Here is a 64,465-nt window from a genome sequence, read left to right as displayed (position 1 = left end):
ATATATCATTCATGAATAATTCGTTGATTCATTTAAGGGGATGGAGGGGAAAGGTCAAAAGTGCTTGTGCAGGTGACCTAACTCAAATCGGATATTTAGTTGGATCATATAAAGGATTGATTGCATCATGCATCCATCTTATATGTGATTTTTTTTTTAAAATAACGGACAAATGATCCAATAAAAAGTATTTTTCTATATAATTTTTAAGGTGGCTCGAACATGTGATATTAAATCGACTATTGTTCTCGCGTTTTACTCAATAAATTGAAGATACTCATTTATCTCACCGGAAAAAGATCATCTAATTCTCCTTTGAAATAATTACAGGATTGATACATCCAGTCAGGGTTTTTAATCAGGGTTGCTCTCTCTATATTCTTATGGCTAAAAGTCATCTCGACCATTTAATTGTAGAAACGTGAACCATCTTGGCTTGCCGTGTCAAGATCGTACATCGACTTTTTATAGATCCCGTTCTGCTTTCTATCTATCAAAGTAGACAAAAGAACAATCAACAATTGTCAACAAACTAAAAGCCTGCAGTTGACAAATTCTGCTTCCTAAATAGTCCTTAAAGAGACCTGCTTCTTCTTTTTTTTTCTTTTTTCTTTTTTCCGATAGAAAAAGGCACGCATTTTTTACTCCTCTGCCGGTGGAGAGGGCCAAAGAGAAAATGACACAACTAGGGAAATATAGACATGGATAAGAGATCCAAAGGATATATGAAATGTACATATGAAAAGAGGTGTGATGCACACTTTATAAAATTTTAAATTTACTTATTTATGATATTATTTATGTTCTTTTATTAATTGATATTATTTATATTTTATTATATTAAATTGATGAACTTTATTTATAATAAAGATATATGAAAAGTCGAATATTTATTGATAAAAAGGAGAAAATAGAAATCAGCGAGAGAATGTCATGTAAAGTGGTATCTATCTTGACTCTCTTCGATATTCTAAATTTGTTACGAGATTTTCTCATAAGGAGGAATAATCACTTTTGTACGCGTTTGAAATATGAAATCCAAAGGAATCTAATTATAACTAGGAACAATAAACTTTATAGGCTTGAAATGATCAAACAACAAAATTCATTAAAGTTCACAATCCCATCAAGCGTTCATGACTCAGCTCAGAAACAAAACTCCAGGACAAAAAATATATAAATCACACACAAAATAATTAGAAGATAAGCTCTTATTTTGTTCATGACAAAGGATGAAAATTCAATCGGGAGCCCTACATATCGCCTATATATATAACAAATGAATCAGAAACTATCATTCTTAGGAAATCCTAATACAACAAGGCTAGAGCGACTGACAGGACCGTGGCAGATAGTCCGGTGACCCTCAAAGAGGTTGCTGAGCTTCCTGATGGAGGGATATCAGAGCTGGTCGGAGAAGGTGTGGTGGGAGTGGGGGTGGTGGTTGGGGTCGGAGGAGGGGTTGTGGTGGTCGATGGTGAAGGAGCACCGCCTGTGCTTGATGGAGGGGGACTGGCGCCGGTGGTCGGCGAGGGAGATGGAGCACCAGTGGAGCTGCCGGAGACGGTGATAGTGAGCTGTTGGCCCAGAGTGCAGTGGCGAGGGAAGGTGCAGGTGAAGTAGTGCTCGCCGGCGGTGTTGAGAGTGACTCTCACCGGCGAGTTGGTGAGGAGAGAAATCGTGGAGGAGGTGTTGCATGAATCGTAGGCCGCCTTGGTCACTTCAGCCACATTGTGCGTTCCGTTGACAAAGTTGAACACTGCAACAGAACAATAAGAAATATTATGAACTGACATCCAATCGAGAATTAGCATTAACCAATCCAAAGGAAATACATCGCGATTTTGCTGATAAAAAAACAGAAGGGACTACGGAGGTACGTGCGTTTTTTCACTAGCATGGTACGCGTGGAATGCTAGTGGATGTATGCTTATTGGATTAGTAATGTTACCTAGGACATCTCCAACCATGAAGGTCTTGTTGCTAGCCCATGTTTGGTATGCCGCAGCTCCACCAGGGGGCACGTTCCACCCAAGCCCATCCCCGACAGTGTAGGTCAGCGGGGCCCTGGAAGGGGCAGGAGTAGGGGCGGCTGTCCCTGGGGCTGGAGCAGCGGCAGGTGGAGGAGTAGAGGGGGTTGCAGGAGCTGGCGCAGAGGCTGGGGGAGGAGTGGCCGGGGTTCCGGGGGCTGGGGCCGGGGCAGACCCTGGGCCAGCAGTGACATTGACCGCGAGCTTCTGGCCGATGTTGCAGTGGCTGCTGAAGGTGCAGATGAAGTAGTGCTCACCGGCTGAGTCCAACCGCATGTTGGTCGGGCCATTTGTCTCGAGGGACATAGGGTTTGTGGCGTTGCAGTTGTCGTATGCTTCCTTAGTCACTTTGGCCACATCATGTTGTCCGGTGGTGTAGTTGAACACTGCAAAATTTCCACCAGAAAATTTTTACTATCAGCACCGGTATGATCGGTTTAAAACAGACTGGTGCGTCAGTCCAGAAGCCGAATCTTATGCACGTATATAAATAAGGATACTTCTAAACAAACTTTGTTACGGGTGACGAATTCCGTCAACAGTTTAGAGAGATATATTACCAAGAGTGTCACCGACGGAAAAACTCTTGTTGGCAGCCCATGCGGTGTACGCCACGGAACCGCCTGGAGGGATGGTCCAACCCAGCGAGTCCAACACCTCGTAAGTGGTCTGCGCACTAGAACCGATTATGGCCGCAGCAAACAGCGCCAAAAGAGCTATGTTCTTAATGCTCTTGGCCATTTCTTCTCTTCAATCAGTGTTCCAAGGTCGCCCCTAATTTATGTCGACAAACTTCCTTCTCCTCTGCTCTGTTTTGCCCTGTTTCCTCCGTGTTGTGGACTGGGATGAGGGAAGTGCTTTGGTTGGGTTGGATGCTTTGCCCACACTATATATATATACATACATACATAACCAAGGCCGTGTGAAAGGGTTGATATGGTACCCGGTCAAAGAGCCTTTATCCTACCGACGTTTTGAATCCCCATAAGACTAGAACGAGGAATAACGGACTCGACCTCCAGATGCCGCCTTTATTTTATGAGTAGTTCTAAACCAACGAGTTAATAAGTTGGAACGAGTTGAACATAATCGTTGGATGTTTACATCTATATTCCTTAAACGAGATAAATATTTGCATCTTTTAAATGGTAAATAAATGTGTTATGACTTAGCGTCTCTTCGATAATCTGAGCCGATGGGTCGGGTCTTGCTCCAAACGGGAGAGTTGGGTGTGGTAACCGCAAGATGCGAGCCACGTGGGTGATTCTGGTTCCTATGATCTAATTTTGTGCAGGTGAGTTTTAGGTGGAATGGGGCTAATTCGTGTATGGCTGGCTGGACTTTAGGGACTTCCAGATTAATTAGACTCTCTCTGCCGCGTGAGGACCTCTACCGAATCTTCGAATTAAATTATTTTCATTTGTCGGGCATAGAATATTATTTTATTCCCAAAAAGTGTTTTATTTTTTAATAGAAAAAAGTCAAATTGGATTTTTCTGCAGACTCCCATTTAGACAAATGTGGACTGAGCATAGAGCAATACATATAACCAGGATAACACTCGCGCTTTGCTGCGAGACTAGCAAACAACAGCTACCTTAAATATAATTATGTTTTTAAATGTAACTCATATCGCATAATAATTGCAATAAAGAAAATTGAATTTGACAATTAGAGTAATCATCTCAAAAAACAAAAAAAAATAAATATGAAATGGTTCAAATGATTCAACGCTTATTTCCCTTGAATAATGAGCCAAATTCGAGTATTCTAAATAGAGAAATTTATGATTGCGAGACTTTTGTAATTAGCGAGTTTTCGAATACCAGGACGCATATTGATTTAAAAAGAAAATAATATAGCAAACAATATTATGAGTGCTTACTACTTAATCATATGATAATTTAGGAGTTATATACTATAAATAAATAATACTAAGTCGAAGAAAATAAATAAAAAAATAGAAATACAAATTTGATATAAAAAGACTGACTTATTAGAATTTGCTCTTAGATTAAATGATAATGTGATATTCATATGAAACATTTTTAAGCTAATACTGCGCTATTAAAATTAACATGTTTGTCCACGCTAGGAGAGTTTTACCCCTTAGTGGGTCGACCCGGCTTGACTGGATTAGTCCATGCAAAATTGGATTTTCGGATACCAGAGTTTATACCCAAAAAACTTAACATGATTGATGATGATTTACTAAAAATTATTTTGGATATCTAAAATTAGAAAAAGTCAAGAAAACATATTTTTCTATTTCTTACACATTTTGTAAAAACCAAATTCTGCATATTTACATCGATAATTACTTCTTTAAAACATACAAATTTTCCTTGGCCTGCGAATCGATTTGATGGCCTTTGAGTCTAGTTTTTTAAGACTTGCGTGCCCCGTAGTTTTTCAACTTTCAAGTTGATCATGACAAATAAAACAATGTGACTGATAACAAAAAGAAATCAATATAAACAAATGAGAATTTTTTTTAAAATATAACATATGCAAATATATCTATAGATTTATATAAAAAGAAATTTTATCATTTTAATTCATTGATCCTTTAGATTAAATTTATTTTTAAAAAATGTGGAATAAGTTTCAATTCGTACTTATATTTGAAATAAGTAGAAAATCTTCCTTATTCCAATCACACTGTGAATCTGTGTGACATAGAGAGCCTTTTCTTTTTCGATCGGCTGTGACTTCACGTGAAAAATAATACACATACATTAGCATTTTGATTTTTTTTTAAAAAAAAAGTGGCAGAGACTTAATAATACTATATGGTATCCTCAGAAATACATACCACTTTTCATTGTTTCGATGGAGCATATTATAAAGCCATATAACTCTTTTTTCTTTTCTTTTTTTATAGTAAGTAAGGTTGTATGTTTCAAAAAGAATGAAAATGAATCATATAACTCTTTTTTCTTTTTATTAAAAATTTTGGAAACAAAAGAACTTGGTGATGATTGAATGAGCAATTATAATGTATTGTTTGTTATTGTTATTGTTATTGTTAAGAGATTATTAACCATCATAAGAAAAAATAAGAAAGTATTAGTTTGAGACTTGGTCACAATGAACAAGAGTTTTAGTCTATTAAAAGATATACAATAGACATACATATATATATAATCAATAATTGAGGTGGCAGATCTTGACTAGCGATGCATTGTTTTCTATTTGTATTAATTTTTTTAACTAAATCTTGACGCCAGATGTGTGTCGAGACCAAGAAAATTCCATACCGAACTCCCCATTTTTATGGTAAAAGTATGTTCATTTATGGTATGGAAAGTGAAGAGAAAGTGTCAAGGAAGACTTGCTCTCTCATTAGCTTCGTCCCATTCAGATCTTTGAGCCAATTAATTTAGTCATATTGATATTCCCCATGAAAACGGCCTGCATCTAGAAAGAAGCAATGCAATTCATTGTTTCATACAATTACAGTAACATTTTCGTTATAGGTAGGCAAATTTACGAATATAGTACGCCGACCGACTACATAAATGGTGTCAGCTTTTGAAAATACAACTCACCTGACAGAGGAACAAGTACATGCTAAGGCTGAGTGAGCACAATCATCTTAAAATGCCACGTGATCATGCCAGGTCATCTTTCCTTTGGCTTTTTTTTTTTTGAATCTTCCCTTTAGCTTACAGATGAACTTAAGAGTAGTGGTAATATTGCAAATTGTTGGAGCTTTATGTGAATGAGCAATAATAAGTAATTAGGTGCTTAAATGAGCCACGTTATCGTTTGGAGAGTTCGCTCAGAACCTTGGGAAATTGCAACATCCGTTGTGGCTGACCTTTGAGAGATCAAGTCTGGTTTGGAGCTAGTCTGGCTTTAGAAATGTCATGTTGAGGTAGACTTGGATCGACCCGTTCGCCACTTAGTTGTTCCCCGAGAGGACGTTGCGTGTGCGCCTCATTTTTCCGCGTTGGTCTCTTCGTTTTGGAACCTGCTCGCCAAGTGCACCTTCTCCATACTTTGTTGGGTCACTTTCCTCGGAAGTGTGGCAAATTAAACTGTCCTTTCCAATGATATTGTTGAGATCCTTCGCTACTATGTAATTGTATTTTTCTTCCCTTCGGACTTCGGCCCTATTACGGGATATGCCATGATTTCCGAGATATTTCCACATATTCTCCGAGATTTGTTACATTAGAATCTTATTGTATTCTTAGAATATTCTAGGATATTCTTTGTATAGTTTATACAGTATCCTTTTTGATTTACTTACCGTAGGTATCAATGAGTTATTCTGTATATATACGGTTGTCACATCAATAAAGATTATCACCTTCAATTCAATCGATTCTCCTCTTTTCACATGGTATCAGAGCCAGATTACTGTATAAACTATACAAAGAATATCCTAAGAATATCCTAGAATATTCTAAGAATACAATAAGATTCTAATGTAACAAATCTCGGAGAATATGTGGAAATATCTCGGAAATCATGGCATATCCCGTAATAGGCCCTGCTTTCTTGACCCAAAAAAAAAATCATTTTTACGCTCTTTCTTTTCCATAAGCAAGAGATCAACAAGAGAAAAATCTTTATTTTATGTTTAATTAATTGTCTTCCTTAACCAACATGGGTTGGTTTAAACGATTCGATACTTGTTCCTCAATGGCTCGAGTTCAAGCCTTGTAAATGAACAAAATTTACGTTGGAAGAGTTTCCTCAACCACCTTAGAAAGAGGACAATGAGATTAACATAAAACATTCATTGATGATATTGCTCAACTTTATCTATTAAAACATGAGACTATCAATTTAGATTGGTTCAGGTAGTCAAATACTTGGTTTCTTTAAATAAGATTTTAGATTCAAGTCTTGTGAATGAGAAAATCCATGACTCAGAGAGATTTATCCCTTAAGTGACCAACTTGACTTAAACCTAAATTAGCCGGGGTTATAAAACTTTTAAATATCGAGTGGTGCATAATGAAAAAAAGAAAATCAATCCGGGACTAATTCGATGGTCATTAACTATGATCTTTTGCCGAAAATGTAACGATTGTTCAGATCTCTGAGCATAGTTAGGATTTATTAAATAAGGGGATGGACATTAATGTGGGTTGGTTTCAAGTGATTTGGTATTTGTTCCACTTAAATAAGGTATCGAGTTCAAATTTTGCGAATGAAGAAAATTCACGTCGGGAGGTTTACTCCTTAATGGATCAGTCGATTCTAACTGAATTAGTTGAGATCCCTTGATCAACTTCTGCATATTAGCTGCACGCCCATAAAAAAAGAAAAAAGGATGGACAATCAAGACAATGGAATGAGTTACTCCGACAGCTTCCGGACGTCAGGTGCTGATCGGAAAAATGAGAAACGAGTTTTGTTCCACTATAAAATGCGCAATTTATATAGATACTGTAACGGACTACATGTATATCGAGGAATGAATAACAATGTTCTTATTACATTACATAAAAAAGTAGGAGAACATATGTATGTGTAAAATATGATCAATAGCTACAGGAATTGGACGAAAAAACACGAGAAAATCTCATGAAGTGGCAACGAAGAAATCAATGGAAGACGGCTAAGAAGATGGTGGACAAGAGGGTGATCAGGGAGAAGCCGTAGATCACCCTAGGGGGAGCCGAGCTAGAGGGTGGCGGAGCGGTTGCAGGTCCACCTGCGGTTGGGGATGGCGAGGAAGAACCAGGGGTGCTGGTGGTTGGAGTGGAAGTGCCAGTTGGTGGGGTGGCAATGCTGGGAGATGGCGAAGGGGAGGTGCCAGTGGTTCCGGTGACGTTAATGGCTAGCTTCTGGCCAAGTTCACAGTGACGAGAGTAAGTGCTCGTGAAGAAGTGCTCGCTGACGGTGGTGAGGGTTACTCTGGCTGGGCTGGTGGTGAGGATGGTGATGGTGCTGGTGGTGTTGCAGCTCTCGTAGGCTTCCTTGGTCACAATCGCCACGTCTTGTGTCCCATTGATGAAGTTGAAAACTGCATACAATGAAACCGAACAATCTTATTAGAAATGTATAATGAAAATAAAAAGAGATATTTTTCGTGATGATTCGAAGTAAAACATTTTCAAATAAATACGCAATAATGGACAATTTATATCCAAAATACATCTTGAAAAACGAAACATATATGAAAAATAAAATTAGCTATATCCCGAGGTAAACATGTCCTGATCATATATGTACCTAGCGTGTCTCCAACCATAAAGTCCTTGTTGCGTGCCCAAGTGGCATAAGCGACTGCGCCACCAGGAGGGACCTCCCATCCAAGTCCATCACCAATGTAGTAGGTCACCGGGCTCCTTGGGGTCACTGGTGCCGGAGCTGTAGGGGATGATGATGGAGCCGGGCTTGGAATTGGGCCAGAGGCAACAACATTGATGGTGAGCTTCTGCCCGAGAGCGCAGTGACGAGAGTAAGTGCTTGTGAAGCGATACTCGCCGGCACTGGTGAGGGTTACCCTAGCCGGGCTGGTTGTGAGGATGGAGATGGTGCTAGTTGTATTGCACGTCTCATAGGCTTCCTTGGTCACCACTGCGACGTCCTGTGTCTCATTGATGAAGTTGAAAACTGCATATAACAATGATCGATATGGTAAGATTGTGTATTAGACATGGTAGCGTACTAAACAATGAAAGGATATCGGGCTCTTGCCCTGTTTACCTACCAAAAAAAATAAAAAATGAAAGGATAAATATAGCCATATGCACTTAATTAACAATTTACCTAGTATGTCTCCGACCATAAAGACCTTGTTGCGAGCCCAAGTGGCATAAGCAACTTCCCCACCAGGAGGGACTTCCCACCCGAGACCATCACCAACGGTGTAGGTCACCGGGCCTCTCGGGGTCACCGGTGCCGGAGCATCTGGCGGGGATGAAGGAGATGGACTAGGAGTCGGACCCAGAGCAGTGACATTGATGGCGAGCTTCTGGCCCAAGGTGCAGCGCCTGTCCATGGTACCTATGAAGTAGTATTCTCCTGCAGAGTCTGGCGTATAATTGAAGGGGCCAGTCTTTTCGAGGAAGATCGGGCCGGTCGAGTTGCACGCATCAAATGCTTCCTTTGTCACTCTGGCCACGTCCTGCTCTCCGGTCGTGAAGTTGAACACTGAAGTGGAAGAGCACAAAATAATCACACGAGTTGGACGAAATTCCCACAATTCTATGTATCTTCCTCGTTGAGAACGAGTACTTAATACAGAAATCAACAATATCTATGTTATTACGTACCTAGGATGTCGCCGACAGTGAAAGTCTGGGTGGCTGCCCATGTTCGGTATGCGATTGAACCACCGGGAGGGACAATCCACCCAAAGTCGCCTCCGACGACATGTGCGGTCTGTGCTGCTGAGGATTGAATAAGAAGCGCTGTGACTGCTACTATAGCTAGAGAGATTAGTTTCGACATCTCGATTGTATCGTAGTGGACCGCTGACGTTCTTCTCGTTATGATCGGTCGATTTTGTTTTGTGATGTGTCTTCTCCAGGCTATCTTTCGTTCTATTTATAGAGTTTGCATTTCGACAAGCACAAGTCAAACCTTAGGACTCTAGAATCCCACATAATTTTTGCTAGGGCTGCGCATGCAACAGGTAAACGTGACCAGGAAATTAGTTAAATGGCAGCGCATGATATACGTTAGGAATTAGTCTAAACATATCAATTAATTATGCAGTAGGGGCGTAACATTAGTTCAGTTGATTTCACGTGTTCCAGGTCTGTTTTTAGTTGTTGCATAGGATTAGCGTACGGGATAACATAAGAATAAACTCCTTCTCGTTACGTTAATTAAGCATGAGCAACTTGACATTAAGGGAAAATTTGGAACGGGGAAAATATAATCAAATGATTTCTTTTTTGAATTTTTTGCTCCATAATGGTATTATCTGCATGCCTTCTTTGACACACACAGCTTCCAGAAAGTCATGAAATGATCTGAAAGTCATGATGTGCTCTAGAATTTCAATTATGCATCGTAAATTAATTTTATTTTGGACAAATAGTTATAATTGATTTAATCATGAGAAAATCATGTGAATGATCAAAATGATTCTTTTTTTTGAAACACTTTGATATCCGAAAGTTCAATGATTCATGACTAGTTCAGTTTCAGTTCGAGTCGGATTGGTTTACTAAGAGATAAAACTTTTTCAATTATCTCCATTCAAAAGGCTCGAATGTGAAATAATATTTAAGAAAATATAAATTTGAACCGTTTGAACCAACGAACAACAATCACTCGGTCACATAGTGAACTTTTTTTTTCGGTTACAAAGAAGGCAAAATGTCTAGTACAATGAAATAAAAAGGCACGGATAATTCCACTAAATATCGAACTTACAACCTTTAGATCAATAGACGAAGGCGTGCACTATTATATTACCCTATCTTTTGAATTATTTAATATACGTAATTAGTATTGAAATGAATTTGAGAAGGGCAGGATCTAATATATATAAAGAAAATGATGTCTAAATTTCGCTGGCGTTGACTTTGAAAATGATTTTGACTCTCGACAAACAAAGAAAAACTATGTTTAACATTTTATATATATAAACATCGATTTTAAGGAAATTGAGTGAAATAAGTGAACATAAAGAAGCATACATCGCGTCACCAAAAAAAAAAAGCATATATCGCAAGAAAGAAATTCATGACCTCTAATCAATTGACAAAAATCACGGAAATATACACGGGAAGAGAGCCAAGGAATACCGTGTAACATCGTTGTAGGAAATGCATGTATAATTTAAAAGTAGTCAATTTCGATAATTAAACTTTGCAATAAATTATTAGGTATAAGGATTGAGACCGCCCTGAATTTTTGTTATGACATACAAGAAAAATTTAAGATTAGAATTTTCTAAAGTGGCCCCTAAATTCATACAAAGTCCTTATAGTGTGCTAATTCATAGTTTTTAATATAATTTTCTAATATTTTCGCAGGAAAATTGGAGTCATTTTTTAATATTGCCCGGCTGTTTACCAGACCTGGATACAAAAACTTCTAGATACTTGAATGTGTCATTGCTTGCTGCCCAAGCATCCCTTGTACAAGTCTTTTTCTGGATGTACACCTTAGTATCAGAAAACTCAAAAGGCTCCAATCGGTCCAATTTTCTTTGGGTCGGCCCACCAAAAGGTAAACCTCTCTTAATCATGTATTTTGTTCATTTATAAGATTTCAATGCGAAACTCTATTTATAGAAAATAAGTGCCAAACCGCTTAACAAGTACATTATTCATTTTTTTTTTCAATTTATAAAATCAATTGTGTTTCTCAATTTCAATAATATAATTTTTGACAATCTAATGCCAACGAAGCTTCTACGCAGCTTGCCCTTGACATGTGATTATCCAAGTACGTTATTAATTATTTTTTTCTAGGACTCTAAATCAAATCTTCTCCAAAAAAAAATCATAAATCTCAATATTTAGAGATACGAATGATATGCTTCGCTTTCATTTTTTCATTTTTTCGATTGATAGGAGTAGGACTCTTTTTTCTAGACCAATCCGATTGATAGGATTGAAGAGGAATTTTATTAGTTTATAACCTTTGAGCAAGATCCAAAGGCATGGGCTAATTTCAATGTGATCCCCCATATCTTTAACCGTTTCACAATATTCCGTTTTCCCCCGTTTAGCAATTCAATTACGTACATCGTGAACAGCTCCATCTACACGTAACACTGGAATGGATCATGTGACGATCAACGAGGAAAAAGCCCTACTGATTGTGGTGGTGTCAAGCTGAAACCGAAGAGTATACTTGACTACCAGTCTATCCTAAAATTTGTCGATTTCGAGCCCAATAAAATATATTGGGATCGTTTGAGACATGTAAAGTTCAACAACATTATCTGTTGTCATGCAAACATGATGTTGAAGGATCTGAATATCGGACAATGAATCCAACGTCAATTACAAGGACGTTCTGAGTATTCGACAATGATAGATAATCAAAAGAAAATAACAGAAAGGAAGGATCGAATATCATATTCATCTATAGAAATATTGAAAATCACTATTAGGAAAAGTAACTAGCGCGATGCTTTTTTGGACTTTGGACGACATTTATAGGTGTTGCCAAGAGTCTCGCGACGCTTATGCCAGAGTCGCCCCATGTTCCGTCGGGCTAGGTCCGGCCAACGCTTACGTAAGCGTCGGGCCGACTTGACCTATAGCGATGCTCAGGAAGGATCGCCATTAGTTTTAGGCCAAAGGCAACGCTTATAAAGTCGTCGTAAAACAGTTAAAATTTAACCAAAAAAAAATAGTGGGTCCTTTGTAAACATCAGCCTTGGGCCGTCAGTTGTCCATTTAGCCCTTTGTTGACGCTTTCAAGTGTCACCCATGGTATTTTTTATTTTTTTAAAAATAAAATTTAAAACTTTTTAATAAATATTGGCGATGCTTTTTTAAGCGTCAGCGTGATAAACTTATGGCGACGTTTTGGTCCAAAGTCCATCATACAGAATTTTTCGCGACGCTTTGTAAATGTTGCCCAAGAAAGGCCGCGAAAGGGTCAATTTTTTGTAGTGAATGTATTGAAAAAAGCCGCATTTATTTTTATCAAATATATAGTACATACGTATGTGCTACAAGCACAAAATACATAAATCCGCTCTATATTTATGAAACTAAAAACAGAGTCCGGGATAAATGATAGGTATACAAAAAGTATGAAGCCACGCATAAGAGATGAATTGATTAGCTGTTTCCTATATCCATATAAAACCCATTACTGAGGCAAGAGGGACAAGGAAAGACTTTGGATGCAGCCGTGAAAGAGGCGGCAGTGGAGCTGCCCGGAGGTGGATGCAGGGAGGGAGTCGTGGATAAGGTTGCCGGTGGGCTGGCAGTGGGACTAGGACCACCAGGAGAGGGTCCAACAGTAACAGTTACTTTCTGACTCGATTCACAGTCATCGTCATGGGTGCAGATGAAGTAGTAAGTCCCTGTCGTTGAGGGTGAAGTTGGCAGGACCGCTGGTCAGAAGCTGAATCGGATAATCATCCTCACAGGAGTAGTAATCTGCCTGCATTGCTTGAGCCATGTCGTGCTGACCCATGACGAAGTTGAAGACTGCAAAATAATTCAAGAAGTTATAAGATCAGCTCCTGTGAGTTTATTCACGAGGCTATAGTAATTTCTGGAAGATAAATAACAATCAGTTCCATAAGCTGACCGACCCCGTATGTTCCCATGAACATGCAAGCTCGTATTAGGAAGTAGCAAAACTTGTTGTAATTATGTGTTGCTTACTAGTACTTCTCCGACTTGGACGGTGTAGCTGCTCGACCAGTTCGTGTATGTGGCTGCACTGTTAGGAGAGATCAAGCTGCTTATGTAGGAGATTGGGTCGGGAGTAGGTGGAAGGATTAGTCTCTCTTTCACCATCCGGGGAACGACGCCACATGGTAATATAGCAACTTGTCTTTGCACTTAATTATCTTCTGTTTAATCAGTCAATTGATGATTGATCGACTGATCATGTGTTTGATCTCATCATACCATGAGAAAGCATTCTCCGAATTCAACGAGGAACCAGTCCAGGCAGATTAGTCGAACATAATCATATGATAGGAGTCGAGGTAATGAACCAAAGCCTCGACTTGATAACATGTGGTACGGCCGAGGTGCATAAGAACTTATTTGTGGGAGAGGAAACTAGAGCTTAAAGCATAGATTTATGTAGATTGGTAAAGTCTAATTGAGAATTGAGACTTTATTTATCCTTATATCTATTATTATATTATTAAGTAAAACAGCCAAAATTACTTTTATTTTTTTATTATTTGTATATATATAATAGTTATGAAACACTAGAGAAATAAAAACAATTTAGCGATTAATCGATGTCTCAGAAAAAGCTAGCAATTGGATTCAATTCTTTTGCACTTATATATATATATATATATATATATGACTAAAAGATGGTTTTTTTCCTTTTATTTACATACAATACGATATTTTGAAAATTGCATCATATAGTATATATCGTAGTAATTTTACCAAATTGCACGATATTTTGAAATTTTTCATGGCATAGCACGACATCAATTTTCCATCAATTCTTTAATGGAGAGCTGACGTGCCAACGTTGTGGGTCCACCTTGCATAACTGGACTTTTTGTGGGTCTTGAAACTTTCCACAAGATAGTACGAAATTTTAAAATTTTTCACAATATAGCACATATAGTATTAAGGGTGGGCTCACAACGTCGGCCATGTCAACTCTCCGTTAAGGAATTGACGAAAAATTAACATTGTGCTATGTCATGAAAAATTTTAAAAATCATGCAATTTATTAAAATTAATATGATATATGTCATGTAGTGAAAATTTTTAAAATATCGTACTATACAGTGAAATAAACCCTAAAAGAACTATGCATTTCGGAGGGAAAGTGATGGAGGATTAAAAGTGAACAAACAAGAAAAGGTTAGAAAAAGTTTTAGCTCAAAAAATGAGTTTGGACCGAAATAGAAAAAATGGAAAAATACTGAGCACTAAAAATGATTTTTATCCTACCTTCTAATTATTATAAAATTTTTCACACTATATTATAAAATTATGCATGTAATAGCTACTTTTTTTGTATATCATTTTGGAATTATTTACTTTGCAAATAATAAAGTACTATTTCTCGTTAAATATCATTCCACAAAAAAACGGTTTGTTATTATTTAAATCCTAATGATTATGTTATTAGTTATTTATTTGATTATATAAGTCATTAAATACTCAAAATCAAAATGTTTCCTGGCTTGCTCTACTGGATAGATTGAGATCAAGATTGGCAAAGTGGGGCAACTTGATCTCCTCCTAGTTGTGATTTATGTTAAGCTAATGTAGAACCAAGAGAACATATTTTCTTTGGCTGCAATTTCTCTAAAAAGGTTTGAGAGCATATTCTCTCCTCTTGATATTAGGAGATCTGCAGTAGGATGGACAGTAGAATCACAGATGGCTGCTAGCTTGAAAGGGAGATCATTGGCTAATATCATCAAGAAATTATTCTGGCCAACTTATGTCTATTATATTTAGCGAAAAAGGAATGACAGAGTATTTAAGAGGAATCTCTCATCTATTGAAGCTATTGCCGAACAGATCATCCGATGTGAAAGGGAGAGGGTTGCCTCCATCCCAAAGCTCGATTCTAAGTTGAATTCTTGTTGTTTTACTTCTTATTTGAATTTGCCATAACTTGTATAGGCCTTTTCCCTTTTCGGTCCTAATCTCTTTTTGTTATATGGGTTCCCATCAAATTATGTACATTTTTATGCAGATGGTGGAATGATAGATAAACACTTATCCAAAAAAAAAAACTCAATATCAACAAATTCTTGAACATTTTAGTTAAACGTAAATATCCATATATGACAACAAATATAACCCATAGCGAAGTGATTTACTAGTATTAAGTTGAAAGGAGTTTTTTTTTTTTCGGTGTGCACCTTGATATCGGGAAGTTCAATGGGTTCCGACTAATCCAATCGAGCGGGTTGGCCCATTAAGGGGTAAATTAAGCTATTCGAGCGTGGATTTTCTCCTTTCGGTAGACTCGAACCCGAAATCTTGATTAAGAAAAATAAGCGCTGAATCGCCTGATCAATCACGTTTGTTTAAAGAGAACTTTTTGTAATTTGACATATGTGACAACTTAAAGAAGATAGGGATGAAGAAATGACTCATTTATTGTCTTCAATAGAGAGTGCATATATGTGTTAGAGCACAAATACATATATCTGTACCGTAGAGAAATCCATATCTAAAACCCAAGTCCCGATCGAATAAACGACTTAGGTGTACAAGTAAGTGTAAATAAATCCATAGATAATTACAGATGAAGCTGTTTCTAGTTTCTACATCCAGAATATACATACATATATATATATATATATATATACCATTACTATGGAAAAGCATATACATATATATCCTAGGTCGTCGTCGCCCCTACTGACTCGATTTTATTGATCTATTTTACTTCAATTTGAATATAGTACGATAATTTTGATGGTTAAAATAATGCTAGGTAGTACCATCATATATGGAACAATAGTACTAGCGGGCGTGTGACTGTGGCCCCCGGACAGATCTATAACATTTTCAAACAAACGTGTTTTAGTTCTCGTCCTTTCATTGTCCAGTCGCAGTTCACAATTTTGATGGCAAGCTTCATGCCTGAGAGGCAACGATCGTGCCTGGTGCTTATGAAGTAGTATGGGGCAGCATTTTTCAGCTCGAAAGTAACCGGAGTGCCCCCGAGGGATCCCAGGCGTTTGGTCGAGTCGCATGCATCAAATGCTTCCCTTGTAACCCAGTTTACCTGCCGCAGCTCTCCAGTTGTGGACTTAAAACTCTGAATTTTCCAATGACAAAAGAGGAACCATCAATGGAATTATTGACATACATATATACGTATTTAGGTGGGGACTTCCTAATCCTAACTATCGAAATGCAGAAATCGGCAATATTTAACGACTTACCTAGGATGTCGCCGACCTTGAAGGTCTGATTGTCCGCCCAATTTTCATATTCTTTGGGGTTTTTAGGGACACCCCACCCCAAGTCATCTCCACCAACAACATGTGTTGTCGGCGCCGCTGCTGAGGACTGAATAAGAAGCACTGTGACGACCGCCACTATGGTTACAGAGATTAGCTGCTTAGACATCATGATCTAAAATTAATTCTCTTCTCGTGTATATGATATTTCAGTTTTTTTTTTTTGATGTCTTCTCTATATATGTTTGGTTCTATTTATAGAGTTTGTATAATTACTGAAAATAATAATATTAATAATAATGAAAGAAAGAAATTAATTGATCGCGCGCACAAGCCACAAAGTATTAGGATATATAGGGACTTCGTCGTCGCCCATATAGATACACGTGATTATTACTTGTTACATAGACCAAGAAATTAAATGGCTCCCGTGGGTGGTTGGGTGGGAGGGTACGTATATTATCAATAACTAGCCTAAACACGTAACTAGTAAGGCAATGAACGCGTAACGTAAGATTAGATCGATTTCATACTTTTTCCAAGTCAATTATTCATTGTTGTTTAGGATCCATATGAAGAAGAATTAATACACCTTTATATTTTTAAAGTAAGATCACGATATGTCTCTAGTCTATTGGCTAAAACTAATATATGCCTTATTCGGATATTGCTTGGTCCTAATCATAAGATTCTTTCATTGGATTTTGAATTCCTGAGCATTATAAGTAAAAATCACCTATATAGACCGACCTCCCTATTGTAACGTACCTCATGGTTAGACACAATTTGTTATATTATAATTGAGCACGAGTGGAGCAATTGGGACGTAAAGATTTGACTTTTAGTGATTTGCTTTTTTCAATTCTTTGACAAATTCAGCTTCCATGAAAATGTCATTTTTTTCGGTGTGAACCAATCCATGAAATGGTTCTTGGCCAAGAAAGTCATTGACATCTGAAAGTCCTGATCCGGTCTAGAATGTCAATTATGCATTAATATTGTTTTGGACTACTAACCATACTAATTAATCATCAATCTAATTTTTTATAAATTTCTCGTGCAGCCGCACAAAATACGGTCCCGGCTTCTTTTATTCATCAATCGTCAATTATATTATATATAATTAAAAGAAAGTAATGTATATTATATATATAATTAATTTAACTTCAATATTATAAATTTTTTATTTTTCAATATGTATATATAAGTATAAGTACATTAAATATAATTAGGTGTAGGAAACGGACTTATTATGTTAGCATAGCTTTATGGTTAAGGAGTTGGGCGTGAAAGGCGGAGATCCGGGTTCGAATCTTGCTGGGGTAAAAAAAAAAGTGTGGAATGCAACGTTCGTTGGCGGGCGAGTGCATGCAATCCCGTGCGCCTGCGGACTCCCTTGTAATTATTTTTGTTTTTAATCCCACAGAGTTCCCGAGGGAATACCGAAGGAGCAATCACTCGGTAAATTACCTAGGCTTGATTTACCGAGGGACTCAATTCCCTCGGTTTCTTCGGTATCGACGTGTACTAGCATTATGAGAGGATTGCTCCCTCAGAAAACAAGCGAATTTTAGTAGTGGAAAAAAATAGTATTAAATTATGGCTAAATTTCTGTATTGGATAGGTTCCCTTCGAGGCAAGAAACTTGATGTCATTTGTCTGAAATTTCTCTAAACGCATCATATTTATAGCATATGGCGAGAGAGAAATGCTAGAATCTATCAATGTCAGATCTCATGTACAGCAGCTATGGTTCGGAAGATACTTGCAGACATGAAAGCAAAGTTAATTGTACTCTCCCGGTTCTCTCACAAAGTTGTAAATGCTGTCCTAGTTGATTATATGTTTAACCCCCCTCATTCTGCTCTTAGCTAACATACTACGGTGTAATTAGGGGTCTTCTTAGTTTTGTTGATTTTTAGGGTAAATGGTCTTTGATGTAAATCCCTTTTGATTAATGAAAGTCTCTACCATTTATCCAAAATAAAAATTATGTATTGACTTTGGAAATGATTTTGAATTTTGATAAACGAATAAAAACTTGCTTTTAACACCAAAAAAAATGAATTGTCATTCTCCCTTACTCAAAAAAAAATGAATTGTCCTTCTCAATATTCCCAAAATAATAATTTTTTTAGATGTGAAACTTGATATTTGAAAGCTCAATTGAGTCTAGATTAATCCAGTCGAGTCGGGTCGGTCCACGAAAAAGTAATGCTCTTCCATTATGGATTTTATGCATTTACAAGGACTCGAACTCGAGACTTTCATTAATTGGAACAAGTGTTGAACCGCTTGAACCAATCCATATTGGTCCAAAATAATAATTTTTGACAATATAGTAAAGCTAAGGAAGCATCTACTTAGCTTGTCACTCGGGATGAGATTATTCGAGTAACTTCCTCTTTTACTATATATGATTCTAGGTCCCATTTTGCCAATAAAATCAATTATTTCACATTTCATTTTCCAACGGTTTAGTCCCAATAATATCTCGAACAGCTCCATGTGCATGAAACATCGGCGTTGGATTATGTGACCACTAGGAGTAGCCATCAACCTATCCTAAAACTGGTCCCAAAAATACAGACCACAAATAAAATCTATTGGAGTTATTGTGAGATACAAGGACGACATCAATAATTGTCATGGGAACACGATGTCGAAAGGGTCTAAATTTTCTATCATTTTATTTTGGATTAATGACCAAAAAAAAATATGAACTTTGGTCTTTTTTTAAATTTTGACACAAATTTTATTTTCTGGTAAAAAAATATATTAATTTTGATTTTCTTCTCACGTAAGGCATATGTGTCGGTTTCCATTCATTTAGTTGACGTGGCGAAAAACGTTGCCTATATGGCAAATGGTGTTACGCCACGTGAGCAAATATAATTTTAAAAGAATTAAGAAAAGAAAAAAGAGAAAGGCTTTGACCGGAGAAAGGGTGGGGGGTCCTAGCCAGCCACTGCCCCCTCAATTCGGGTACCCAGTGACCCGCCTTTCCCTTTTTTAAATTTTTATTATTATTTTTACTGACGGAGCGTGACACTGTTTGCCACATAGATATTATTTTTCTCCACGTCAGCAAAATGTATGGAAAGTTGCATAGATGCCTAACATGATAAAAAAAATCAAAGTTCGTACATTTTTTTGCCAAAAATAAAATTTATGTCAAAATTGAAAAAGAGACTAAACTTCATACTTTTTTGAGTTATTAACCCTTTTATTTGTGAAATGATCTCATGATTAATTTAATTCACATGAGTATGGGTTTTTTTTCCCGATAATAATGAGTATTATATCATTATTTAAAAAAGGATATTTATACTGAATGAAAATTACAAGAACAAAAAACATAGTGCAATTGATAAAAATACTTGAGTTTGGCACATGTTTGAGACCGAGTACCGATTGCATGGTGCAACTGAGACAACCTGAGAACACATGGGATCATATTGCCGCAGGTTGTAAACTTCAAGGAGTATGATGAAATTAGCTCCCTTTCTGTGGAATGCAAAGTGGAATATTATGCATAACCTTATTTTATTTTATTTTATTTTTTAGATACCGAAATGTTGTCCTAAGCTTATTAACCAACTAATTAATCCTCTCGTGGCAGTTTGTATTTTAACTTATTAAGGTTCTGAATATCCGACAATGGGATTCAAAAGAAAATAATAAAGAGGAAGGAAGGATCAATAATAATATGATATTAAATCTATGTTGGGATAGTTTTATCCCTTAATGTGCCGATTTAGCTCGACTAAATTGGTTGAAACCTATTAAGTTTCCAGATACAATGATGCAATATCGAAAATATAATATGATATTAATCAAACAGAGATACTAAAACTGCAGGAAAAAATTCATTTATTGTGATCAAATACACAGTACATCACTATGTGCTAGAGCGCGCACATAAATCCTGTATGTATAGGTATAGTACAAAAAGGTGTAAATAAATCCATGTATAAGAGATGAATTAATTAGCTGCTTCCTATATCCACATAAAACCCATTACTATGGCAAGAGGGGCAAGGAAGACTTTTGATGCAGCTGCGAGAGAGGGGGCACCGGAGCTGCCCGGAGGTGGGGACTGGGAGGGAGTCGTGGTCGAGTTGCCGGGTGGGGGGCTGGCAGTGGGACTGGGACTACCAGAAGAGGATCCGACAGTTACAGTTACTTTCTGACCCGATTCACAATGATCGCCAATGGTGCAGATGAAGTAGTAAGTCCCTGTCGCGTTGAGGGTGAAGTTGGCAGGACCGGTGGTCAGAAGCTGAATCGGAGAATCATCCTCGCAGGAGTTGTAATTTGCCTGCGTCACGTGAGCCACGTCGTGCTGACCCGTTGCGAAGTTGAAGACTGCAAAATAATTCAAGACCTTATAAGATCAGCTCCTGTGAGTTTATTCACGAGGCTATAGTAATCTATGGAAGATACAGGACAAACAGTTCCATAAGCCGATCGACCCCCATATCATATGTCCCATCAACAGCTGCAAGCTCGTACTAGAAAGTTGCGAGACTACTTGTAATTATGTGTTGCTTACCTAGTACGTCTTCGACTTGGAAGGTGTAGCTGCTCGACCAGTTCGTGTATGCAGCTGCCCCGTTAGGAGGGATCCTCCACGCAACGGTGTCTCCCACAAAGTAAGTTGCTGCCTCGGCACCCTGCAGTGCGATTATCGACAACGCTGCTATTGCAGCGACGACTACGAGAGAGAGTTTTGCCATACTCGAATGTGTTCTTGTGACTACCCTCAGGTCGCCCCTTCCGATTCTGTAGAATTTCTCTGAGGATTTGGGTTGCGAGGGTTTGATTGAGGAGATCAAGTGGCTTTATGTAGGAGATGGAGTTGGGAGTAGGTGGAGGGAGTAGTCTCTTTTTGACCATTCGACGTAGATGCCAGTTGATTAATGCGTTTGTTCTCATCATACCATGGGGACCCGTTTTCAAATTCAACGAGGAATCGGTCCAAGCAGATTAGTCGTCGAACATAATCGGACGAAGGGAGTCGAAGCAACCGACATATTTAAATATATATATATATATATATATATATATATGAGTAAATTGCACTTGTGGTCCAAAAAATTTTACAAATATTTCAATATGATACAAAAAGTTTTTTTTTTTGCTACTTGATGGTATAAAATGTTTTAAAGTTATTTCAGTATAGTACAAACCGTCATCTCGTCATTGACGCCGTCAAAACCGATGCTGATGGTGCAAAATCAATTTTTGTGGGACATTACATAATGGTGCAAAATGTTTTGAAATTGTAACTTAATAGTACAAAATATTTTACGTAAGTTACATGATGGTGCAAAATTTACAGATTTTGTAAAGAACGGCTTGACGGCGTCAATGGCGAGATGACGGTTTGTACTATACTGAAACAACTTCAAAACATTTTGTACCATCAAGTAGAAAAAAAAACTTTTTGTATCATATTGAAATATTCGTAAAACTTTTTGAACCACAATTGCAATTTACTATATATATATATATATATAATTAAGAATTAAAAAGAAAAATTCTTTTGAGAGTCAAAAGTGGAATAAAAATAATAAAATAAACAAACAATCTTATTAACCTTTAGTATTAGACGAACTTACTTTCTGAGAGTTTGCGTATAGGAGTAGCCTTTCGAGAGATGAAAGTTACATCACCAATCTTAAGAAAGAATATGGGGAAAAAAAGCAAAAATTAAAGAAAAATAAAAACTACAATTCATTTATAGCTATACTATAAAATAATATCTAATCTATTTTTTAAAAATAGATATCTATATAAACATATAACTTATATATACTTTTTCTTCCAATATATATTGAAGGGTGTCTACGTAACCATATATTAAGTATATTTATTCTTGTATAAATATATATACTAATATATACTTATTTTCATGTTAATATTGATGTGATGAAATATTAATTTTTATTTTAAAAATTCGAGATTATTAAATAATATCTATACATATAATAAAATATTCTTATTTATTTCAAATATATTATGTTATATAAATTATAAAAATTCAAGAAATCAAGAAATCGAATTTTATGACGAGATATCTTTAAAAATACTTTTGTTAAAAATAATTTGGAAAATAAAAAATAAAAATCTAGAAAATTATTTTTAGAAAATATGTGCTAATATACACTTATTTTCATGTTATTATTGATGTGATGAAATATACTAATTTTAATTTTAAAAAAATCAAGATTATTAAATAATATCTACACATATAACAAAAATCTTCTCATTTATTTTAAATACATTATGTATATAAATTATAAAAATTAAAGAAATCAAGAAATCGAATTTTATAATGAGATATCTTTAAAAAATACTTTTTATTAAAATAATTTGAAAATAAAAAATAAAAAGCTAGAAAATTCCATTCATAAAATTCATATTGTCTTCAATTGGAGATCATTTTAGTATCCAAAAGATTTTATGATATTTTTGATCTTTTTTAAATGAAATATTATAATCGAAAATAATTTTGGAAGATTTTGTTGCTAATTTCATAATAAAAGATAATTTAAATTTTTTAAAACTCAAAAAATAGAGAAAAATTCATTCAAAAATAGAGCATTCTAAACCTATTTGGCTAGACCACATCGTTTTGCTTTCAAATATATATATATATATATATATATATTTATTATTTTTTTTTCATGAGGCCTCCCTATTTGACTATTCAATTCATCTGATATTTTGGTAATGTGGAGCTTTGGATCGGTTCATAGCATAGCTATATATATTTTTGAGTAAATATGCAATTCGGTTCGTGACTTTCCCATCACTTGAGTCCCTGATTAATTTTTTGCATCAATTGAGTTCTCAACTATTTCATTTTGCATCAATTTAGTCCTCATTACATCATTTGCGCCCCTCAGTTTGAAAAATTGCATCATTTTGGTCTCCGAGAAGCATGGGCTCCATCATCTAGGTCCGGTGTCACATCATATTAGTCCCTGATAGTTGGTTTGCTTGACAGTGCGTAAGTTCATTAGGGACCTACTTGATTTAACTGTTGAGCAAAATGATGTAACCTTTTATTATTGTATTTAGACTGACATCACATAAGTCCTTGTTCATATATAGATATATGTATCTGTATTCCTTTTCATTATCCTTTTTTCTTTTTTTTTTCTTTTTTTCCACCCAGAACGACGTTGTTTTGGTAGCATATATCAAAACGACATCATTTTGGTACATTTATATAAGTTTGTTTCTTAAAAAAATTAATTTTAAAAAATATAAAACTATATTTTTTTAAAAAAGACTTCGTCTTCCTCCTCTGGTTCGTCGGAGCTCCAACTGACTAGAGGAACCCGTCGTGCCACCGGATTTGGGTTCGTGCTAAGGTCACGAACCCAGGAAGGGGGCTCACGAACCTTATTCTCATCCAACCAGGATTTTTTTAGTGGAAAAGAAGGAGAAAAAGGAAAGGAAAAATGAAGAAAGAACTAGTTGATGTAACGTTAGAACAAAGTGATGTAACAATGACCTCTCATTTAACGGTGTGAACACCTACAGTTAACTGGAATGCAGTAGAGGACCTAAATGATGTAACAAATGATCAAATTGATGTAATCAGAGGGCCAAATTGATGCAATTTTACAAATTTAGGGACCTAAGTGATGTAACAAAGACCAAATTGATGCAAAATGGAAAAATCAAGGACTCCATTGATACAAAAAATTAATCAAGACCCAAGTGATGCAACCCGCCAAAGTCACGACCAAATTGCATATTTACTCCATGTTTTTCAAATAGGCGGAGGAATTTGGTCGTCCATTAAAATATGATGTGGTCGGTTGTGCAGCTGCTGAACGCTGGTTAATATGTCATCCCCCTGCATATTTTTTAGCAACTCCGGCGACACGAACCTTCTAAAGTACCCGACAAATGTAGCGCATGTCAATCCTCCAGTCTCATGGACGCCAAGTGAACTACCGAAACTAAACCGATTGATCACATCGCCGAAAAGCAAGCACATCAACCGAATTAGGATTCCGACTAAGTATGGAGACCTGATTTGACTTACTGCTCAAATTTTTCTTTAATTTAGTTTTGGGGAGCTAACTGCCCCGGACTTTCTCTGACCAGCAAAGAATTCTGACGTTCAGACAAAGAAACAGAGCATTGACGAGGAAGAAAAGCATAAAATAGAATTACCAAATGACCCATGACTCTCTAGAAATCTTGACTCATTCATCAACGACCCTGTTTTATATGACATGAGCAACTCCAAAATTCTTAGCGTATGTGAACCTGCAACATGGACAGTTGCAAACTTCCTTGAATAATATCATCAACATACGACAGATGTGAACCATATGCGGTCATATGTAAGAAAGGCTCGATAAAGGAGGACCAAACCCACTTGAGATGCTTTCATATTTTTGATTAAATACTTGCAATGCTTTCATATTGATGATAAGGTTTGAATCTGTCTATCATGACATTTACATCAGCTGAGACCAAAATTCTCCGCGTTTCTCTATGGAGCATCTATGAGGAATAAGCAATATCTTTCGTATTTGCTGTACTCTCAAATAATAACGAGAGCAACCAACCTAGAACCACCCTGATCTTAAAGCAATCTTCTGAGCAGAAGCAACACAGTCACAGAAGCTGCTAATGTAATGGCATGCGAACAGAGATAGTATCGAGCCTGGAGATCCTGCAAAATTTTATGTTCCAAAGAGAAGGAAATATTAGAGGATCTGGGTATTGAGTGATCTGCATTTATGAATGAGATCACTTGTTATGTAAACTTCAATATAACTATTTCACCAATTACTGAATCATCCACTTGCTACAAAACTTATATAGCGTAAAATCAGAAAATTTCTTGTAAACTCGTAAGACGAATTGGTATAATTTACAGTTTTGAAAGATCATTTACTGAAACGTTCTGCCAGATCATCAGATGACCAATTCTGAATTATTCCATCAACCTTTGAAAACACAAAATATCCGGTGACAGACTCCATACCTTCAAAGAGGCAGCCGATGAACTAAGCCCACGATATCCTATATCATATGCAATGCTCCCGTCGGGCTTGAAAAGGCCGAAGTTCCTCTCAGAGGTGGGACCAGTCTTCTGGTTCTCATTAAACAATGCAAATACATAGCATTTCAAAATGCTCTTGGGCCGCATGGGAGTCCCTTTCCTCTTAGCAAGCCTCTTCCGCAAGTTATAATTATACGTCCTTGCATTACTAACTGTAGCAGCAGCCTCATTGCTGTCCCCTTTCGAGGCCCAGCCTGTTTCCGTGATTATAACTTCCATCTTCTTGTAGCCTGCAGACTCTAAAGCAACATAAGCTGCATCTATCTGAGCATCAAGCATATTGTCATAGTGCAAGTCCTTTACCGGATCATAGATCCCATCAGTCGATTGGAATAATGCATAATTAACATCAATATTCTCAGGATCACCCATGTAGGCGAGGAATGGGTAAGCATTTAAGCAAAAAGGAGACCCGATGTCCTGGAAAAACTCAAGCATGGGCTTCAAGAACTCGTTGATATCGTCTTTGAACCGGCACGAAGAGGGAGGATAAGAGTTGGAGAAAACGGCTTGGGAATGGGCAGTAGTGATTTGGATCTGATCATCCAATTTGAGCTTCTTGAGGGCACCATGCACGTTCTTCATTGCACCAAGGAGGGCCCCATAGAGATCGTTATTGCTCCCACCCAGAACCTCGTTCCCAACAGCAATCCCACGTATGCGGGTCTCGGGGAGGAAAGCTTGGACATTGTCCTGAACCCAACTCATTGCACGGTCCGTGCTCGAGTTGATGTCCTTCAAAAGGCCGTTGTTGAGCCCAACAACTAGATTGAGCCCAGTCCCACTGAATGCCTCGAGGACTGTGTGATCTGAATCATAAATACGGACATTTCTGATCTTCGACTCTTTCAAAAGCCTCACGACCTCATCAGGGGAGGGAATGTTATCAGCGATTCTCCCGTAATTTATCCCATATGTGCCAGCGAATCCTTTTAGTGATAATATTCCTAAAGAAAAGAAAATGGTCCAGTTTCAGTCAAGTTGATGCACAATAGAATAAGAAATATCTGAAACTTACCATCACAGGATTATATCATTGAAACATTGGTACCAGATATAAATTATGTATAAATCTTTCAAAACGACAGACCAAGCTAAGTTGTTAATAGTTTTATGCAAAATTGTTTCCAATGCAGCAAATCTACCACTTCAGCAATCTCTGTTAGATGGGGATATTGAATTCAAGCATATTGATTGGGCCAAAAAAAAAAGAAAAAGGAAAAGAAAGAAAGAAAGAAGGAAAGAAAAGGAAGGATCATGTTGACACTGTAAATCAAGGTAAGTTTTCAGAACGGGAATTCAAAATTAAGACCTAGTGATTATCTCCTTTATGAAAAAAGCGTATCTTACTTCCAATTTTGGCAGACTGAAACGAGTCATCTAAAAAATTATTATAACGATACCGACTCATTTAGTAATCAACATGCCTGAATTGGCCAAAACAATCACAGGCACTTAATTGCAATCAACCTAATGTGTAAGTCAGAAAAAGAGAGAATCAAGGGAAAAGGAACTAATAACATTGGATCACTTACGAACTATTGGGACATAAAATCCATATTGAGATGACCAATAATTCAAAGTTTCCACCAATATACACAGGCAAAAGGTCCAAAATACTCCCAATTAAGGTCCAAAATACTCCCAATTAGGAATTAACAACATAAGCAATTTTGATCATCTCCTTCCCAATTGAACCATTACTCTTCAAATCACTGCGGAATTTCAAGAATTCAGCTTCAAAATCATCAACTTACACGATGGTCTAGCAAATTTGCACGGACACAGATCAAGAATTCCCCCAAGAGCAAATTTAAAGGAATAATATCAACCTAACTCAGTATCAGTTCAAAGTAAAGAAAACATCCCATCAGAACAAGACGGTCCCAATTGAACCAGCAAGTTCAATACCCTAGACTTCCCCAGTTACTAATTTTACCAGAATCGCTAGATGATACAGATCAAGAAAGTCCGAATCGAACATTCCAAGTCTAATACGAACTCCACAGATTGATACAACATCCCATCAGATCATTTAAATCAAGAAAAACTAATAAACGAATAAATAATAAAAGCAAACCAAGAACAATAAGAACACCATCAGCAACAAAGCAAGACCAAGAATCTACCAGCTAAGCAACTGGATAAGAACACGAATATCTAAAAAGACCGTTCTTTGACTACAAACTCAGATTGCTGGGATAACCCCATTCACGAATTCGACTGGGAAGGCTACAAAGAAGCTCAATTGGAGAACTTCAAGCACCCAATTCGACCCAGGTAGGAATCGACCAATCCGATCACTGAAATCAACCAGAAACATGCCAAGAACAAGAACCCACCAATCGGGTAGTTGAAGCAGAGCAAGAGCAGCAGGCACAGAGACTGTACGGAGAACCCGGATCGTTTCATTGGGTTTGAAACTTCCTCAGCCCCCGAAGATGATGGCGGCAGCGGTTGCGACAGAGGAGCAGGCACGGTTTGGTGGGGCGCAACAATACAGGGGCAGAATGGGGAATTGAGGCGTCTCCTCCTCCTTCAACGCAAAGCTTCTTCGTCTTCCTCCTCGGGCAGTCCATAAGACAAAGAGATTCTCCCTCTCTCTCTCTCTCTCTCTCTCCCCCTATCAAGTGACAACTTTTGCGCTTTCCACCATCTTTTGACAGCACCCAGCTTCACTTTTCTTCTATTTTATGATCCCCTGATTCCCTCTCTTTCCTTCTCCGTTCGTGGGTTTGTACATAAATGAATTTATGGGTCTCTGTGATGCAAACGAGTTTAGACGTCAGCGAAGGAAAAGGAACACAGTGGGGACAGGGGGCTGCTCAATCAATGGCGGTCGTTTTCTCACTGGGCGTCCTTTTGATGGATTATTTCATATGATTCAAGAAGAAAATGCATATTTGCATGTCCGATCCTTAAACTCTACCGTCTTTCTATAAGGTCCCTCGATCAGGTTTGACGAGTAGCGGAAGTTTTTTACTCGCATAAACCAGATCCAGAAGACAGAGCCTCTTCTCTAATTTTCAAACGACAAGTTAGTGAATTATTGTACTCCGACCTTCGAAATATTCTACAGTAGTCTCTAAAGTTGCACTTGGATTAATGTGCATATGCCAGTTCTTAATAATAAAAATTTTATAGATCGATCATCCTTACTTTTCACGTCCATAATTGTAGCATATAGAAAACTGAGAATATGAGATTCGGGTATTATAGCTCAATGCTCTGTCCATTTTATTTTAGGTATTCGTTGTATGTTTATTTCTTATATAGTTTACCTTTGATGATCCTTTTAGTGTTTTCCAATCTTGTAATTTTGGTTGGGTACTTGTATGATCATATACCTTTCTAGATGATGAAGAAAATCCTTTTAGTAGGTAGTTAAAATACATAATACATATATATATATATACACACATATATATTAATGGAGATAATTTTATTTTAGATAATAAAATATTTAAAAATAAGATCGTATCGATCAATTAGGTAATTGGTATATTAAGATTTTTAATATCTAATTTAAATATTATATTGATATTTGACATTATTCATTTTTCTACTTTTGTTATTTTTTTGAGTTTATAAATACGTAAGTTATTTAATATAATTCCTTGAATATGTTAGATTAGTCTACTCTCGTGAAGACCCATATGCGCCATGTATTTGTCAAATTCTCTGACTCATTTGCTCTTCTTTTTTTTTTCTCACACACAAACAGACGCTTTTATATACTAGTTATATTTCCCATGCATTGCACTGTTATTACAATAGATATTACTATCTTAGAACAATTATTTTCAATATAGATGAAAAGAATGTAGGATGTAGCAAAGAGCAATGAACTTGCAAAGAAATAATAACTATAATAATATATTTTTAAAAATTGGTAAACCTTCCATTATTTATTTTATCACGTCATTCATAAATTATATTTACTTTACACGTGTGTGAGGATATTTCTGTTCTAAAAGATATAGCATACGAATTTTTTTAAAATCTTATGATAGTTATATGAACATAAACATCATGGGATTTAAAAGAATTTATAAAAGGAAAATATTGTTAACTCTAAAAGTGAACCTTTTTTTCCAATTTATGTATTTTCTAATTATAATTTATAATTACAGAAATGTGTAGAATTATATGTGAAAAATTTGCATTACATTTCCGTAATCTGAAAAATTAAATAAACTAACAGATATAGAATTTTATATATTAAACAAATATACGATCACTTGTTTATTAATAATTATTAAAAATAAGTACCAAAATAGATTTCATGTATAATTGTATATATTTTTTCCAAAACATATATATTTTATTTTTATTTTGTTCATGTGAATTAACATGCAGATTTATTTTATATATGTATATTTTTTCAGAACATATATATTGATTTTATTATTTATTTATTTGATAAATATCTTGATAATGTGAATTAATTGTATATATATTTACAATTACATCACTATTTAATGCACTTGTGTTCAACATTATATATATAGATATACATATATATCATTGTCTTTTAGGATATGATATATAGGTTTTAAAAGTCTAGAATTACGTAAATTTAGAAATAGAACTCTTACTTATTACCAAGAGACATCTTAAAAAAGAGAAAGTTCATGTATGATACTACACTCTTGATTTTATATAGTATACTTTTAGTTTAATTTCTTTAGTAGTTATCGAATTTTTGTTGTAAATATAAATTATGTCTTTTGTTTGTAATTTTTAATAACAATTCACCTAAACATTATTTTGTTAATTACTATTCTAAATCTATCTAATAGGATATGATAAAATTATATATATTACAAGAATTAGTCTATATGTTATTTTGATATTTACTATTTTAACCCTATTAAATAGGGTGTGATATAATTATATATATATATAGATATGTATATTATACCGGGTTTGAATTGAGTAGGGGCCATGCTGAAAATTGAGCGAAGATTAGGAACTTGAACGGCTAAACTAGAACCAGAATGACTCTATTGTTAATTGGAGATGATTCAGGGACTAAAGGCAATTATAAATGGTACGGTTATTGGTCGGTGGGGGTAAGTGCGTGGCCTCGGAAAAGAGTTCATGATTTTTCTTCTTCTTCTTCTTTTCCTGCTACCAACTCAAATAAAATAAAATAAAATAAGATGAATCTACACTCACTATAAAAAAAAAATCTACAAAGATCAATTAATTAATTTTAGATTTATTTTTGCAGAGAATTAATTTCGTAGAATCACATTAATTTAGATAAAATTATTAATAAACAAAGCAATATATTTCATTAATTTCCATTAGCTCTTCTTTTATGTAACAATTCATTGGGATATAAGATCCCTGGGATGACAATATAATTTAACAGTTCAAATCTATGTAGCAACCTTATTAATAATTATTATTTCAATTCCCACCTAATTCTTCTATTTTAATTAATAATAATAATTAATACTATAAAAATAACAAATTTACAAATATAGCTAGGCTCTCCATATGGAGACCCTCTAGTCTCCATTGATTTAGATCCGTCAAACCAATAAATTATTGGTTTTGCACATTACGCATGACTGATGAACAAATATCCTCGGTAACCGAAGGGCCATTACTCTGATTCAAACTCAATGCCCTTTTGTAAGGGTTAAGCCGAGGCATATATGCGTGTTGATTCAAATAAAATTATCATGATTATTCATTTTAGGTTCATGTTTGAGAAACCCGAATAAATTTCAAATATAAAAAGGATCTTGGACGATGCTATTCCCATGTAATGTCAAAATATCTGACTCAAAAGTTTTCACTTTGGTGTTGTGATATTAGAAGGAAATGGATGCTTAGCGAGATTATAAAGTGCACTAAGACAAGGTTTGTAAAGAGATTTTTAATGATGCAACTACTTGGCATATATATTATATAATTCGAGAGGATATATCAATATATATATATTAGAATAATTGCTTTTCTGTCCTCTTTCCGTATGAAAATTTTGAATAATCGAAGCCATATAGTTGACGGTCTTTATTTACCTTAACGCTGATGGCCAGTAGAAGGATCGTGCAATAGCTTTTTAATTAGCACTTCACCAATTGGTACGATCCATGTAAGGGAATCTCTTTTACCTTTAATTCGTTCGGACTGTTATAATATTCAATCGTAAAAGTGATTTGATCTGGATGAACTTTTTAGCACATAATAATAATAATAATATAAGAATGCATGGAGCTGGCACTTCATCATAGCAATGACGTCGACATTCATAATATCTTACCATAAAAAGATTCGTAAGACATCACCTGGAAGAAAAATACAAACCTTTCAACTGTTCACAGATTAGAACATATTAATCATAGTTAGTTGGGAAATAGACACTATTATGTATTCAAATTTTTCTATACGTAAGTCATGATGTTCTGATCGCCTAGACAAGATTGTCACCGTCATCATCTCAAATGCTCGAGCTCAAAAACATCTTCTATTGACCCAGAGAGAAAGGGAGACGGACCCGAGCTGCTCTGGATCGACAGGCCCTCTGGAAGCTCTTTCCAGAGGGCTTAAGATGTCAGGAAGCAAGCAAGTCTTTCCACCATGAAGAGGTTCCTAAACCATCAGGAAGGTTGCCAGACACGGGTTGGGGATTCTGGAGTCACACACTCGCGTAGCTGCTTCTTCGATGCCTACACAACCGAACTAGGTCGTTCATCTACTGCAAATCTTTAGATCGAGCAAAGACCTATACGTGAGAAGTGACACCCATTTATATTTATTTGAGGCGGCCGCTGGAGCAGGCGAAAGCAGAACCTAGATGTTCTATGTTTGGCATCAGTACATTCGATTTGGTTCATTCACCTGCAACTTATTGATTGTTGTGACATATGATAGGTCCAGTTCCAGCTGTTTATACCCAACAAGATATCTACGATCGAATATTGTCGAATGGTTTTCATGCTGGATTCATTCGCTTCGCATGGTCGAATTCATACTAAAGAAGTCTAGGATTTTGTTGCTCGGGTGATGGAATTCTAATCCTAATGAGGTATGTTCATTTTGATGAGTCACAGTTCTGAGCCAAATGACGAAAACACCCTCAGCCATTCCTAGAATGACTGGATCAGATTACAGTCCAAAGAGAATCCAGCAGGCAGCAACCTTATCTCTTCCGAACTCCCTCAAACAGCCAATGCCTCAAATTTGTGAACTCAATGGAAGAAGGGGAAAAAAATGGAAATTTTATTTAATAAAAACGAGAAAATGTGAGAGAGAGAAAAGAACAAGGGGAAATAAAATGGCAGCACCATTCCTCTCCACTGCAAACACCTTCCTCTCCAAGTCATCAACTTCTGCAACTCAGTCCTCATTCGAGTTGTACCCATTGAAGCAGAGCTTCAGAAGAACGGTGACTCTCTGCAAGGCCATTGATGGGGCACCGAGGGTGACAAAGAGAGACCTTTCCATCTGTCTGGTTACAAGCTTTGTGTTTGCTGTAGGGGGAAGGGAGCAGCCAAACAGTAGTGCTGCAAATGCTGCTATTCTCGAGGCAGATGATGATGTCGAGCTGCTTGAGAAGGTGAAGGAGGACAGGAAGAGGAGGCTTGAGAAGCAGGGGATCATCAACTCCTCCAAGAAAGAAACAGGTTCTCCTGTCATAGCTCAACATTTTCCTGATTTTCATCTGCATTTGGGTTTTCTTTTCTGGGGAATTTGATGAAAATTAATAGTGGATTTCTCATACCCAATTCTATATATAGATTTCCAGTTTATGGGGGTCAAAAAATGCAGACATTTGGACAGAAAAATAGTGTATTTTCAGTAGCTCAAGAGGGACACTGATTGCATATGGTCATTACTGACCCCCATTTATGTTTAGTTAAGATTGTCGATAATTGATTAGATTCTGATACCCAACTGGTAAAAAAAAAATGGAACTTCCAATTCCATAATTTTTATGTTGGAAATGGTGCATTGAGTGAGCTGAACCGTGCTTTCATGTCCTACCAGCAGAGAATGCTCGTTTGTCAGCAACTGATGGAACCTTGTCATTGGAAGTGGCTTTGTTGTGAACGTAATGTCTGAGGTGTTGATAGGTCCAATGGAAGTGGTTCGTATGTGGAACAAGTTGTGGAATGGCCATCTCGAATGACTTTCATGCCATGTTCATCGGTCTGGCTATGATCAGATGAAAGATTTTAATGTGATATATAGGCAAAGATCGTATATCAATAGAGAAACTCAGGTTTTAGGAATTATGTTCTAGCAACTAGATGGTGCTAGGTTTCTCTTTCTCTGGTCTTTAGTGAGCAGAACTGTTTTAACTTTAATTGGCAGCATTAGACACTCTGATTGTTCATAAGTCTTACTCATCTTTCTTGCCAAACTGAAGCAAATCAGTAGCATCAGGTTCTCTACTTATTAATAGGCCAAAAGAAAAAAAAAACGTTCAGTACTTATTGCGTAATCCTTCCTGCATTAGCACTTACTGTCCGAACCTCTTTTCATTAAACCTTGTCTATTACTAAATGATACATAACTTTCTGTGAGAAAATTCAGGTTATCATTCTACTTGGTACGTCTGAAATCACAGTAAAAATTGACAATAAATCTGCAGGGTATCTGCAAGATTTGGTGTACAAGCTGAGTGAAGTAGGCCAAGCCATAGAAAAGAACGATCTGTCAGCTGCAAGTTCGGTTCTTGGTGGAAGCACTGAGGCCGAATGGGTCAAAAAGGCCAATGTAGCATTCACAAAGGTGTTCCTTCCTTGTGTGACTGTCAATGCATTTTCATATCATTGCCCAACCTTCAGTCTTATTGGACGATTCACATTCATAAAATCATTGGTTTCTTGTCTATACAGCTGAGCTCTAGTCCGGAAGAGAAGACAGAAGTGGACACATTCAATTCATCTTTGGCTTCGCTTATTTCATCAGGTAAAGTATCCCCACACCAGGAAATATAAAAATAAAGGAGTTGCTTCACACTTTGTTTCCCGGTGACTTACTGATCTAACCAGCCGAGTCAACGAAAATTTCTATTTCCCCCCAAAAAAATTTGTGTGCTGGGTCGAGTAAGCTGTCTCTGACGTTGACAGCTTTGCGTTTGATGGTTTTGCAGTTACGAAGAACGATGTTGAATCCTCCAAGGTTGCATTTGTGTCATCAGCTAGTGCGTTCGAGAGATGGACTACCTTGACAGGGCTTATTGACGAGCTCAAGGGGCTATGATAGACCATATAAATGATTTTTTCACGTTCCTGTCTCTTTGTTATACCCTGTTCGCACCTTCCATCTTTCTGAATTTTCATCATGCGAGTATCACCGGGAGTTGTACTTCGTGCTCGAACCCGAGCCAGTGTTTATGAGTAATATATCTCTTTAGACTTGCAATTCCTCAGGCAGCTGTATTATGTAAATTGATGTTTCTAACTTACTGGTTAGCTTAAAGCCAACATCTGTACAGCAGTGATTAATCTTTAAAGCAGATGTACGAAATACTCCCGGAACATTGGAACCAGTAACTTGTCAAAGTCGAGATAAGAGGCAGCGAAGTAGCACAAGAAGAGTGAGTGAGGGGCAAAGAAGTTTGTGTTCGAGAGTGCCGATTATTGGATACATATGTAGGAGCTACATATCAGTACATAACAGAGTATCTGACACCACAATGTTACACAGCAGTCACTTACATACATATATAGCAGCACAAAACTAACTACAGAGGCCTAATCTTCGGTCGAGTCGGGGATTGTAACTACAGCGGCCTAATGTTTGTGTACATACAGACATGCAGGCACAGTCTCAATAACCAATCAGATAACTTATAACTACTACTACTACTATTACTACAACAGACATCATCATCAGCATCGTTGTACAGAAACTAGAAGTCATTTGATTGAAGATCACTTACCCATGAATCGAGAAGGCAAACTACACCCTACTACTTGCTATATTAGAGTGCTGTATACTAGGCCACTCAAGCCTTCACCTCCTCTCCATGATTCCCATTTTCAACAGCATCACCTTCTACTTTTTTGCTGACCTCATCAGCCCCAGAACTATCCTTTTGATCCTCGGTCCCATTCGGAAACACTTTGTCCTTGATTTCAGGCTCGGGCTTGGTTTCGGGCTCGGGGGCATTGGGTTCATCCTGTTCCTCTTTCTCCTTGCCCTCGTTTACTTTATCATGCTTGCTCTCTTCAGTGAACCCATCCACTTTCTCTCCTTCAACCTGTGGCAGTTCAATCTTCTCCTTCGTCTCCCCTTCCTTCGGTTTCTCATTCTCTTCAGTTTTCTCCTTATCATTTCCATCCTTAGTTTCTTCCTCATTCTTACCATCACCCCCTTGAGGAGCTTCTTCCATCTTCTCATCTTCATTCTTGGGATTTTCTTTGTCAGGCTTTTCAGCATCTTCCATGTTAACTTCCTTGGTCTCCTCAGGCACTTTGTTCTCCTTCTTCGAGATTGACGATCTCCGACGCTTCTTTGGGGTCTCAATTTCAGGCGGTGGGGTTGCCTTTGCTCTCTCGCTGATCCTAGCCGATCTCCGAGGTGTCTCACCAGTGCCCCAATCAAACTCTGATATTGCAGGCCCACCTGGGTGAGCTTTCAGGTACTGATCCAGCGATTTCCGGTTACTGATCTCCTCACCCGTTGGAGCAGTGAATATGATCTCGTTCTTCTTCGGGGTCCCACCTTTCTTGAGCACATACTGCAGATAATTGGAGCATTGCACCAAAAAAGGGATCAATCAAACAATTCAACAGCAAAACAACGGACGATGACATGGATGAACCAATGAAAAATGAAACTCTCTCTCGTGATTGATCTGTGAACAGGAACCAATGCCCCTATGACTTAATACTAGTGTTTCTGAGGTTTAGTGAAGAATCTCGCAGGAACATCTATACCGCCTAGCTGAAAAAGAAAAGAATTACTCCTGCAAAAGTTAGCTTCCGGTACATGGCTAGATGAAAAGACACTCAGAAATGGCCCCTTAATGGGAAACAACCCTTTATGGTTGATCTTACTTCAACTGCAATAATGAAGGTAACAGAAACAACCTCAATGTAACAAGGTCCTACTCATTCATGTCATGTTGAATAATTCTATATGCACTTCTGTAAAACATGGTTAATTCTATATGAGCAAAAACTCCACATTAATGTCTATATGGGAAGTGCAATCATTTTGAGGATGCTATGGACTGCACGTCTATCATATATGGAGGGAGCGCAATGCATGCATATATCAGAAGGCGGTCTCCGTACATGAGAAATTTGTCCTTGAACAATTTTAAGAGAGAAAAGATTCACTCTCGTGCAGCTAGAGCTCTTGGCTTAAGCTCTTCAGAGCTATCTTCTGTTTTTCAATGTGTCGTGTACTCTCTGAATATTTTTTGATCAATTATATATCACTGCTTATCGCCACCCCACCCCCACACTAAAAAAAAAAAACCACAAAAAAAGGGTTTGTAACTGTAGTAGTCTTGAGACAACATTTCTTCAGACCTAAGTAAATGTAAGCTATAACAATACCTGGCTGGCAGAGTTATGTCTGTATTACCTAATGAATCATATTTTTCTCACAGGTATTACCAATTCAAGGTGAATCTTAATCTCATAGTACAGGAAAGAACATGTAAGCCAATCTTTCATTGAGGAACCTTGTCGCCCCATTTCGTTATTGATAAAACAGATTCCATCTTAATCAGACATGCTACAAAGTGACTGCACATCCTTATATAGTAACAATCAGAAACACAAATACAATGTACACCCAAAAAAAAAACCAAATACAACATATATTTTTATAGCCTGATGAATCTGTCTTTCAGAAAATTAAACCTTCTTGCCATCTTGAAAATAAGTGGGATCATCTGTTAGAATGCTTCTATTGGCTATCTATTTCAAACAAAGTGAACAACTTATTCCATTCCCTTGCTTGCTACTGTCACTAGGCTTCTTCTGCTCTACTAGTTGATTCCAGTTACTGCTCATTGGAAACCACAAACATATGAAAATTACCATTGTTATGTATAGCCATCCCACTGTCACTAGTCTTCTTCTGCTCTACTAGTTGATTCCACTTACTGCTCATTGGAAACCACAAACATATGAAAATTACCATTGTTATAGCCATCCCAAATATACTACAGGGAGAAAAGGCATCTCTTCATTAGAGAACAAAAATCTCCTTAGGCCCAGCATGGCTTCCCGTAATACGTTGCAGGGAAAAGTCAAAAGCATACTAAAGGAGTACATTTTGGGCCCTCTCTCTAAGTTTAGCTTATATATTATTGTTCTCAGCAAGATACACATTATAAATGCAAAAAATCAGAAATTTTGTCAATCAGACTCTTAACAAAATTCCTTTCAGAGCTCCAAATTCTCTGTTCTCCTCCAAGATCAAAAAGTCATGCCAAACAGTTAAATTGCATCATTCTGGGACAGAATGTGAGTAATTTCTAAATCATTTAAATAATATTTCACTGTGATTGCACCTAAATGAATCCAGTACATACTGAGGTAAATAAACCGTCTGAAAACCTAAAGGAATTGGGTAATGTCCAGAAATTCTGATAAAGACCATCAAGGTTGGCGCTTTTCACAAATAAGCGGGAGCAGTATAAATAAAGAAGGTTTCTATATGAGCTTACTTTAGACACAGCTTCAAATATTGGAAGATTTTAATTTTTAACAAAAACATAAATAGGAGAAAGCTCTTCTAGTGTCATAGTACTAGCAAAGTACCAGGCGAGGTGCAACTATCCCATGGCACACTGAAAATAAGTTCATTCAAAAGAAACCAACTTATGAATATACTGCATATAGATACACACAGACTCGTGTTCAAAATATGTGGAGCATTGATGCAGCAAATATGATAACAGAAGAATTTAACAGTTAAGGTTAAGCCAGAGGAATAGAACTGCCTCACTCGCAGCAGATTTAAACGGGCAAGAAAGAATATGAGTTGTTACTAATTCCTACAAATGATCAGAGCTATTTAGGGAAAAAGAAGATAAATGAGCAGAGATGGATTTTCGGTACTGAAATGAAAACATCTAGTACCAAAATGCCTCGACAAGAAACGGCAATTGCGATAGGCAACCAAAGAAACCAGTAAAAATCCCAGAAGGTAGAAGAAGAAAGGAAGAAAACCAGAGAAAAGCAGAGAGAGAGAGAGAGAGAAGAGACGAGAGAGAGAGGGGGGGTGGGAACAAGCGCAACGTGGGACCTCAGAAACCTAGCAGACCGTTCTTTTCTAGCGAAAGTACAAATAATTGAACTTTTAAATTCATTATTAGCTGAAAAACTATCAAAAAATGAAGGAGCAGAGAGCTCCTGATAGTTCGGAGGCAGAGCACATGCCCTCAAAAATCGGAACCTCAAAAACTCGACCAACGACGCAGATGAGCAATCCCTAATTCGACCGCTATCAGAACAGAAGAACCCTGCAAACCCTAGCTCCGGAACTACAACACCCAACTCGAAACAGACATCCTCCGAGCTAACAATACAGCTAAATTCCGGCGTTCAACCGAAAGCTGGAAGCAAAAGGCTTCGAATTTGATACGAATTGAAGTTATAGAGAGAGGGAAAGAGAGGACCTTTTTCGTCCAGCCAGGGGGAGCAGGAAGCTCCAAGGAGACAACTTCCTCATCCCTCTCCACGGAGTTCGCCATTTCAGACTCGCCCTGCAAACACCCACAAGCCCAAACCCTGAGAAATCATCAGTCTTGCAGAAACTCCGGCGTGAAACAACCCGGAAAATAAAATTTTGCTTTTTCCAGCAGAACCATTACTAAGCAGAAAGCAGAGAGAAACAGAGTAGTTGAAGGAGAAGAAGAGAAAGAAGGAGCAGATGGGGGGGGGGGGGGGGGTAGAGATTAGGGTTTGGAGCTTACTAGCTGCTGGTGCTGCTCTCTCTCGTGTGCGTTCAACTGTCTGGCGTTATCTTCTGTTGGGGCTGTAATGTAAGAATTCTGCAGAGATTGGGATGGAGTCGAAGCGCAAGAAGCTCTCTTGACAAGAATTTCCTCCTCTTTTTTTTTACTTTTTTATTTAAATTTTGGGAGCTCATTAGCTGATAGTGGCTTGTGGGGACGACACGTGTCGCGTCCCGACACAGAAACAACGGTTTGGATCAGGTCGGTAATATACTTACTTTGGCAACTGGGCATGGGCTTTGCCTCATGTCATCACGGGCCTGGGCTTCCAAGTGATCGCCATCGCCCTTTCTCTCTTCTCTTCTCTATTTTCTCTTATTATATTCCAAGTCATGAGTTATTTCATATTCACCACTGAAACTTATGTAGAGTTTCAAATTCACCCCTGGTGCGTTCAGTTTCTCTAATCAAATCTAGTTCTGCACACATCTCATGAAGGTCATAGCATATGACAGAATAGCACGCAAGAAACTAACGATGTTAACTTTCTGGGATGAGTCGAAATTGTTTCTCAGGCTCACGATGTTTTTGAGATTCTGCCCAAATCAATTAGGCAGACTAAAATGAATGTTCCTGTACTAATTAATCCATTTTCGTTTATATGATCAACCATCCGTGTCCATGGGCAGCACTATGAACGCTACAACTGCCCACGTTCCCTAAACACCCCTCATCTTCTCAAGTACACGTCTGCAATCGTACTTTGCGTGCCCTTAGTCGTTCCTTGTTCACTGTACTTTTTCCTCTATGATTAGAAATTTGGAATCAGCCATGACCGAGTGGGGCGCCATAAGTGGGGCGCCAATTGATTTCTCGGTATGTGCCAGTTTGATTCCATCAGTATCTACAGAGACGCACGACAGACCGACGGGTCATATTAACTCGGATTGGTCCCCTCGATCTTTTGCTCAACTAAACTAATGGAGTGCTAAAAGATGTGTATTATCAGGTCCAAGCATGTATCCAGTACTCAACTAAGCAAAGATGGTCCGGCAAAAACAGTAGCCAAGTTGAAGTTCTGGTTCATTGTTCATAGGGGAATGTCAAGGAGTTGAGGCCCCCATCGCCGTTCGCTCAAGAGAGAAACATCTCGAGCTATGAAGCAGATATCGCTCGGTATTAGTTCTGCTGTGCACAACAAATGAGAGAGGCGGAGGGACAAGTAAGAAGAGAGAACTGATTTCCATTTCTTATTCTCTTTTATACATTCTGTTGGAATACTACTCAGTAGGATGTAAAAGCTAACTAAAAAGTTAATGCGAAATACAAAAGGAAGGTCAAAACTGTTATGGATGAGCTGATATTACATGAGAGAGAGATGGGGAGAGGGAGGAGCTTAAGAGGCAGCAGCTATGGGAGGGACTGATGGAGGAATTCCATGGAAGAAACTAGGAGGTGATGTCCCCGCCGGCTCTTCCGCCACCTCCTCATCGTCATCTTCCTCGGCGTCCCAAAGAAACCGAGCATAAGAAGCCATAACATAGCTGCACCAACATGACAATAAATATCAAGTTAATACCTTGATGCTCTTTTTATGCCATCCTCTTTGTCCTCTTACCTCTTCGAGAATTAAATCACTCCTGAATTGAGCTAAACCTCATAAAACAGAATCCCAACAAGCTCAAAGAGAGAAAATTGCTTACCAATCATCGGGGGAAGCCTTGACGGCTTGGTCGAAGTAGGTCTCTGCACGTGCAGCATCCTTATGCTGCTGCCATACCAAGTCCCCGTACATGGAAAGAGTATCACCATCATTCGGGTTCGCAAGAATCGCCCTCCCGCAGTACTCTTCAGCCTTTACTAGATCTCCACGCAACTGCTCCAATATCGAATCAATACACAAGGATTAGCTCCCAAGTTCTACGCAATCGATATTGAAAGACCAAACATAACAGCAACAAGCATTCTTGGCCAATTGCATTAATACAAGGGCCGAATCCGGCCTAAAGATTTTCGCGGAGCATAAACCATATGAACATTAAACAACATATAATAACCGGAGGAAGGCGGCGTGATGATCTCAAATGTGAGGAGAAAGGATTAAAAAGATCATTCCTTTATACCTCTTTAAGGTACTTGGCATAATTGCTGAGGAGCAGAGGATTCCCAGGATCGGCCCGAATCATCTTTTGGTAATACGCGTCCGTGCTCTCATTCCCCCTATCGTTCTCCCACCCATTACCAAACCCCCCATGACCGCCGTCTCCACCATCCGAACCGCCGCCGCCGGCCGTGCCCCCTACATCGCAAAGTTTGTCCAGTCCCGACCCCAAGAACATCCCGCCGAAGGATCCGATCCTCAAGCCTCCATCATCTTCAAGCGCGAGCCCTCCTAGATCCTTCTCCTCTTCCTCCACGGCAAGCCCGTCCAGTGCCCTCGCGAGAGGCGGCTTCTTCTTCGGCACCGCGAGGTCACGGAGGTTCGACTCTGATAAGGCCCGGCTCATTCTCTTCGGGGAGTGATCATGATCGACGGGCGAGAAAGAGCCCGAGGAAGAGGCGGTCAAGGTTATGGATCGGGTACGGGGGAGTTGGGCCACGGACTCCGACTCCGGCGAGGAATCCTTCGATGCGTGGGGCGTGAAGGAGTTCAGCAGTGGCGTTGATGCGCTGCGCAGAAGCATCCTTCAATGGCGGAAGAAGAAGAGACTTGTGATATTTTCTCGGGGGGGGGGGGGGGGGAGAGAGAGGGAGAGAGAGAAAGAGATCTCACTCTCAGCTGGCTCGAGGGCTGAACTAGAAGAAAGACGGCAGAGGGAGCCTTTTATAGGGAAGACGCTGAGAGTAGTCCTGAGTTGATCTGGGCCGTTGATTTATGCGTCCCCATATCAAGTTCTGAGATTTTTTTCACCGTCCTCTTGATTTTTCATCTTTTCCTTCCAGAATTTAAAAAAAAAAAAATTGTTCTTTTTCTCGAACATGTTCAATCTATTTGATGAAATAATTTCCATTCCGACTTTGCCTTTAGATTAGCCACGATATGATTTTAATGACTTCCGAAACTCTTTACTACAAGTAAAATTAGTCGACTAATTAGTCGACTGAAAATTCAATTTGTCATTAAATCACATCTTTAAAATTACATCAGCGATCTTTAATTTGATCTCATGTTATGGTTAAGCTTGCATCGACTGTCCTAAGTTGCTGATCTAAGTTGTGCTTGTCATATTTGGTAAACCAACCAATTATCAAATGACTGAATTACCATTGATAATAGATATCAATACAGTGTGCAGATGTGGTAGAAAATCTCTATTCCATGTTTTATTAAATGTTCCATATGAATACTTGGTTAATATCAATATGAGAGTTGCATACACTGATGGCTCTCCCTTTCCTGAAGCATCGACTTTCCGTATTAAACTTTGATCATTCGATCGTATTCCGCCGTTATAATCAAATTCGAGTTGCGATTACTTTGTTGTTTTGGAATAAGTAAAACTAATTGAATTTCAAGAAGCGGACCCTATAATCAAGTCAACGTGACAATGATACCGCGCAATCATATACGCGATATAAAAAAAATGAGCAATGAGTTTCACGAGCGTTATTTGTTTTTGTGAAAGGCAAACACGCCCTTAGAAGTCCGATTTCGGCTTCGCCATCCCATCCCGACACGCGGGGGAAAGGTCCCTACACGGTCGATATTGCACCTGGGTGGGGCCACGCATAAGTACAATCACGTGACCACATCGCACCACAACCGTCTGATCAGTCTTCCACAGATTGGGATTCGACGGCATGGATCTAAATGTCCCACTTGAGGCTGTTCTACCTCACAGATGATGATTCATTTCACCAGGGGTGATGAAGGCATTTGATGGTTTTTTTTTTTTCTATTTGTGAAGACCCCCGACTGACCTGTCTAAATCTAAGCCCTTCTAATATCCGAAATTTACCACTTTGCCATCACGTGTACTTATCGCGAGAAAGAAAATTTGATCGCTTGTCTCGGCAGATGACCACGGGATGTTTTCGCCTCCCTTATTTGCTCATCAGAGAAAAGGAAGTTTTGCTCGGTCTCGGTTGATAGGTATTCCCAATCAACTCGACTATTGAGCTATAGATAATGTCATCTACATGAAATGTAATTTGTCAATTGTTTTACGCTTTATATTTAAATTCATCGGACGATTCCTTGAACCCACAAACTCTCATCTCTCATGCATTGATACAGTGGTGATCAAGGATCGCAACACAAGAGTGCTCGAGAAGAAGATGATAACTTCTACAATCCATTTAGTTCCAGCGTTGATTTTTAAAATTTTAATTATACTCATTATACAATAAAAGTTAACAACACAATTATTACTTTTTTTTCGTTTTCTTTAATTTTTTGAACTATTCAATTCAATTTTTAATATTAAATTCTCTCAATTATTTATTACTTTTTCATATTTTTTCTCATAATTCAACAACACAATCATTACAATCCAATTAAAATCAAAACTCAACTCTACTTAACTTTAAAATCAAACACACAATTAATTTTCTTGTGCAAATTGGCCAGAAAATAATGCTAATCAATTGAGATGCCAGGTGGAGCCCATGGCACGATTCAACGGTGAGTCCATAAGCCGCGGGTCAGAGTCCACTTGAGCCAAATATCGGCTGGTGGGCGCCTGAACTCCATACAGTCCTCTTGCGGGGCCCGCCGGAAATTTGGCTTCGTCACCGAGTGGCCGCCAGGCCAGCTTGCATGGGCAAGAGAGGGTGGAGTTGGCCAATATTGTCATTTCAGCTCAATCAGATCTTTTTCTTTTATATTAGAATATTCGTATTTTTGTCTTACAAAAAGAATTCCGAATTGTCCTTTCCCCCACCTCAGACCTGAAGGGAGAGATTTTTTGGTGTGTTTGTTTTCGCAACAAAGTTTAACTCAACTTAACTCAACTTTACTTATCTTCAATTCAACATCACAATCATTATTTTTTTTATTTTTTAAATATTTTTAACCATTCTACTCCATTTTTAATATTGAATTCTCTCAACTATTTATTACTTTTTTCACAATTCAACAACACAATCATTATTTAATCATTATTTTCTCTCAATTATTTATTATTTTTTCACACTTTTTCTCATAATTCAACAATATAATCATTACAAACCAATTAAAACTAAAATTCAATTCAATTCAACTCAACTCTCAATCCAAACACACTCTTAATTATTGACGTGCAAGACGGGGTGACTTTTTTGCAGAATTTCTGATACTAAAGCCCTTTTCTGCAAAAAGCTACCAATTATTAAAAAGGAAAATTATCAACATCTCCATCTTTCAAAAGTTAATGATGGAACTAGAGATTATACGACAAAATGAGGATTGTCCGATAATAGAGTAAGTAATAAAAATCTTGATTCCATTCCAAGGACCATATACAAAGTTAGTAGCTAATGAAAGCACGAGGAGCGGAAAGCATAGCCATATATAGTTAAATATCGTCGATAATGATATATTATTGAGTTTATACATATTATGTTGGGAGAATATTCATTATCAATTAATGTATCAGGCAACATGTGATTCGTTCAGTTCAATATTCTGAAACTGTGATGCGAAATTTTTCTCCGAATATAAAAATTTAACGGATATTTGGAATTCTCTTTTTGTTTTTGTGAAGGAGAATAATGGCATGAATGGCAATAAAATATAGACCGTAGGCAGCTCTTTCATCTAAAGTAGAAGACAAAAATAATACGACTGTATCAGGAAGAAATCAATTTGTGCGCAGAGAAAGAATCAAAGATTGTTGCATTCGTTCAAGTGTCCTCCAATTAAAAATCAACAATGGGGCCAATGATATATTATTTATATATAGCTTTAGCTTTCTATGTCTTTTATCCAATCGACTTTAGTGCAGTCCAGCAAATCCACCAATTGCAGAAGACTGTCTTCTATCATGGTTTGTTGGGTTTTTATTCCATAAAAGATAGTCACGTCATTGAAATGTATTAGAATTAATTAATAAGGAACATAATGTAATCTCTGTGCTTTTGAAGGGAAGCGTGTACATATAATATGCATGTGCGCGTTTGTGTGTTATGTGTATATCTATGTATGCATAATTATAGCTTATTCATCGAATGTTGCGGGGTTATTCAGAAGGTATATATACGAATTCGCACTACATCTGCCGTGATTTGGAAAATTAAAAGCTATGTTCACACTACAAAAAATCGTGATTATCCACACCGCATCGTGAAATTAAATTAAATAAAAATCAAGAAAAACTTAGCAATTAAAGAAATAAACAACATAAAAATCTAATAAATAAAAAATATCCATAAATTATTAATAGAGCAATTAATGCCAAATGATGTGTAACCATGCATCGCCTTGTATAATCGATGTAATTTTGTCATGTACATATATTACTGTAAATAGCTCTTTGTAATCATCTATATATTATAATGATATCACCTCACTCTGTGTGTGAGGAGTTCAATCGTTCATTCTTCTTCAATAATTCACTATCTCTTGATGATACCAGAGCCTAAAATAGGCAATTCCCGTATCTCGATTATGCTCACCCAACTTTCAGTTCAGCTCTCTACTCAACCTTTCTTTCTATCCACTTCTCAAAATGGCCAATTCTAACACCACATACAACCTCCCATCACTGCTCCCCATCATCCCTGTGAAACTTAACGGACGAAATTATCCCTTTAGGAAAGGCATTATGAACCCTCTTTTTTGACACCGATGGTATGCTCGACTATGTGAAAGGTCGAGTTCCGACACCAAGCAAGACCACCGCAGGTGCGGATGTCAGCCTCACTCCCAATCCTGAGTACTTGAAGTGGCAATCGAGGAACAAATTTGCCCTTACTTGCCACATGCTTATAGTCATAGAGGATGTTGGTTGTACCATTCTCTTTGCCAAGACCTCAAATGAAGCATGGACCAACCTCGAAACTCAATTTATCTCTCAGATAGTTGCTTGAGAAGAATTTATGGAGCAACGGTGGTGTGACCTACATAAAGGCGATTCCGACATGGAGAGCTACATCACTTTAGCCAAGTGTTTAGCCACCCAATTTGCTCAGGCCGAAAAGTCGAAGACTCCAGCTAGGTTAATTGAAAATTTCTTACTGGTCTTAGTCTTGAAAATGGGCCCAAACCCAAACCAAATGGAATATCAATATGGTATCAACACACAGGTTACATGTATGCATACCCATGCATGTGTGCACACTCACACCACGCCAAGCTCAATATGTCCGAACGCAGCCAAAAGTGCACCTCGTGTAAGTCTCCCTCCCCCAAGCAAAGATAATAAGTCTGGCTTGAGATTAGTTGTTGAGAGCGAATGTTTAAGGGCATGCGACAACATGTAAGTAGAAATAAACTACACATTGCATGTGAGGGCGAGTGTTAAGAGTATTAATCTAGATGAAAAAAAATGCAAAAATATCCATGATATTATACGAGGTTTGGATACCACTACTTATTAGTTTGAACTTTTAAGTGAAAATAGACTCAAATCCGTATAAGTCCAATAAAAATTCAATAATTAGTATTTTGTCTCTATAATTTTATTGCTTTTTATTAAATTGATTAAGAAATCAAGTGAGATTGAGATTAGGCTTGGAAAATGGGTTCAAATATTAGTCTAATCTATATGTAAAGAAACATAAGGGTTGTGGTTCGATTTTTATCTGCAATTTTTTCATCAAAGTCATATTTGCACCTCACCAATGTGGTTTTTGAAATTAAAAACCATAACCATTTAGTGTGGTTATGCGGTGCAAAAAAGTGGTGCGGTTATCCGTGGGTACTATTTTTTACCAGCACTATTGCCATCCCTAGCCTATACATATATATAGATAGATAGATATGATATCTTTTACTATTGTGAGAAAAATATTGAGCTATTGATTACAGTTTTGGTTTTTATATATGTAAAATTTTCTTAAAAAGCTTGAGTAGTTTTGTTTTTTAAAGAATTTATCTTTCTTAGTTTTCAAATATGTTTGGGAAACTATATTAATCCTTATATACTAATTGCTGTGTGGCTTATTAATTGATTGCTTGATATGATTTTTCATTTATTAAGAGCGTGAAGTGATTTATTAAAGATGCAAAAAAGCATCTTTATTATATATTTATGATTTATGAATTCCATTGTTGTACTTAGGTTCACAGACAACTTTGTGACTGAAAAAGAAAATATATTTCTTATGAATTATTACTAGTATAACTTTTTGATTTATACTTGCCTATGTAAAAATTCTACTCTCTTACATATATATATATATATATATATGAATCTACTCTCTTTAATTTATATATATATTAATATTATCTTATAATTATTATTTTCCCTCATTGGGCTCAATCCTTGGGCTAATATGGTACTTTTCTAGTTATTAACCCATTGAGATCTAATGGGCTCAGCTGAATGCTTGAACTTCTATATTATCAGTCCACAATCTACGGGTTTGATGGGGTCCTCCAATAAACATATTCATTCCAACCATGATAACAACAAATGACTCCTCACAGACAAGAGAACTTGCGTAAGTTCGAAATCGAGATAAGGTCCTGCAATATTCGGGGGGGGGGGGGGGGGGGGGGGGGGGAACAAAAAGAGGAAAAGGAAGTGAACATACATGAATTGAATTGTCAGCTTTAACGTCATATTCTTATGAAAACATGTCCGAAATGGGTCCCGACACTGTCCTTGTAAATTAATAATCCACACCAAAACGAGGTCAGGTCTTAACGTGTATCTGGTTAATTTGTCATATTATATTCCACGTTGGCAGACATTATCTTCATTGTACTTTGATGTTTTAATAATGCTATTGTGTCTATTAAAAAGAGAGAGAGAGAGAGAGAAGATATTTCGTTGTTTCATGAAAAATATTATCATATGTAAAATTTTAAATATGTAGCAGTATATATATTTTGAAGCATATGGGGTGGAACTAAATTATCAAGAAGCTGCCACGTCCCATCTAATAAACATGTAAAAACGGGTTGATTTTTTGGAAGAAATGTTACATCAGAAACGGATAATAATATGGAGATTACTTAAAAGAAGAAGAGGAATAAGGTAGAAACGGGTTCGAACTTCGGTTTCCCTATTCTCTATGACAATTAGAAGTAATAATATTCCAACCACTGTCAATTTCTTTTTAATGTGGGATTTTGTAGATAAAAAGAACACAGAAATAACAAACAATTAATATTTTGGGTCTCTCGGATTAACCTTAACATGCATATATATATATATATATATATATATATATATATCTAATGATAATTAATAAAGATTTCAAGGTGAATTGGAATATGGCCTACCATATACTTGTCCTATCTTAATAAATGCTAAAAAAAACTAATAAAAAATTGTACCCAGCGCGTGTGTATATATGTGTGTGTATATATTGACGTTATGTATAAAATTTTCATTAGGTCTATAAGATTAAGTACATTTCTAATCCAAAAGTTTGAGTTAATATGTTGTAAAATTCAATATTTTATAAACCCATATTTTTTTATTTTATTTTTTCCGTTTGAAATTAACTCTTAACATTATGTTAGGATTTTTTTTTTCAAAAATATGACTTAAATATTGAGTTGTAACACATAATTCTAAAATTTTAGAAAAATATATCCAGATTTAAATTTCATACAAAAATATGATTATATGTAACACCACTAATTATCTTACTAATTAGATACTCAATTATTAAATATAGAATTACTTAATCAATCGTTAAAATATGTTGATAAAGCTTTATTTCAATGTGAATTGGAATCTGGCCTACCACATATACTTGTACAATATATATGGATAAATTAACAAATAAAATCATGCACTATATATATATATAATGAAAAATATATATTACTTATTTTATAGTTAAATTCTATTTTAATTTAATACAATCATTATAAAGTATTTGAAAATTTTGACAATTCAATATCCTAATTAAAAATACATTATATATTCTTTGACCAATCTCTTATTATGCCGTTTGTCAGCACCTAATTTCGGTCCATCGGCTCCAAGGGGGCAAAATTATCATTTCCAATTTATTACCTTTTCTATAAAAAAAAAAAATTACTGTTCCGACCGGCCGGGCAGCCGCCGACCGGAACCGGAAATTCGGGATCTCCGCGATTTCCTCCCCGAAATCTGCGGAAATCCCGGCAAAATTGGCAATTAAAGGGAGGAGAATCCTCCTTGTTTTGGGGCAGCTCATTTTCGGGATCTTGGGGGAAAGAGAAGAAAAAAGAAAACGCAACCGCCGGAAAACTCCACCGTTTTCCGGCGACCGCCACCCAACCCTATCCAAACTTGACCAAACTTCATATCCCACATGCATTCGACCTCCTGAGTCCATTTCCGGTGTTAGTTTTGCGATTTGAGGCTTCTAAATTGCCTAATCAACACTGTCCAGAACGGAAAACTCCACCGTTTTCCGGCGACCGCCACCCAACCCGATCCAAACTTGACCAAACTTCATATCCCACATGCATTCGACCTCCTGAGTCCATTTCCGATGTTAGTTTTGTGATTTGAAGCTTCCAGCTTGCCAAAATCGCCCTGTCCAGAGGACATATTCACGGTTTTCCCGGGCTTCCTCGACATTTCCACCACCTCACGACTATGGCAAGTCGTGCCATCATTTCCTAAGGGTTCCTCATGACCCTCACTCTCCCCCGTGACGAGGTGGTCACGTGCCGAGAGCCGCTCAACCGCGCACCACCGCCATTTCTCTCCTTTCTCCCTTTACAGATTTTTCCAGTTTTTACCGGTTTTCTTTGCATCTCTCAGGAAAATCGACATGTCTAATCTTCATGAAACCACTACAGGCACGATCCTCAGTCAGTTAGGATTCCAATGCCGCCGACCTTGCCTCAAAATTCCATCGGGAGCCTCCGTGGCGACGTCCGACCCGACTTGTGCCAGTCGGGCCTGTTCCTCTGGTCGTCATTTCTGATCCGAACTTTGAAGGGACGCACAGGTCAGCTCGGGTTGAATCTCGCTACGAGCCACCTATCACTGTGCTCCTCAGTCAGTTAGGAGTCCAATGCCGCCGACCTTGCCTCAAAATTCCATCGGGAGCCTCCGTGGCGACGTCCGACCCGACTTGTGCCAGTCGGGCCTGTCCACCCTTCTAGTCGGGTCTGTTGCTACCATTCGGGTCTGTGCAAGCCAAAACAGCCCAAACCCGACTCGGCAACGGTCCAGCCCGACTCTTGAAGGCCCTATCCCGCATCTCGGGACTAGCCCATTATTTCTCTGTTGCAGGTCCGGCCCAGTCCGCCAACTTCGGCCCATCCATTCTTCCGAAGCCCAATCTTCCATTCGGCCCAGTCCATTCCATCGGAGTTCGGCCCAATCCAGCTCAGACCAGCCCGGTACTGTTCAGACCGGCCCGGTCAAACTCACCCAGCATATCTTTGACTTTTTTTTTATATTTTTTTTATTTACAGAATCACCCCTCAACTTTCCGAACTAGGTAAATTCTCAACTTAGTGGCATGATTAGGGATCATTTCCTGAATATTATTGTTTGCTTGATGGATATGATTGTGCAGTGTATGTTCTTGAGTCGCGTGGGTGATCGTTTTGTCTCCGAACTCGATTTTACAAACTTTCTATTTTGTCACATTTCAGTCCAGAAGACGTATTTTATTTTCTTAAGATTTGCCCCGAATTTCAAAATCATTTTCAATCAAGCCCCGGTCACTTTATCATTTTTCAATCAGTCCTTGAATTTTCCAGAATTGTTCTAGCATTCCAAGAAACTTTCCGAGTTATTTCAGTTTAGTCCTCGGGCCTTTTTTTATCTTTCAGATCAGTCCTGATTTTCAATTTCATTTCAAATAAGTCCTAGGGCATTTTCAGTAGTTTTTTTTACAAATCAGTCCCCATCTTTTATGATTTGCAAATCAGTCCCCCATCTTTCGGAATTTATAAATCAGTCCCCCATCTTTCGAAATTTACAAATCAGTCCCCATATTTTATGGTTTACAAATCAGTCCCCCATCTTTTAGAATTGTCAAAGCAGTTCCTAAACTCTTATAATTTGCAAATCAGTCCCCAAACGTTCGGAATTTTCAAATCGGTCCCCCATCTTTTAAAATCGTTCAATTCAGTCCTCTGGACATTTTCCAAAGATATCCAATCGTTTTTCCTACTTGGATTCCCCACCGATAACGCACATGCCTCTTTTAAATAATTTTGTTTATGTAATTATGTGTATGCAACATGATAATACGTGCTCTTTACAACATGTACTTTTCTGTTATTTGGTGTATTCATCGCGGTTCAAGCCTGAACTCATAGGAAACGATATCACGGGGTCCAACGCCCATGCACATTGAGAGCGCGCAACCCGAGTGCGGCATCGGGTCTTACCTCGACTCAACGTCCCAATCTTAGTGATGTCTAAGTGGAAAGACAACTCGGATAGGATGAATGAGTCGTGGTCAGGACATGACCCGGGAGCTCGACCTGTCCCACGGCTGTCTCAAGAACCAAACGATTCTTCTGTTATCCGTCGGTCCGGTCGGACCCGACCACCGGCTCCATGAGCCCGCGTTGCATTATTTTCGATTTCGGTCTTTTCCAAACCATACGGTGAGCATGAGTGAAATAACGGCCGAACACGAACTAACCGGGATTCAGTCATTGTAATTTATATTTGAGAGAACAATGTAAGGGTTTTACGATGCATATTTATTCATGTAATAATCCCGGTCGGAGAGTGGACGGTCGGAGTGTTCCTTCGAATTTACGGTGTCAAAACGCGTAAGATGAGCGGAACTTAATCATGAGGTAAATAAATAAAAGGGCAAGCCTAGCAAGCTAGAGTACCGAAAGGGCGTGTGGGATATAAGCTCACACGTAATAGAACCCCCGAATTCGGAATTTCCGGTTCCGTACAAAACCATTGCCTTAGCATATTAGGTGTACCCCGTACCCCTAGACCCGGGAAACTTGCCGGCCCTCGACTTTCGGGTCGTAAAATGGCAAGTGGCGACTCCTTCTCACGTGCGTCCGTCGCGCGTCCCCGGGAAGGTGGACACTCCCAAGCCGCGTTGCATTTAGGCGCGCGCATGCGTGCCCCGACGAGACGAAATTCGGGTGCGCACACCGTTATATTGATGCATCTTATCCATAATATTATTGGCTTATTCAAATTCCACAAGTAACAATCTCTATTTAAATACTTTATAAATCGACTTTTAAGATTGAATTAAGAACAATTATATTATATTATATTATTTACTTACTTACTTACTTCATGGTTAAGTAATGTCTATATTTACATTGATTTATTCGTATTTTTTAAAATAATAAAAGGGAAACTCAAGAGTATGAAAAATGAACGTACTCTCCACGAGAATTTCTGAAATGCTTCCGATTTATAGATTTATAGATATATAGATGTAGATATGTATAGATATATATATGATCTCATGTTACGATTCTTCATTAAAAAATATGACTTAAATATTCAGTTGTAACACATAAAACTAAAATGTTAGAAAAATATATACAGATTTAAATTTCATACAAAAATATGATTTGTATGTGTAACAGCACTAATTATCTTACTAATTAGATACTCAATTTATAAATATGGAATTATGTAATAAATCGTTAAAATATATTGATAAAGCTTTTCATTTAAATAAAACATAAATGGTATTATGAAAAATAAAAAAAAATAAGACGATTTACATTTAAGATTACCTTTATAAAAAATTAAGGTTAACATCTATAATACATAATGTAAAGTGGAATTGGTACATTAATTATGTATTAAATGTATTAATACAAATAAATAATTTATTTTCGATAAAAATTTAATCCATTTAAATTTTGTTTCCTAGGAAATGATTCATAATAACAAAATTTTGAAATTTTCATGCACCAAATAATTATAAGTTTTTGTCATTGAAGTTCTACAAAATCTATATTTCAAAGAGATTTACATGTAGTTTTTTTGTTCTTATTAATATTGCAACATCTCAATGTACATATTGCACCGATAATATAATAATAAAGAAATTTCTGTATACAAAAAATTATTTAATTTTTTTCTTATAGTTCATTATATTGATTTAGAATACTAATAACTTTTCAGCCGCAAATTTATATATGAAATGTTATTTATATACCGTCTGTAATTTATATTATAATTTTTGTTATGTATCTCCATATTTATAAATTTTACATATCTATAAATATTATTTTAATGTAATATTAATTGGAAGAGACTAATTTCAGAAAAGTTTATTATGTATATTTATTTATTTACTATGATATTTGTATAGAATTAAATTAAATAGTTTATATGATAATTGGTTTAGTTATGCAAATATATCTGACCTTCATTAGAGAAGTTATTTAGTTAATGAACCAAAAGTAAATTATTCACGATTGTGTTCTCCACACGTTTATTTATGATCTTATGTTAATTTTTATTTATGCCATTAGTTTTATTAAAACTATTGGAATACGAAATGATCAAAAATCGAAATTTTTAATCATAATATTCATATTTTAAAATTATTTTAGCATATATTTGAACACAATAAATATATCAACGAACTTGTGCATCACACAGGAAATAGGCTAGTAACAAGTGAAAGGACAATAATTTAATTATGCACACATATATATATATATATACTTATAATATGACATACAAAAAATCACATTATCAAAATGTTATATATTTGCTGGACTTTTGAATAAATAGTTAATCGAAATAAATGAGTAGAAACTTTCACTTTTAATGTTTAACAAGAAAATTGTATTAAAATTTTCATTGTAAGTACATTAGCACTTTGATATTCTTGTTTTATATATAACATGTACAATAATTTTTAAAATTCCATAATATAATAAATATTCAATAAATTAGTTAAGACTTCAGAGTTGATTTTAAGGAAAAACATGAACTATCCTCTCTCTTACATAGAGTAAAAAATGAAAGGTTTTAAAAATTGATGCAAACTTTGAAAATAATTTTATTTATAATCAATGTTCAAGGTTCCGCTAAATTTTTCATTAATTGATGACATGGACAATGTCATGTGGCAGACTATAAATTATGTGGTATCTACATTATCAATTTATCATCATCTTGTATAAATAAATAAGAGAAAACCATCAAAATGGTCATTGAATGATTTTAAAACTAACAAATTACTATCTGAAAGAATTTTTCGAACAAAATGATCATTCAAAGATCAGAATCCATAACGTTTTGCTACCATCGTTAAAATTTCGTTAGTGCCGTTACGGAAAAATGACACGGACACTTATGTGGCATCTAGTGGATAAACGGCTCCGATTAACGTGGTACTGCTCAAGAGCGACGTCGTTTGTTCTCATTCAAAAAATGACCGTTTATTAAAAAAAAAAAAGAGTGTGCCTGCCCAAAACGACGCCGTCCTCGCCCCACTCCCCTCCCCCAACCGAACGACGACGTCGTTCCTCTCCCCCGCCCCCACCGAGTGACGTCGTCACCATCATCCCCTCCCTCCCCCATCCGCAATCAAAATTAGGGCAAGAAATTAAAATTAGGGATTTCCTGCCCCTGTTCTTCACGATTGCGGGTTGGAGAGCCTCTGATAGGGTACCGTCGTTTACTCACTTGTATTGAAATCGACAGTCTGGTTTGTCTGCTTCGAGGTTAGTCGACCTTCACTCGATTTGGCTTGATTAGAGCTCGATTTCTAGTTGCTCAGTGTCTCTGTCCATCGGTGGGAACTTTGCTTTCCTGTTGGGAAGTGTCTCTATCCTTTTCACTTCTTGAAAAAATAAAGAAACCCGAAAGAAAGGAGAAAAATTGGGCCATCTTTGCTAAGAGAGGCTTTGGTGATTTTGACCGGTTGGTGTTGGTCGAGAAAACATTGCAATAGGGGACTACATCTTCGACCAACACTTTTTGTCATTCCAAACGGTAAAACCTACCATTCAGCACCACAACTTCGACCAACACCAACCAGTCAAAATCAACAAAGCCTCTCTTAGCAAAGATAGCCCAATTTCTCTCCTTTCTTTCGGGTTTCTTTATTTTTTCAAGAAGTGAAAAGGACAGAGACACTTCCCAACCGGAAAGCAAAGTTTCCACCAATGGATAGAGACACTGAGCAACCATAAATCGAGCTCTAATCAAGCTAAATCGAGTGAAGGTCGACTAACCTCGAAGCAGACAAACCAGACCGTCGATTTTAGTACAAGTGAGTAAACGACGGTGCCCTATCAGAGCCTCTCCAACCCGCAATCGTGAAGAACAAGGTGCGAGAAATCCCTAATTTTGATTGCAGATGAGGGAGAGAGGTGATGATGGTGACGACGTCGTTTGAGTGGGGGCGGGGGAGAGGAATGACGTCGTCGTTCCATTAGGGGAGGGGAGTGGGGCGAGACGACGTCGTTTTAGGTAGGTAACCTTTTTTTAAAAAAATAAAAAATAAACGGTCGTTTCTTGAATGAGAACAAACGACATCGCTCATGAGCAGTGCCACGTTAATCGGAGTTGTTTATCCACTAGATGCCACATACGCGTCCGTGTCATTTTTCCGTAATGACACTAACGGAATTTTGACGGTGGTAGCAAAATGTTATGGATTCTGATCTTTGAATGATCGTTTTGTTCGAAAAATTCTTTTAGGTAGTAATTTGTTAGTTTTAAAATTTTTCAATGACCATTTTGTTAGTTTTCTCAATAAATAAATATATTTATAAATAAATAAACAAAAAAAACTATGTACCCATTGTAATATCGAACCCATTAATAAAGTAACAAACTGAACGGAGGTCTCCTAGTTTTCGGCAATCTCTTTGAAGAACTTCAACAATCAGAGCAAATGAAATGGATGTTCTTAACAATTAAGCGCATTCTTTTCAACAATAATTTCATTTTCCTGTTACTTTTCTTCGAAATCATTTCCCTATAATTACTAAAATGCCTTGTCCTCTTCTACAAAGGACTTTCTTTTCCGAATAAGTAAGAGATTAAGAAGAAACTTATGAGGAGAAGAAGATGGTTTTTCATGCCCTAATTGCTGAAACAGTTCTTAGTGGTTGTCGATCAAAGGGAAGAAGACGACGGTTGACTCTTATAGGCTCAGAGGTTTTTTTTTTTTGACCGATCAATGAAATTGAAGATTATTTATTTGGACATTAGCTAAAAGATATGATGATTCCGAGGGCTGATTTGATTTTATTAACTATGTAAACAGACGAAATTGTAATATTATTATTTAAGTGGGATAAAATGTGAAAAAGTACCTTATAAAGTGGTACTTATATATATATATATATATATATATATATTCATAAAAATTAAAAACGGGTCTGTCAAATGGAGGGGGAGAGTTGAGGAACTTTTCCCACTCGCTCCTTCCCTTTTTAAAAAAAAAAATTCAGTAAAAAAATTATCTTTGTCCACGTTTTAAAAGTCGTCTCGATTCAAGAAAGAATGTATACTGCAATGACATACATTTTCACTTATCAATTATGTTTGTAGGTTCGATTTTCATGGTGAAATATTATATATATATATATACATATTACTAATTTTTAATTTTCTGTTTTAAAATCCTTCTTGATTCGAGAAAGAGATTGTACTATAATGACATACATTGTCACCTTTCAACTATGTTTTTAAGTTTGATTCTCATGGTGGAATATATATTAAAAATTTCAATTTTCTTTTGAAAAATCTCATTGTTTCTTTTCATGTTTTAAAACGTGTCGCACTTTGACAAAGAAGTGAAGTATAGTGACACACCATCGTCTCTCAACCATGTTTCTAGGTTCAATTCCCGTGGTAGACTGCCGATGTACTTTATTAAGTATTAGGGTTTAACTTTTATTGTATTAGACCCATAAATATCTCTTATTAAAATAAAGTCCCAATTCGGATCAGGTAGTGCATAATTTGATTCAACCGTCAACCTAATTGGCCAGATCTTTATGACCGAACCAGTTAAAGAAAATAATATTTTCTTTCCAAATTTTTTGCTAGAATAACCATAACCATTTTTCTTAATTTTCACTTAAAAAAAACAATTTCAATCTTTGTCCATGTTTAAACTTTGGTTGTTCGACCTTAATGACTCGATCTTTAGGTCGGACCAATTATTATGAGAAAATATTTTCTTTTTCAAGTTTTACTAAATTTTATAACCAAAATGCTAGATATACAAATTCGAATATATGCAATTTTTAAAAAAATTTCAGGTTTATATTGCAAATTGATCTCATGTCAAAGTAGTTTTTAAAATTAAAACCCTTAATAGTCAAATACTTATTTTGAGTTTGTTTATAGTCTTTATACAATAGTCAAGTAATTGTATTCCCATATTCAAATGCGAAATATAATGGATGACTTTCTTAATGATTCTAAATATAGATCAAATCGTAGAATTTTTTTATAATTGGTGGCTGAATTAGTTGACGCATTATCCAGTGAAGATTCCAGTGAAGATTGCAGAACCACACTAGGCCGAGTTTAAGACACCGCTTTTGTCGCTATCTAACTATTGAAAAAAGAAAAAGAGAGGAGATGAAAAGGTCATATGGAAGTTGTTTATCCTCTAACTAAATTTACTATTATTGTAATCTCTTTTCTTTTATCAAGTTTTTGTTAATTAATAATTTTGCCATTGTATCTTAAAAATATATATAAATCTTGATTTCTTATATTCAAATAAGATCTCATTTTCTTTTTACATTAATCAAATCTTCTTAAACATACTACCCAATTGATATATAATATTTCCGTACGTATAGGGTGTTCATCATTAATGTTTCATAAGTAGCCTAATTATTGAAATATAATGTAATAATTCGAATAAAATAAAATTCAATAACACAAAGATGATGTATTGTGAAAGTGTCACAATAACATTGCTTGATAATATTGTATAAATAACTTTATTTATCTATTTAAATTTAGGAGATAATTGATCCAAGTCGTGTTTAGCTATAAATTATATTAGAAATACGACTAATAATTTTTTGGTTGAAATATTGTGACAAATATTTTAGAAACACGATAAAGAATATTTGGAGATAATTGGGATATAAATTTCCTTGGAGAAAAGTTAAATATTTAGATATCTTACTTCCAAAAATTAAATTATACCTATCGTAGTAATAGATTTCAATAGATATAATCAATATCAAAATCAGAGTATTCTCGATGTTTTGACAATCTTTTCCGTGTGGCATTTCTAAAGGACAAAGACACTATCCTATAAAAAAAAAAGTTGATTCGAGCTTTCAGAGTTTTTTGGTTTCACAAACCGATTTTAACTCTACTCCACTTAACTTCACTTATCTTCAATTCAACAACATAATCATTACTTTCTCTCAATTATTTATTACTTTTTCACACTTTTTCTCATAATTCAACAACACAATCATTACAACCTAATTAAAATCAAAACTCAACTCTACTTAACTCTGAAACCAAACACAACTTAATAATGACATAATAGTGTGGTAATTCTTATTCGAATATTTTTTTCACAATATGTATGATGTGCAGACGGTGACCCGACACTTCGAGATGAAAAGAAAAGGGGACACACAATTAAGCACGGAGAGGGAGTCGCCATTATCTGTTTTAGATTCGAAAACCTAAGGCTGTTGAGTCGCTTGAGTCTAGAGAATATAACTATACCTCCTAGGTTCATTAAGGTCATGGTCTTGCGGAAAACAAAGTTCCAGGTTCAGAGGTCCCGTTACGATTGAGTTTCCTCGATTGCCCAAGAATTGGTACTCAACATGTGTAAGGGTTGTCGTGTTTTAATTTGTTTACCGAGTGATTAATAGTTCCGCACATCTCACGCGATTTGACTCCAAAAAAGGAAAACGAGATAATCAAGTCGAGTGAACGACTTCAAATCACGAGAGGGGTGGCTCGAATGCATAATATGCCTCGCTTATTACTCTCAGATGAATATGAGATTACCAATGATTAGGTCTAATCCAATTAACAAAATGCAGATACCAATAGGCCTAAACACTACAAAATGAGAATAAGCGTGCGTCTTTTGATTCACCCATGATTTGTCCTGTTCAATCCAATTGAATGTGGGCCTAGACTACATGCTTCTTGATTTTCCGGTTTTACACTCGAATCTGATGAATTATCCTAAGCCTAACTAGTTTCATCTTCACAGGCCACTACCTTCATGATTGAAATAATCCACTTAACTCGATTTTTGTGTCTCTCGAGACCTCACACATGTTAAGCCTAAGATTCTTACAATTTGGATCAAACTACAAGAAATAATTTTCACTCGTTCTCACCTACCTGACCCGAATACGTGAAACGCTCAATCCTCTTTTTTATATCTCTTCCCAACCTAAATCGCTCAGAAATACATAAAAGAAAGGAAAATAACTTGAACTCCAAGATTAACACACGCAGGCCAATATCATCTCCTGCTCACCGTGGACTTGGCATGCCTTAAAAAATCGGATTTAATTACCGAAATTGTGACAAATGGGTTTTGATAGAGGATATTGTTTAAGTCCGATTTTAATTTTAAAAATAGGAGATTAGGCTTGGGTCGGCCTAATGGGCCTAATGGGTCGAACCAAACCTAGATTGGCTGTTGGGCCAGCACAACGGGTTTGGCCTGACCCAAGTGATCCTATTGGGTCCTAAGGGTCCGGTCGAGTCTGTGGTAGCTAGACAGCTGCTTCCCCGATTCTGATTGCGCTCAAATTTTTGAGTTATCCTAGATTGACGTGTTAAGTCTCAAAAATACATTTCCTAGACAGCTCGAGCTCAAATTTGCGATATATTAAAATCCGATTTTAAGCCGAGTTTACATTATTAATCCGATTAATGTAAGGTTTTAACTGAAAATGTCAATGAACACTCCAAAACACACGAACATGGTCACACACGGTCACATCAACATTTCAATTTACCGATTTTAGCTCCAAGTGATCAATTAGGCCAATTTATTATCTTTAATCGGCTTTATTCCTTAAGGCCGAGTGCACATGGAATCCAGTTTGTGTCAATTTGTTCTCATTTCTTACAACCGAGTTCAGGTCCGATCTTTTGAGTACAAAGTTCGAGTTCGAGTTGGTTCTTCATTACACGTCTCGATTTTAAGAGTCGAATTTAATTAACAAATCAGTTCGTGCTATTTTCGATTGAAACATTCGCTTCACAACACCGTCGACAAAAAGACATTAATAATTACATAACGAAATCTCTTAATTACCAACCGAAGGCGTGTGACATTGCGCTATACCCCCTTTGATTAGTTGATTGAAATTTAAGAAAAAATTAAGTAAGAAAACTTTTAAAACATTAGGTCTCTTCTTAAATGATTTACATTTCATTTGATTTCGCAATCTAATTTTAAGATTTTAATTATAATTTTAACTTTATTCACACAACAACAAAAGTGAATTCTTAAAAGTCAAAAGTGTGGGCTTCATATATAAATTAACATACAACTTTATTATAATTAATCTCTACCAGTCAAATGGAAATTTCAACAGGGGTGGGTCCGCATGTTAGCCAAATGGGCAAATTTGCTTTGTCAGTTTTCAAAATCAAAGTTCAAGTTAAAATGCAACTGTGAAAACAAATGAGCTATTAAACATTGGGATAAATTTGAAATCAGCCACAAAAGTATTTGGTCTTATTAGGCAGTTAACCCTATGTTAATTGTCCTACTGCTGGCAGTAGAGAGCGATATTATTAATATAAATCACAATATGTGCGTATTAAGCCTTCTCTCTCTCTCTCTCTCTTGGGCCTTTTATGAAATATATAAACATATTAAGCCTTTGTTTTGGTCGAAAGTACAACCTAGTGGAGAATTCCAGAAGTTGCATATATAGGATTTTGGCACTCCCGATAGCGTAAATAACGTGTAGATGATAAGTCAAATTAGGAGCCGATACTAAATTGATATGTAATTAATGGTTCTGATAAGTACAGCACTGAACAGCTTTACTAAAGAAAATAAAGATGAATATATTATGGGCAAATTACAAAAAAAAATTCAATTTTGTAAAAACTCTCAGTTTTGTCATAAATTTTGTTTTGTAACAAAAAAAATTATAAGTTTTCTAAAATGTTTCAAAAATGACATCCGTTATAACTTTCATCAATTTTTACCTACGTGTGACCTACGTGGACTGTTAAAGGGACCCACCATCAGCAGCAAAAATTGACGGAAGTTATAACGGATGTCATTTTTGAGACATTTTAGAAAACTTATGGTTTTTTCTGTTACAAAACAAAATTTATGACAAAATTGAGACATTTTACAAAATTTGAATTTTTTTTGTAATTTACCCATATATTATTGATAATACTCTGGAAGGAAAAGAACTAAATAAACTATATGAAATCAGGACGATCGATTTTTCTATTGGATAGTAGTAGGGAACAAAGGAAAAAGAAAGAAAGAAAAATGAGCTTAAACTCTTGAAAATTGAGTTTTCTTTTAATCATAATAATATATGACGATTCAAATTCGACTCTTGCCGGTCGAATTTTTTATAGTCATATACCGGAAAAGGTAGAGGAAAATCAATAAAGAGAGAAATTACTTTTCCAAGGAAAAAAAAATCAATAAAGAGAAAATGGTGAATTTATCTTAATTTTTTAAATTAAGTATGATTAAAAGAATTCATTGGGAAATAATGTATTCTGCACGTAAGCGGAAAAGGGTTTGGATACAAATGAAATGAAGCAAGGCAACTGTACAACATGCGATGTGACAAAATAAAATTTAATGGCAATGGCCTGTCTTGTCTGTCTGTCGAAATCAAGCTCTTTTTTTTTTTCGTCAAACTACCGAATCACTGTGTCGTTTGAAATCCATTTTCTTCTTCATTTCTTCCTCATCTCAATTCTCAACCATCTCTCCCTCCCTCTCTCTCTCTCAAGATATCTCCGGAGCTCCGCTTTAGCTCTGCTCAGGGCTCAGCTCTTGATTTTCCCTGGTGAGAATCTCACTGCACATATATATATATATATGTGTGTGTGTGTGTGTGTATGTATGTATATATATTCCCTGCGTCTGTGGGGGAATTGTGCTCTGAGCTCAGCAAATGGGTCGAGTTGTGATCTGAGCAAGTGCAGAATTCCTTGTTGTTGCTCGATGATTCCTCTGTGACCGATCCGAGCCGTTGATTCAGTAGTTTATCTCCCTGTGCCGTGTCCGCTTATTCGGTGTTTTTGATTCTATCCGGGCATTCATGAACTTGTTTATGTTTCTTCATTGATTTGAAGAAATGGGTTGCAGCTGTTACCTGAGAAAGCACAACCTTTCCTTCCTGACATGTTCCAGTTTATTTATTTATTTATTTATTTTGAAGGTCTTTTGGAATTCTTTGGAGAGCTGAAAGGATTGGACTTTCGATTTTGTGTTTCAGGGAAATGAGCTAACTGGGTCTCGTGAGGATGGTGACCAGAAAGGTTGGTAAGTATCAGGTTGGGCGGACAGTCGGCGAAGGTACCTTCGCCAAGGTGAAGTTCGCGCAGAATACCGAGACCGGGGAGAGTGTGGCCATGAAAATCTTGGCCAAAAGCACCATTCTCAAGCACAGGATGGTCGATCAGGTATTACCCGAGTTGCATAACGAACATAGTTTTGGCGCAGCGTGATATTTACAGGCTGTGAGATTTGTTCCATGGTTTCTAGGAGCTGAGTACATTTTCTGTTTTGCCCTTTCATGGTTGCTGCCAGCAAATTGTGCACTCTTTGTAGCTCTAATCATGATCCTGTGCTCTGGGGCTTCTAGATTGTTGGTAAAATTCGCTTAGTTTGCCTTGCTTAATATCACAACCTACGAATAATTTGCCTCACGGGCCCCTCCTAGTTCTGTTGTCTTTGGCGGTCAATGCCAATTAGTGATTATTAGACTCCAAGGCCCTACTAGATTTACAATTTAGTTGTAATTAAGTGTGATGTGGTCCGTACATCAGGGATACTCTTCAGGGCCGAGGTCATTCAAGTAGCATCAAATGCATCAATTATGCCAAAACCAATAAATCAAAAGATTTCAATTGATTGTCTGCATGATCATATGTATGTATGTTCGCTCTACTTTATGCCTTTTTCTTCTTTGGGTTTGATATGTTCTCGTTTATTACTCTTGGATACCAGATCAGAAGAGAAATATCGATAATGAAGATCGTCAGGCACCCAAACATAGTCAGATTGCATGAGGTGTGAAATAATTTTTTTAACTCTTAAAAAGTCACAGATCATGATACGAATGATCGCCTTTCCCTTATGCATCTCTTGTGGAACTACTTTGACACTGTACTCACCATCTCATATGGACCTTGTATTCGCCTATGTGGTCATATTCCAGGTTTTGGCAAGTCGAACAAAGATATATATTATTCTCGAGTTTGTTGCTGGTGGAGAGTTATTCGATAAAATCGTAAGACTTCTGTTGCCATCATGTTTGCAACAACATTCCAGTTGTGCTTAAGATTATCAAGTGAAACATTTGTATTTCGTGTGTTGCCTAACATCTGGTCACCCTTAACAGGTTCACCAAGGGAGACTCTCTGAGAATGAATCTCGGAAATATTTTCAGCAGCTGATAGATGCAGTCTCGCATTGCCACGGCAAGGGGGTCTACCATAGAGACCTGAAGGTGACTCATCTCTGGCTACTAATGCTTTTGCTGTCTTACCTACCATTTTGCGACTAACCATTTTGCTTCACCTTGTCTTGGGGCACAGCCTGAGAATCTTCTCCTTGATGTTTATGGAAACTTGAAGGTTTCTGATTTTGGACTAAGCGCCCTTCCCCAGCAAGTAAGCTATATCACAGTAACTACGAATTGACCAAACAGTTTACCT

At 36.8% G+C, this 64,465-nt stretch overlaps 8 protein-coding genes and 1 pseudogene across 10 annotated transcripts in view; 2 read left to right on the top strand and 7 right to left on the bottom strand.

Annotated features, from left to right (window-relative positions):
- Positions 1–1,088: 1,088 nt before the first annotated feature.
- LOC116201344 (blue copper protein-like) lies at positions 1,089–2,904 on the bottom strand. The gene is made up of 3 exons (XM_031532555.1): positions 2,591–2,904; positions 1,952–2,416; positions 1,089–1,759 (listed from the first exon to the last, which is right to left on the bottom strand). Exons 1-3 carry the CDS (start codon positions 2,769–2,771, stop codon positions 1,311–1,313), a joined length of 1,095 nt encoding a protein of 364 aa, XP_031388415.1. The 5' UTR covers positions 2,772–2,904; the 3' UTR covers positions 1,089–1,310.
- Positions 2,905–7,399: 4,495 nt separating this feature from the next.
- On the bottom strand, positions 7,400–9,522 carry LOC116201343 (mucin-5AC-like). Its single transcript, XM_031532554.1, has 4 exons — positions 9,272–9,522; positions 8,766–9,149; positions 8,226–8,609; positions 7,400–8,016 (listed from the first exon to the last, which is right to left on the bottom strand). Exons 1-4 carry the CDS (start codon positions 9,447–9,449, stop codon positions 7,595–7,597), a joined length of 1,368 nt encoding a protein of 455 aa, XP_031388414.1. The 5' UTR covers positions 9,450–9,522; the 3' UTR covers positions 7,400–7,594.
- A 3,181-nt stretch (positions 9,523–12,703) lies between these two features.
- LOC116199398 lies at positions 12,704–16,729 on the bottom strand (annotated as a pseudogene).
- A 3,675-nt stretch (positions 16,730–20,404) lies between these two features.
- On the bottom strand, positions 20,405–21,402 carry LOC116198759 (umecyanin-like). The gene is made up of 2 exons (XM_031528990.1): positions 21,113–21,402; positions 20,405–20,925 (listed from the first exon to the last, which is right to left on the bottom strand). The coding sequence occupies exons 1-2, from the start codon at positions 21,294–21,296 to the stop codon at positions 20,558–20,560; spliced, it is 552 nt and encodes a 183-aa protein (XP_031384850.1). The 5' UTR covers positions 21,297–21,402; the 3' UTR covers positions 20,405–20,557.
- A 3,547-nt stretch (positions 21,403–24,949) lies between these two features.
- LOC116200925 (glucan endo-1,3-beta-glucosidase 11) lies at positions 24,950–28,450 on the bottom strand. The gene is made up of 3 exons (XM_031531893.1): positions 28,000–28,450; positions 25,580–26,604; positions 24,950–25,264 (listed from the first exon to the last, which is right to left on the bottom strand). The coding sequence occupies exons 1-3, from the start codon at positions 28,067–28,069 to the stop codon at positions 25,175–25,177; spliced, it is 1,185 nt and encodes a 394-aa protein (XP_031387753.1). The 5' UTR covers positions 28,070–28,450; the 3' UTR covers positions 24,950–25,174.
- Positions 28,451–32,105: 3,655 nt separating this feature from the next.
- On the top strand, positions 32,106–35,104 carry LOC116201041 (thylakoid lumenal 16.5 kDa protein, chloroplastic). 2 transcript variants are annotated; one of them, XM_031532111.1, is made up of 5 exons: positions 32,106–32,360; positions 32,728–33,300; positions 34,272–34,411; positions 34,519–34,591; positions 34,776–35,104. In XM_031532111.1, the coding sequence occupies exons 1-5, from the start codon at positions 32,255–32,257 to the stop codon at positions 34,883–34,885; spliced, it is 1,002 nt and encodes a 333-aa protein (XP_031387971.1). In that variant the 5' UTR covers positions 32,106–32,254; the 3' UTR covers positions 34,886–35,104. The 2 variants fall into 2 exon arrangements, with proteins under 2 accessions (XP_031387971.1, XP_031387972.1); XM_031532112.1 differs by having other exon boundaries at positions 32,131–32,360; positions 32,549–33,300.
- Positions 35,105–35,227: 123 nt separating this feature from the next.
- On the bottom strand, positions 35,228–39,725 carry LOC116201043 (methyl-CpG-binding domain-containing protein 10-like). 2 transcript variants are annotated; one of them, XM_031532114.1, is made up of 3 exons: positions 39,567–39,725; positions 39,270–39,381; positions 35,228–36,368 (listed from the first exon to the last, which is right to left on the bottom strand). In XM_031532114.1, exons 2-3 carry the CDS (start codon positions 39,342–39,344, stop codon positions 35,634–35,636), a joined length of 810 nt encoding a protein of 269 aa, XP_031387974.1. In that variant the 5' UTR covers positions 39,345–39,381; positions 39,567–39,725; the 3' UTR covers positions 35,228–35,633. The 2 variants fall into 2 exon arrangements, with proteins under 2 accessions (XP_031387974.1, XP_031387975.1); XM_031532115.1 differs by having other exon boundaries at positions 39,270–39,356; positions 39,567–39,722.
- A 1,040-nt stretch (positions 39,726–40,765) lies between these two features.
- On the bottom strand, positions 40,766–42,299 carry LOC116201042. The gene is made up of 3 exons (XM_031532113.1): positions 41,672–42,299; positions 41,252–41,424; positions 40,766–41,092 (listed from the first exon to the last, which is right to left on the bottom strand). Exons 1-3 carry the CDS (start codon positions 42,230–42,232, stop codon positions 40,945–40,947), a joined length of 882 nt encoding a protein of 293 aa, XP_031387973.1. The 5' UTR covers positions 42,233–42,299; the 3' UTR covers positions 40,766–40,944.
- A 20,138-nt stretch (positions 42,300–62,437) lies between these two features.
- The window catches only part of LOC116200238 (CBL-interacting serine/threonine-protein kinase 24), a 4,404-nt gene continuing 2,376 nt past the window's right edge, over positions 62,438–64,465 (top strand). Inside the window, exons 1-6 of the mRNA XM_031531048.1 lie at positions 62,438–62,589; positions 63,022–63,208; positions 63,756–63,818; positions 63,967–64,038; positions 64,150–64,257; positions 64,346–64,420. Coding sequence (XP_031386908.1) covers positions 63,050–63,208; positions 63,756–63,818; positions 63,967–64,038; positions 64,150–64,257; positions 64,346–64,420 — 477 coding nt within the window. The 5' untranslated portion in view covers positions 62,438–62,589; positions 63,022–63,049. The remainder of the gene's footprint in view (positions 62,590–63,021; positions 63,209–63,755; positions 63,819–63,966; positions 64,039–64,149; positions 64,258–64,345; positions 64,421–64,465) is intronic.

Source organism: Punica granatum, chromosome 3, assembly GCF_007655135.1.
Source record: "Punica granatum isolate Tunisia-2019 chromosome 3, ASM765513v2, whole genome shotgun sequence".
Classification (NCBI taxonomy): Eukaryota; Viridiplantae; Streptophyta; class Magnoliopsida; order Myrtales; family Lythraceae; genus Punica; species Punica granatum.
This window is presented reverse-complemented; position numbering and strand designations above follow the sequence as displayed.

Coding starts and splice junctions, on each gene's coding strand:
- LOC116201043 (XM_031532114.1), bottom strand. CDS start 39,344: ATGGCGAACTCCGTGGAGAGGGATGAGGAAGTTGTCTCCTTGGAGCTT. Junction 36,369..39,269: donor CCCCTGGCTGGACGAAAAAG/GTCCTCTCTTTC, acceptor AATTATCTGCAG/TATGTGCTCAAGAAAGGTGG.
- LOC116201042 (XM_031532113.1), bottom strand. CDS start 42,232: ATGCTTCTGCGCAGCGCATCAACGCCACTGCTGAACTCCTTCACGCCC. Junction 41,425..41,671: donor ATGCCAAGTACCTTAAAGAG/GTATAAAGGAAT, acceptor ATATTGGAGCAG/TTGCGTGGAGATCTAGTAAA. Junction 41,093..41,251: donor AAGGCTTCCCCCGATGATTG/GTAAGCAATTTT, acceptor ATGTTGGTGCAG/CTATGTTATGGCTTCTTATG.
- LOC116198759 (XM_031528990.1), bottom strand. CDS start 21,296: ATGGCAAAACTCTCTCTCGTAGTCGTCGCTGCAATAGCAGCGTTGTCG. Junction 20,926..21,112: donor CCAAGTCGAAGACGTACTAG/GTAAGCAACACA, acceptor ATTATTTTGCAG/TCTTCAACTTCGCAACGGGT.
- LOC116200925 (XM_031531893.1), bottom strand. CDS start 28,069: ATGAAACGATCCGGGTTCTCCGTACAGTCTCTGTGCCTGCTGCTCTTG. Junction 26,605..27,999: donor CTGCTTCAACTACCCGATTG/GTGGGTTCTTGT, acceptor TCTTTTCTTTAG/GAATATTATCACTAAAAGGA. Junction 25,265..25,579: donor CATCGGCTGCCTCTTTGAAG/GTATGGAGTCTG, acceptor AAAATTTTGCAG/GATCTCCAGGCTCGATACTA.
- LOC116201344 (XM_031532555.1), bottom strand. CDS start 2,771: ATGGCCAAGAGCATTAAGAACATAGCTCTTTTGGCGCTGTTTGCTGCG. Junction 2,417..2,590: donor TTCCGTCGGTGACACTCTTG/GTAATATATCTC, acceptor GAAATTTTGCAG/TGTTCAACTACACCACCGGA. Junction 1,760..1,951: donor CATGGTTGGAGATGTCCTAG/GTAACATTACTA, acceptor GTTCTGTTGCAG/TGTTCAACTTTGTCAACGGA.
- LOC116201343 (XM_031532554.1), bottom strand. CDS start 9,449: ATGTCGAAACTAATCTCTCTAGCTATAGTAGCAGTCACAGCGCTTCTT. Junction 9,150..9,271: donor CACTGTCGGCGACATCCTAG/GTACGTAATAAC, acceptor CTTCCACTTCAG/TGTTCAACTTCACGACCGGA. Junction 8,610..8,765: donor TATGGTCGGAGACATACTAG/GTAAATTGTTAA, acceptor TGTTATATGCAG/TTTTCAACTTCATCAATGAG.
- LOC116201041 (XM_031532111.1), top strand. CDS start 32,255: ATGAAGAGGTTCCTAAACCATCAGGAAGGTTGCCAGACACGGGTTGGG. Junction 33,301..34,271: donor CTCCTCCAAGAAAGAAACAG/GTTCTCCTGTCA, acceptor ATAAATCTGCAG/GGTATCTGCAAGATTTGGTG. Junction 34,412..34,518: donor CCAATGTAGCATTCACAAAG/GTGTTCCTTCCT, acceptor TTGTCTATACAG/CTGAGCTCTAGTCCGGAAGA.